General features: G+C 40.9%; 3 protein-coding genes across 3 annotated transcripts in view; 1 reads left to right on the top strand and 2 right to left on the bottom strand.

Annotated features, from left to right (window-relative positions):
• Positions 1-13,191: 13,191 nt before the first annotated feature.
• lig3 (ligase III, DNA, ATP-dependent) lies at positions 13,192-33,998 on the top strand. The gene is made up of 21 exons (XM_061086055.1): positions 13,192-13,259; positions 14,776-15,356; positions 15,592-15,720; positions 16,494-16,712; positions 17,483-17,634; positions 18,608-18,774; positions 20,745-20,822; positions 20,894-21,062; positions 22,666-22,821; positions 24,250-24,381; positions 24,467-24,546; positions 24,655-24,742; positions 24,849-24,926; positions 25,229-25,352; positions 26,682-26,824; positions 26,950-27,024; positions 28,523-28,669; positions 30,198-30,402; positions 31,286-31,368; positions 32,381-32,464; positions 33,281-33,998. The coding sequence occupies exons 2-21, from the start codon at positions 14,804-14,806 to the stop codon at positions 33,512-33,514; spliced, it is 3,096 nt and encodes a 1,031-aa protein (XP_060942038.1). The 5' UTR covers positions 13,192-13,259; positions 14,776-14,803; the 3' UTR covers positions 33,515-33,998.
• rad51d (RAD51 paralog D) lies at positions 32,637-51,824 on the bottom strand. Its single transcript, XM_061086056.1, has 11 exons — positions 51,494-51,824; positions 50,233-50,294; positions 45,918-46,036; positions 38,673-38,754; positions 38,394-38,528; positions 38,232-38,327; positions 38,018-38,111; positions 36,882-36,952; positions 36,291-36,461; positions 35,640-35,778; positions 32,637-33,510 (listed from the first exon to the last, which is right to left on the bottom strand). Exons 1-10 carry the CDS (start codon positions 51,573-51,575, stop codon positions 35,683-35,685), a joined length of 1,008 nt encoding a protein of 335 aa, XP_060942039.1. The 5' UTR covers positions 51,576-51,824; the 3' UTR covers positions 32,637-33,510; positions 35,640-35,682.
• A 20,259-nt stretch (positions 51,825-72,083) lies between these two features.
• Positions 72,084-72,089, bottom strand: part of tmem132e (transmembrane protein 132E) — a 116,749-nt gene continuing 116,743 nt past the window's right edge. Inside the window, exon 9 of the mRNA XM_061086232.1 lies at positions 72,084-72,089. This exon is cut by the window's right edge and continues 1,750 nt beyond it. The gene's annotated coding sequence lies outside the window, so the exon portion shown is untranslated.

The following is a 72,089-nucleotide window of genomic DNA, read 5'->3' as shown; positions in this document are numbered from 1 at the left end:
AAATACGCTCTCACCGCTGGCGTCTCCATGGTTTATACCTACACCTTGGAGCTCTACCCAACACTGCTCAGGAGCAACGTCCACTATGTGCAGACTGGGGGGCTGCATCGCGCCGTATTTGTTGAAGCTGAGTGAGTACACACATTCGCGTTTTTTTATTTTGTGGCCCCTTTCTATCTAATTTCACCTCCCATAAGACCCAGAGACCATTATACCATCTAAACGTCCCCTTCTCCTTGGTTTAGGGATCTACCTGAAGTGCCTGCCTCACATGGTGATGGGGTGTCTTTGTGTTGAATCCATTTTTGCCACCCTCTTCCTCCCCGAGAGTTTCGGACGCACGCTCCCGGAAAACATAGAAGAGATGCACAAAAGAAAAAGGTATTCTGCTTCAGAAATACATGTGTTTTTTCTACCTACTAAATTATATTGACTAATGCATTGAATAAATACTGGGTGGAAGTGATTGAATTCAGAACACTACAAGTAATATTGTTTTTGTGTGTTTGTCTTTCTTCCTTCTGACAGGATACAGTGTCCATGCATGGTTAATTCCGATAACGAACGACACTCTGTTCATGCTAACTAGTTACGCGGCCCCGTGCGGTTGGCGTCCAACTTCTTAGAGGGACAAGTGGAATTTAGCCACTGTGGCTGCTCTCTCAGAGAAGAAGGAAGGAGGCTGAAGCCATCGTGAGAAAAGTTGCTAAATGGAACAAACAACATGGTCCTTGTAACTTGCAGGTTAAGACAGAGGTGAAGGAAAGCCACAGTGTCTTCGACCTGCTGAGGACAAGCAACATAAGAATCACAACAATCCTTCTATGCTTTGTATCGTGAGTTTCACTTCATCCTCCATATATCACATCACGCTGAGATCCTCTCTAACACTGTCGACAGTTTTAGAATTACAAGCTGCGATGGCTGAGACAGCTCAATATATTAGAACCAGTGAAGAGGATATCTTTCACTTCGGAAACACACGTTTAGAAAGAAAAGTGTTTTCTGAATAACGTTTTTCATGACTGGATTCTATACCCTGTCCTTCATCATGGCCCAGCCCAATGATGACCCCTACATCAGCTGTTTTATCCCAGCAGCCATAGAGGTTCCTGGGTACATCACCAGCTGGGTGGCACTACGAAATTATCCTTGGCGCAACATTATGATCGGCATCTTGATCCTTGGATCAGTGCCACTGTTATTCATTCAATTTGTACCTCAAAGTCAAATCATCATTAGTCTACAGGAGTTATAGATAATAGTTACATAGTGTTAGTGGTGGTTGGAGCCTTTAGGTGAACTTTGGCACGAGACCGATAGTCGAAAAGTACCTTAAGGGAAAGTTGAAAAGAACTTTGGAGAGAGAGTTCAAGAGGGCGTGAAACCGTAAACGGGTGGGGTCCGCTCTGCTCTGGAGACAGTGGTGTCCAGACCCTAATAATATTGATATTTGTCTGCCCACCAGAAATCTGAAGCAAGAAAATGGCTGATCGACAGAGACTCCCTAAGGCAGAGAATCCTTTGGATTGTATACTTCAAGATGACCTCAAGCGACTCAAAGAAATACTGCGCTCGTGTGACATCAAAAAAAAGATCCACTGCCCTGGGATGGATTGTGAAATGACACTACTGGCGGCTGCCGTTGTCTACCAAAGGAGGGAAATTGCCATTTACCTTATGAAGGAAATTGGCGATATGGATCGAAGTGCTCCGACTGGTAGAGCAGTTTCATATGGAGCAGAGGACTGGGAACGAAAGAGCGGCAGGTGGAAAAGCCAACTTGAGAGGCCTGTAAGGTATGTAGAGATAGGTCCAAGTGAATTCACCAGAATTGGTAACGTTGTGTACAGAAACCATGAGAACTTTCTCATCGCGAGAGGGAGCCATGGTACGAAAGTCTACTTGGGTCTGAGACAGGATGGCACCGAAATCGCAATCAAGAGAGTTCCTTTAAAGGAATTTAAAGAGGTCTGAAGAAGGAGAAATTACTTCTGCGACGCCAAAAACTGCACCATCGATGTGTCGTGCAGTGTTTTGACTTTGCAAAAGATTCTAACTATGAATATCTTTTTTTTGGACTTTGCGAACGCACCCTGGCTGAGCACATCGTGGAGAAGGATGACAGTCTGTGTCCAGAGGGACTCGTCTCTGACCTCCTGCACAGTTTGAGGGCACTCCATTGCCAAAACCCAATGATTCTGCACCGAAATCTCTCACCAGAGAATGTTTTGATCGGTAAGTAAAGGAGACAAATATATAGATCAATGTAATTCACTGTAGCTGTTTTCAAACATGAACTCTGAAAAATGTCAGGACAACTGAGTCCTGACACTCAACAGACTTTGCCTTTCACATACAGACAGGAGATTATTTGGGTCTGACTTGTCAGGTCAGACACAAGGAAAATATCCAAAGCATTCAGGTGATGGGTGGCATCAGGCTAGAGCATCAAGAAGTAGAAAATAATGTATAAATTCCACTGTGTTAACTGCTTGCTTTTATTTAGAGACACCGGCGTCGGCCTCACGGTCAAAAGCTAATTGGATCTTGTCTTTCCAAGTTGACATCTTCTTCGGTACATGTTATGTCTATGCCACCATCCATCACTTGTTAAAAACATCCTCAACGTGCTTAGGCAGCATAACAAAACGAAATTGACTAAATATTTGAATTCATGTGGATCACCATTTTTCCAAATGGCTTTACGACATATAGCCTAATATTCATTACGGATTTAGCCATCATAAACGTTTTATAAATGCACAATATACCTATGCCAATATAAGCTACCTGTTTGTTCCTGCTTCAGATTTTAATTGACCTTTAAAAACTGCAGTGGGTGTCAGTCCCCGCTGTAACCTGAGGCTAAGAACAGAAACATTAGACCAACTGTATTATTGTTGTCCCACAGGTCAATCAACCATTCAACCAGGACCTACGATCAGAGGATCACTTTTCTGGGGCAATGGAATCCTTTCCAGCTGCTCCTCTTCATCCTGCTGTGCTCTACCATTTTTTCGAATGGCTTCGTGATTTACAGCCTTATTTTCACCATGGCTGTGCCGAGGCACCACTGCCTGGTGCCTGAGGGAAACCTCACAGAGGACTGGCAAAAAGCCACAGTTCCAGTGCAGGTGAGAACTCCATGCGTCTCATTCATTTTCCCAAATGAACATGCGGTTATTTTGAATAAGGGCGTAATAATTGAAATATTACAATAGCATATCCTTCATAAAACATTTGTATTCAATGTTATTTGATAAGATAAGACTTTATTTATCTCAAAGCTTCAGCTGCCAGCCTGAATTAAATGACCCATTTCATGAAGCTGCTCCATGTGTTCTGCTATTAGTTTTTATATGTATACACTGTGCTAAAATAAATACGTTTTAATTACTAAAAAAAAAATAAAAAAATGTTAATGCAATGATATTTCAGTTTAACCAGGTGTGCGTTGAAGAGGCCGTTTACCACCACAGTGTCTGCTTGGATCTTTCTTCTCCGGGAAGACTGGTCCTATTTCACAATGGCTTTGGCGGCGCCTTGTCTGATCTACATCCCCCTCTGGAGGTAAGTTGCACCCACTTTAAGGAAGCTCATATTTGTGGTTAACTACTACATGATAGTGACGACCATCGCTTACTTTTTTAGAGACTGGAGATCAATTCATTTTTAAGACCTAGCTAAATCAAATTTAAGACTTTTTAAGTCTTTTTTTAGGCCTAAAATTCCAATGATTAAATTAAAGACCCCGCGGGAACAATGTGTAATACACGGGCCATCCAAGGACCTCCGGTGGTGCTCCTAACTGATAATACTACAGTTATAACACACTGAAATTACACTTAGGTGGACATTTACTGTAGAAGGCTGAAAATACAGATACAAGAACAGTAACAAAGCACCTATTATGCTTATTTCTCTCCACGGAGGGTCCGTTGCTTAGTCAGGTAAGTAATAGGTCAATTTAATGGTTGATCTACATCCCCCTATGGAGATAAGTTGCACCAACTTTAAGGAAGCTCATATTTGTGGTTACCCTACTTTGAAGGATTATGAATGGAATGCTTTGTCTCTTACCAGGATATAAATAAGTTGAATACTTCATAATGGAACCCCCCCCCCATCATTTTGACCAACAGTCCCAGTGGAGTTGCACTTAAAGTTAAACCAACGAATTGGGATGAGCAGAACAAAGCTTATACATGTTTTCATCACAGATTAAGAATTCCCAAAAAGAAATTAAGCGATTTAAACAAATCTAGAGCTAGAGTACAGAAAGGTGTCAATGTCTTTTTTGATTATAAAGCGGGGTGGCACTACGAAATTATCCACGGCGCAACATTATGATCGGCATCTTGATCCTTGGATCAGTGCCACTGTTATTCATTCAATTTGTACCTCAAAGTAAGTCAAATCATCATTAGTCTACAGGAGTTATAGATAATAGTTACATAGTGTTAGTGGTGGTTGGAGCCTTGAGGTGAACTTTGGCACGAGACCGATAGTCGGCAAGTACCTTAAGGGAAAGTTGAAAAGAACTTTGGAGAGAGAGTTCAAGAGGGCGTGAAACCGTAAACGGGTGGGGTCCGCTCTGCTCTGGAGACAGTGGTGTCCAGACCCTAATAATATTGATATTTGTCTGCCCACCAGAAATCTGAAGCAAGAAAATGGCTGATCAACAGAGACTCCCTAAGGCAGAGAATCCTTTGGATTGTATACTTCAAGATGACCTCAAGCGACTCAAAGAAATACTGCGCTCGTGTGACATCAAAAAAAAGATCCACTGCCCTGGGATGGATTGTGAAATGACACTACTGGCGGCTGCCGTTGTCTACCAAAGGAGGGAAATTGCCATTTACCTTATGAAGGAAATTGGCGATATGGATCGAAGTGCTCCGACTGGTAGAGCAGTTTCATATGGAGCAGAGGACTGGGAACGGAAGAGCGGCAGGTGGAAAAGCCAACTTGAGAGGCTTGTAAGGTATGTAGAGATAGGTCCAAGTGAATTCACCAGAATTGGTAACGTTGTGTACAGAAACCATGAGAACTTTCTCATCGCGAGAGGGAGCCATGGTACGAAAGTCTACTTGGGTCTGAGACAGGATGGCACCGAAATCGCAATCAAGAGAGTTCCTTTAAAGGAATTTAAAGGTCTGAAGAAGGAGAAATTACTTCTGCGACGCCAAAAACTGCACCATCGATGTGTCGTGCAGTGTTTTGTCTTTGCAAAAGATTCTAACTATGAATATCTTTTTTTTGGACTTTGCGAACGCACCCTGGCTGAGCACATCGTGGAGAAGGATGACAGTCTGTGTCCAGAGGGACTCGTCTCTGACCTCCTGCACAGTTTGAGGGCACTCCATTGCCAAAACCCAATGATTCTGCACCGAAATCTCTCACCAGAGAATGTTTTGATCGGTAAGTAAAGGAGACAAATATATAGATCAATGTAATTCACTGTAGCTGTTTTCAAACATGAACTCTGAAAAATGTCAGGACAACTGAGTCCTGACACTCAACAGACTTTGCCTTTCACATACAGACAGGAGATTATTTGGGTCTGACTTGTCAGGTCAGACACAAGGAAAATATCCAAAGCATTCAGGTGATGGGTGGCATCAGGCTAGAGCATCAAGAAGTAGAACATAATGTATAAATTCCACTGTGTTAACTGCTTGCTTTTATTTAGAGACACCGGCGTCGGCCTCACGGTCAAAAGCTAATTGGATCTTGTCTTTCCAAGTTGACGTCTTCTTCGGTACATGTTATGTCTATGCCACCATCCATCACTTGTTAAAAACATCCTCAACGTGCTTAGGCAGCATAACAAAACGAAATTGACTAAATATTTGAATTCATGTGGATCACCATTTTTCCAAATGGCTTTACGACATATAGCCTAATATTCATTACGGATTTAGCCATCAAACGTTTTATAAATGCACAATATATCTATGCCAATATAAGCCTCCTGTTTGTTCCTGCTTCAGATTTTAATTGACCTTTAAAAACTGCAGTGGGTGTCAGTCCCCGCTGTAACCTGAGGCTAAGAACAGAAACATTAGATCACCTGTATTATTGTTGTCCCACAGGTCAATCAACCATTCAACCAGGACCTACGATCAGAGGATCACTTTTCTGGGGCAATGGAATCGTTTCCAGCTGCTCCTCTTCATCCTGCTGTGCTCTACCATTTTTTCAAATGGCTTTTTTAATTTACAGCCTAATTTTCACAATGGCTGTGCCGAGGCACCACTGCCTGGTGCCTGAGGGAAACCTCACAGAGGCCTGGCAAAAAGCCATAGTTCCAGTGCAGGTGAGAACTCCATGCGTCACATTCATTTTGCTTAATAAACATGCGGTTCTTTTGAATAAGGGCGTAATAATTGAAATATTACAATAGAATATCCTTCAGAAAACATTTGTATTCACTGTTATTTGATAAGATAAGACTTTATTTATCTCAAAGCTTCAGCTGCCAGCCTGAATTAAATAACCTATTTCATGAAGCTGCTCCATGTGTTCTGCTATTAGTTTTTGTATGTATACACTGTGGTAAAATAAATATGTTTTTATTACTAAAAAAAATAAAAAAATGTTAATACAATGATATTTCAGTTTAACCTGGTGTGCGTTGAAGAGTGGAAGCAGCCGTTTACCACCACATTTCCTGGGAAGTCTGCTTGGATCTTTCTTCTCCGGGAAGACTGGTCCTATTTCACAATGGCTTTGGCGGCGCCTTGTCTGATCTACATCCCCCTCTGGAGGTAAGTTGCACCCACTTTGAGGAAGCTCATATTTGTGGTTAACTACTACATGATAGTGACGACCATCGCTTACTTTTTTAGAGACTGGAGATCAATTCATTTTTAAGACCTAGCTAAATCAAATTTAAGACTTTTTAAGTCTTTTTTAGGCCTAAAATTCCAATGATTAAATTAAAGACCCCGCGGGAACAATGTGTAATACACGGGCCATCCAAGGACCTCCGGTGGTGCTCCTAACTGATAATACTACAGTTATAACACACTGAAATTACACTTAGGTAGACATTTACTGTAGAAGGCTGAAAATACAGATACAAGAACAGTAACAAAGCATCTATTATGCTTATTTCTCTCCACGGAGGGTCCGTTGCTTAGTCAGGTAAGTAATAGGTCAATTTAATGGTTGATCTATATCCCCCTATGGTGGTAAGTTGAACCCACTTTAAGGAAGCTCATTATTGTGGTTACCCTTCTTTGAAGGATTATGAATGGAATGCTTTGTCTCTTACCAGGATATAAATAAGTGTGTTTATTAGAAAGAAGTTAAATACTTCATTATGGAACCCCCCCTATCATTGTGACCAACAGTCCCAGTGGAGTTGCACTTAAAGTTAAACCAACGAATTGGGATGAGCAGAACAAAGCTTATACATGTTTTCATCACAGATTAAGAATTTCCAAAAAGAAATGAAGCGATTTAAACAAATCTAGAGCTAGAGTACAGAAAGGTGTCAATGTCTTTTTTGATTATAAAGCGGGTCAGAGTGCTATTAACCCTGTGAAAGTATCAAAATACTGAATCTACTGAGAAATGCACAGCCTGTATTCGTAAACTGTGTAAACTGGATCCATCTGGTCTCTACCGGGTGGATTGTGGTCTTTCAGCCCAGAGTGCAGCACACACTCAGCTAGTCAGTGTCGTTTCTGTTACCCAGAGACTTTGTGGAAAATGAGGTGTGCCTCTTTGTTTCCTGGTTCAACTGAGAACACGTGACGGTGTCGTTAGACCCTCTTGGGTCTTCTTCAGGTCTTATTAGGCACATGAAAAAGCTAAATATTTCTATCTGAGCTGTGAGGTCCTTCCACTACAACGTTCAGAGCAAGAGTGAGTGAGAAGACTGAGAGCTCCTCTATTTATAGGCTGCCTCTCACAGACTCCTCCCCGTTGTCTATTACACTGTGATCCTTTAATTCTTTAACTGTGAATAAAAACAAACTTATTTATATGTATTATCATTCATGATACCGTGTATCTATGAATATATTATATTTTATTGGACTTAAGTGATGTATTTATTTATTTAAATTCTATTTAAAGTCAAATTGTGACTTTAAACAAATTTCGTATCGATAAACTGTGATTGTTTTAACTCACATATAAAAATAATCGATATTAATTTAAGTTGTCCACATCCATGTATTCTTTTTGTCATAAATCATGTTATTACAACTTCGTGACGTCTAGGAATTATCTTTTTTTGTATAACTGAACTGTGACTTGTGATTTTAGGTCAATTTCACATAGAAAAACTGTGATGGTTTTAACTTACATATCAAATTACATGTTATTTGTTTGAATTTCACTGCACAAATGACAGCGTCATCGGAGCAGTGAAATTATTTTGACCTGGCAGGCAACATCTATATATATAACATATAACATAGTAAAATGAAGCAGCAGTTTACAGGGTGAAGGAGTGGGGAATATTAAATTAAAAGATATGAATATATGTGTAGTAAATACGTAGTAAGTGTGACCTGTGATCTTGTGACCTGGCAGGGAACATCTACGCAGTAAACTGGCTTTACAAAATAAAAAAAGAACATACCATATAACACATAACATAGTAAAATGAAGCAGCAGTTTACAGAGTGAAGGAGTAGGGAATATTAAATTAAAAGATATGAATATATGTGTAGTAAATACGTAGTAAGTGTATTTGTATGGGTGGGGGAGCAGAATGTACATGTAACTGTTCAGTGGGTCAGTGTTGCTGGTTCAAAAGCCTTACGGTCTGGGGGAAGAAGCTGTTTTTGAGTCTGGTAGTCCGTGCTCGGATGCTCCGGTAACGTAACATGTAATATGAAGTGTTTGACTAGAGGAGTATTTGTGTTTTTCTTGTGTCTCAAATTATACCTGTGTCGCACCATTCTTGTGGCTATGGAAGTTTGTGTTTCTCCTACATTTCAACATTTTTCACAGAATATTATGTACACACAATTGGACGTCGTGGTATGAAATGCTGTGAAATAGATCTTGGTGTGTGTGTTTCTGACGAATTTAAGTTTACAAAGCCCTAACCCACTTTTAAGTTTTTATTCCTCCTGTAAACCGAAATTATTTGGAATCTGTCCAGTAATCCTTGATCTTGTATCATTGTTTGAACATTGTTCTTAAATTTGTTGTTCATTACTCCACTCAAAGTAGAGGATGTTGTAATAAGAGGAATCATTTCTCTATCTATTTGTGTTTTTTTTTGTTATTTATAGTTTTTAAACAGTGTCTAAAAAATTATCTTGAATATCCCCTATTTCGTAGAGCACAAAACAGTATTTTGACTGCTGCTGTGAAATCTGAATTGCGTGTACATATTCTGGGTAAACTCACCAGCTCGTTTTAAAGAGCAGTACATGTGTATAAGTGTCCTTAAAATAAACCTTGATGTCCAATTTATGTGATTGTGTAAATTCCACAAATTCAGCTGCCACTGGACGCAGTCACAAAATGATCTTTCCTGCTGAGTGTTCTGGCAAGAAGGTATTTTTATTTGATAATTTGTAAATAGACAGTGTTTGTTTTTGATTACCAGTTATGGAGATTCATAACAATATATTTGTTTTTGTTCTAGTTGCTGGGGACTCATCTGGGGATTTGTTAAGATTCCAGCGGGACCTTTGGTTCCATGTCATTCCCGGGGGCTCGTGCGTCACAGCTGAGGACAGAGGTGCATCATGCTGTTGTGTGCGTGTTGGCTCCAAGCACCAACAGACATCAGTCAACTCAAACATAAGGTAAGGTGCAGCCTCTTCAATGAATTCAAAAAAATGTTCGGACAAAAGATTTGATTTAAAACCACCTCTGAATTAACTTTGTGTCCATTTCTGCATCCATCTCTTCTGTCTTGTCTCTTTCAATTTGACACATATGAAGCACGAAGCATCAATGACTTTGTAATGTGAGAGCAAAACCTGTGTGCTAATTCTATTAAATATAATATTGAGAAAAGGATTCACTGATGGATGAAAGTTTGTTGTTGCACTGTTATGTCTCTGGATGTAATGTCTTTTACTTTTAAAGCCGGAAAAAGTAAAAATTTAATATGTAAGAAAAAGTTTTGCATAATGACAACTTTCAAAATATTTAATTGTATTGTTTTAATATACTCATCCATTATACATCCATTTATTTCCTGCCTTGACATTTGTTTCCGTCTCTCACACAGCGCTCATGTCTTTGGTAGGTGGCTCATTCCATCATACAGCTGAATGAAGGACCTAAAGGACTTCATCCGTGTCCACTTCCTGCCCCAGGAGATCCAACAGCGCGTGCTGGAGTTCTTTGAGAGGAGTTGGTCTGTGAACAACGGGATACATGCCAACGAGGTAGGATTCCCTTCATTGTTGTTGTCATGTAATACCTGTGTACACACTGCTGCCAGTCTTGATGGCATTTGAACAGTGAAACCATTAACAGCTGTAAGTGTGTACGATCTTGCACTACACCCTGCTTCCTGTAAACCCTCAACTGACATCCTATTGAAATTCAATAGGGGGGAACCAGTGGCAAATCAATCCATTCCCTAATAACCAATCAGTGTCGCATCTCATTACATCTGTCACCCGTCCCCAGCTCCTGCACTACTTCCCTGACTTCCTGCGGGCTGACATCGCCATGCATCTGGATAACGACATCCTCCAGCTGCCGGTCTTTCAGGAGACCAGTGCGTCCCTGGGGAGTATCTGATCCGTCAGGGTGCTGCACTACATGCCAGCTACTGTGTCTGCTCGGGGTCTCTGGAGGTGCTGAAAGGCTGCATGAAGCTTGCCATAGGTCTGTATTGTAGCCCAAGGACTTTTCTGTAGCATATATTTACAGTGTGTGTACGTAGCATAAAGTAGATTAATAAATATGATTATAATTGTTCTATCTTTGTTTCTTTATTTTAGGAAAGGGCGACCTAATTGGGTCGGACCTGCCTTGAGCGAAGCAGGTGATCAAGACCAATGTTCTATTATAAACTTCCAAATAAAAGCTTATGAAACCAACTGGTGTGGAGTATCAATTGTGTCCGGACCCTATACTGTCGAGCTTGACTTTAGAGTCTAAAGTCAAGCTCGACAGTATAGGGTCTAAAGTTTAGACCCTTCGTCATTTGCGGTGTCTCTACTTAAAGGAAACATATTATGCCCATTTTACCACAGTTGATATGGTTCCATGGAGTCCTAATGAAATGTCTGTAACATATTTGGTCAAAATACCACAAGAATTATTTAAAACAGCACCCTTTTTACCCAGTCTAAAACAGCCATCCTCAGATTGACCTGTTTTAAGTGCAAATCTATACAGTAGAAATGTTTAATATTCAGTATGTAGTTAGTCAGAGAGGTCCTGAACACAGGCATATCAGTCTCTCTCTGAACTTATTGAGCTAAGTGTTTTTACAGTACCTTTAAAAATCCAGAAATTATCTATTCCACAGTTGAAATGTTTGACTTTACTTTGAAAAATCTCCAAATCTATACAGTAAAAATGGTTAATATTCAGTATCTAGGTAGTCAGAGAGTTCCTGAACACAGGCATATCAGTCTCTCTCTGAACTTATTGAGCAAAGTGTTTTTACAGTACTTGGAAATATCCAGAGATGAACTGATTTGATTGTACACATGTTGGACTTTACTTTGAAAAATCTCCAAATCTATACAGTAGAAATGTTTAATATTCAGTTTGTAGGTAGTCAGAGAGGTCCTGAACACAAGTATATCAGTCTCTCCGAACTTATTGAGCAAAGTGATTTTATAGACCTTTGAAATATCCAGAAATGACCTATTTCTCATTTTAAATGTTTGACTTTACCTTCAATAATCTCCAAATCTATACAATTAAAAATGTTTGATCTTCAGTACATTGATAGTCAGAGAGGTCCTGAACACAGGTATATCAGTCTCTCTCTGAACTTATTGAGCAAAGCGATTTTATAGAACTTTGAAATATCCAGAAATGATCTATTTCTTATTTGAAATGTTTGACTTTACTTTGAAAAATCTCCAAATCTATACAGTAAAAATGGTTAATATTCAATATGTAGGTAGTCAGAGAGGTCCTGAACACAGTCATATCAGTCTCTCTCTGAACTTATTGAGCAAAGTGTTTTTACAGAACTTGCAAATATCCAGAAATGAACAGATTTGATTGTACACATGTTGGACTTTACTTTGAAAAATCTCCAAATCTATACAGTAGAAATTTTGAATATTCAGTTTGTAGAAAGTCAGAGAGGTCCTGAACACAGGCATATCAGACTCTCCGAACTTATTGAGCAAAGTGATTTTATAGTACTTTGAAATATCAAGAAATGATCTATTCCACAGTTGAAATGTTTGACTTTACTCTGAAAATTCTCCAAATCTATACAGTAAAAATGTTTAATATTCAGTAGGTTTTTTCAGATTTCTAAAATACTTTTCCTCCCTAAACCTGTTTAATTTTTTTTTTTTTGCAGCTTTGATAAGATTTGTGTATTAGAACTTTTGCCTCCTCTTCTTTTCTCTCTGATCAATTTTCTCCTTGCATATTGTTTACTATGTTATGCTCTGCTTTATTTGTGTACCTGTCTATCAGACAGAGAAAATAAATACCAACTTTATTTGTATAGCACCTTTCATACAAGAAATGCAGCTCAAGGTGCTTTACATTCACTTAAGATGAAAATAAAACAATGTGAGGGTCATTCACCTGCATCATGCCACTTCACCACTAGATGTCACTAAATTATACACACTGAGCCTTTAAGTTAATTCTGAAACTGGTTGGTTCGCTATGTGCAGGTGGAGTACTCCGGTCCAGCAGGTGGCGGTAGAAACATCCTGCTCCATGTTTAAAGATCGATGCTCTGTGGATTCAGTGTGTAGCTGTGTCAAGCTTACCAGAGATCTAGCGGAAACATGACATTTATTCTTCAAAATAAAGCACACATGTCCCTTTTGAAAGCCATAGAAGCTCCTAATATGCTTTAAAAAATTGGGAATATAAGTAAATTATTGTATATAAGCTGGAAATTTAATTAATAACACTTTTAATATTGTTTTTAATATTTATGCTGAGGTTTTGTGAGCATTTGTTTTATTTTGAAGGGACTGGCCGGAAACGCGTTGTTCCCTGAAGCACGTCATCACATTGTCTTGACGCCCCTGACTTGTTGTCTAACAACAATGGAGAAGCAGCGACACGTTTAAACCGCGTTTCTAAACTTCTACAAGACCCGGGAGGTAAATCTCTGCGCAGAGAAATCAGCGACACGTTAAACACGAAGCTAATATTCACCGATCGGCCCGTTAGCTAGCTGCGTTAGCATGGTGTCCGGGCAGCAAGGCACAGTGTGGCTAAAGCTAGCTAGCCGAGCAGCAAACTTCCACGTATCTCGCGTTGTTGGTGATTAAACTCGAACTGTCTCATGTAAACGATCCAACGTCAAACACACAAACACTTTATTTAAACTTTAATTCACTTTAATCGAGAATTGAATGTTTAAGTGTTGAATGGACACGTGAACACTTCCCACAACATGTGTTAGCACAGCAGAAAGGGAACGTGTAGTTTCTAGTCTGTGTACTTATATTGCTAAATGTAAATGGTATTTGTATTAATTATTGTTTAATTTGTGTGTAGATAATCATACTAAAGTCTCCTGTGCTGTATTCAACTCTGATACTTCAACACACAGGGTTCTGTATTAAAAACACACAGGTTTTTACCATCTGTACTTATAGGACTAATCTTAATTGTTTATAAGATAATATAATATAAACAAATCATTCATTAATCCCACAATGGAGACATTTGCAATATTGCAATAATCTAAAATATGCATCAGTAAGTAATAACTCTTAAGTGTAAGGAAGGACATATAAAATATAGAAATACATGAATGGAATAACAACTAATATATACAATGTAAAAAACAGATAAATATGTATTGTTTTGCACAGACTGGATGAATATTACACAGTTAAGAGAGTTATAAGGAGCTTGTATAACAGTAATAATAACACTTTATATACATTGCTCTTCTCATACTGTAACATGCAGTACAAGGTGCTGTACTTGGAGACTTCGGTCAAAACTGAGCAGCAAAAGCTTAACAACAGAACATATTAAATTAAAAAGAATGATGGAATATTCAATAAAGGGTGGAAGCATTGTTAAGATTGTGATCAAAGTCAGACATAGCTTGGTAGTTCCTTATCCTTTAATAAAAAGGCTTTTACCAATTTGGGAAATCGTGACCTGCTTGTTTTGCTTTAGATGAAAAAATAATGTTAATAAATAAATAATAAATAAACAAGACATGGTTGAAATTAATTCAAAGCAATACCCTCCCAAAAAATACGTTATTTTAGATTTGTCGACAGTTGCATTTCTAATATGTTGAGTGAAAAAATGTTGCTTGTACATTTCCGACATTTAGGTTGATAACACATGTTTGAAAAAACTATCTGATCAATATATTGGCCTATAGATAAGTAAAGAACAGAAATCAGTAAATCAATCTAGGATCAGTCATCATGCTTTGGTCCTTTTTAATAAGAGTGAATTTAAGAAATATTGCTGCTATTAAACTGGAGTTCTATATAGTTTAGCATTAAAATGAGTTTTTGTAACACACATAAGGAGAAGTTGAGTCAGTTAGCGCAGTGTGTATCTGTTCAAACTGTGTGTAATATGTTATGTTGATAACAGTTATTAATCTCTTTATCCCTCTGCTGTCCCTTTGCTCTTCTTCAGGTTATAATTCGCTCGTTGTTTCATCTGAATGCAGCGACGTCTCATCTCATTCGCTCCCAAGCCGTTCTGTGCCGGTCTGCAAAGTCTTCACGCGCTCGTCAGACGTCAGCCTCTCTTCAAAGTCTGCCGATCGTCTCCGGGCTCCTCAAGCTCCGCCCATCACCCTCCACCCGTATATGCGTTTCATTTTTCCAAGGGAATCTGTAGTTTTTCATCGGCGTCTCATAAAAACAACCTCCTGCACAACAATTTCCCGCGGCTTTCCCAGCGTCGGTGCTGCTCCAACGAGCCGGAGATGGCGGAACAGAGGTTCATCGTGGAATACGCCAAACGCGGCACGGCGGGTTGTAAGAAATGCAAGGACAAAATCCCCAAGGAAGTGGTGCGCATAGGGAAGATCGTGCCCAACCCGTTCAGCGAGTCGGCGGGCGAGATGAAGGAGTGGTATCACGTCAAGTGCATCTTTGAGAAGCTGGAGAGGGCGAGAGCCACCACCAAGAAGATCGAGGACATCACGGATTTGGACGGCTGGGAGGAGCTGCAGGACGAGGACAAGGAGATCATCAATAAACACGTTTCAGGTAAAAAGGACGGCCGCAATATTGATATCTGCCCCTTGAAAAAATCTGTATTGATTTGTGTTTTAAATATGTACATTTGTGTATGTATCTTCAGGCTTAAAATTGATTTGCCTTCCTAAACTCACTCAGTGTTCTTTGTTCTTGTTTTAAGATTTGCGTGTAGAATCAGTAAGATCCAATTTCTCAGGTCAAATAGTTTCTTATTTGCTCTCAAGCCAAATGTCTTCTCTCTTAGACCTGATGGCCAAAGTCAATTCAACTCCAAAGAAGAAGACGCCGGCCAAACAGAGCCCGGCTGCCAAGCTGATGGCTCCTCCTGCCGACCCGTCTGTCAACGCTCCACGCAAGTTCTCAGGCTTCACGGGTAAGACTTGGACGTCCAGGGTTCAGGATTAATACAGAGAATCAACGAGAGACATAAAATATCCAGAATGCAAACGTGTGTCGGTGCAGTTCAGGTTCCTTCAGCTCTTTCTTTGGACACATTGAGAAATCTCTTTTCACAGCAAGGCAGCCTAAAGAAAAAGTTACAAAAAAAAACAAAAAAACACAGTGAGACAATTGGAGACATCGGGGGGGCTGGTGCTAGACACACAACACAAAACACAGCAAAAGGTTCAAGTGATAAACTACAAACAGCAACAATAAGAAGAAGGATAAGACGAATAGCTCAGTGAGTCACAGGGACAAACCTGACCCAGTTGCACCTAATCCCTGCAATTGTGTGTCTCTGAGCTGGGGGGGGGAGAGAGAAGGAAATGGACTCTAGCAATAATGAGATGGACGTCTTCACTATTTATTACTTAATTACTTAGTTCCTGCTACAACGTGAGGCAGCGGAATTAAAGTATTAAAGTGTATAAATAATGAAAAACACTTTGTGAACTGTCTGGGAGGCTCGACCAGGACAGGATGTTCCAGGTGTCATCCGAGCGTTGATATGTGAATACATTTTTGCATGAAGCCAAAAGGTAAAACAAAGGCTGAAAATCCAAAATAGTTAAAAGTTGAAACTGATAGATTGTGACCATTTGAGCTGTTTAACGCAGAAGAATAGAACCGTTCGTCCTGTTGTCCAGTTTAAATCCGTGTTCTGCCGAATCTGTGTCATCACCTCGACTGTTTCTCTCCACTCAGCCACGAAGGCCGGCCCCTCCGGCAGCCCGGGCCCGTCGTCCTCTTCCCCGGCCAAAGCCAGCCAAGGCAGCGCCCTGTCCACGCAGCTCTGTGACCCGCAGCACAAGGACTGCCTCTTCAGGGAGTTCCGGAAGCTTTGTGCAACCGTGGCAGAGAACAACAGCTACAACGTGAAGACCCAGATCATTGAGAAGTATCTGAAGAAAGGCTCATGTGGAGGTACGTCCAGGTGTTCTTCTGCTCTTTGCCCGGGCCAGAGTATACCCCGGGGGATAAACTGGCCTAGGCCAAACTATACCCTGGGGTGTAAAGCGGCCTAGGCCATACTATACCCCTCCAGGCCAGAGTATACCCCAGGGGATAAACTGTTCAAGGTAAAACTAAGCTAAATCAACCACATATACATGGTGGATATGTGGTTGATTTAGCTCTAAGGTCAGGTAGGCATAGTAGTTGTATTGTGCAATCAAAGCATTTGAATCTTCAAAATCTAGGCTTGATATTCTCTTATATTTTAAGGATAATTTACACTGCATTAATTGGAATTCAGCTGTAGGCATATACTAGGAGATCTGTATATATCTCAGAGACTAATTGTATAATTTAAGTACTGCAAGCTAGACTATTATGCAGTTGTAGACACAACACCCTGGGCCTGAGAAGGGAAGGAAAGGAGTTAAATATGGCCATAAGTTAGTTAGCTTTCTCCCTTAATTTACCTGACGAAGCTGAACCCCCAATAAAATGTTGAAAAATTAAGTATTTTTTGTGTATATCATTCAACACTACTGATATCATGGGGGTATAATCTGGCCTGAGGGCTATGAAATGGCCCAGGCCAATTAGGCCATAATACACCCGGGGTATAATCTAGCCCAGGCCACTTTAACCCCGGGTATAGTCCGGCCTGGAGGTATACTATGGCATGTTACACCTGTTTCTGCCACAAAACATTGATTCATAAATGTTGTTTTCTGCCTCGCCCCCAGACAAGTTCCACGGAGACCTTTACCTCACGGTGAAACTGCTCCTGCCCGGCGTCGTAAAGAGTGTCTACAACCTGAATGACAAGCAGATAGTGAAGCTCTTCAGCCGCATTTTCAGAAGCAACCCGGACGACATGGTGCGCGACCTCGAGCAGGTCCGTGTTCCACTGTTACCGCCACTTTGAAACGCTTATTTTTGTTTTCTTAGCCCTGACCCTGTTACTCTTCTGTACGGTGTGATGGAAATCTGGAGATACAAGAGGCTGGAAACACCAAAGTTATCTACGTGTATTTAATAAGGGGCTTTCTGCAGAAAGGATCAACACAGGGAAACCACAAGGGTCTCAGAGTGAAGATGCAGGACAGTCAAATGCATGATCTTATAGAGGAGGACTGAGGCCGTCTCTCTCAGCCAATCAGGACTGGTTCTGTAGGCGCAGGGAGAGAGCTATCTAAACACAGACAACTGATTTACATGTGTTTCCTTTGGAGATAAGCAGACAAACATTCAGTTATTTGGGAAGTCTAAAAGGGTCTAACAGTTTTCAGGTCATACACAGTTCAGGCCATTAAAGCAGTCGTCCAGGTCATAAACTATTTGAACAGTTTGTATATGTATGTAGAAAGGTCATAAAAGCCTTTAGACAGAGCTACAAAAACTTACTTTCCTACTACAACATAGGTTTCACACATACTTTTTTTTTTTTAACAATATATTTATTGAGTTTTACATATAAGAAACATACATTCAAACATTTATAAACATACAAACGTTTATGAACACCCCCAACCCCGGTCAAACACTCAGGGTAAAGAAAAAGAGGCAGAAATTAAATAACTTAAATAAGATGAAATAAAATAATTAAAAAAAATACATATATAAAAATATAAGAATAAATGTAAGTAAATAAAGACATAATTATACAAATACAAATAAATTAAATTAAATTCCAATCAATCAAATCAAAAGCCTCGATAAAATAACGTTCTCTTATTCGGTTTCACACATACTTAGTTAATTTTTCCATTACAACGGCCAAGTATCCTCTGTTTCTCCGTCACGATGTTAGAGGAGCAAACGTTAAATAACGCTGCCCTTATTGAACCAGTCGGTGTTTTGTCTTCCAGGGCGACGTCTCCGAGACGGTGAGGATGTTCTTCGACGAGAGTAAATCATTTCCTCCGTCCACCAAGAGCCTGCTGACCCTCCAGGAGGTGGACGCGTCTCTGACCCGCCTCGCCCAGCTGACCAAGGAGGACGAGCAGCAGACCGAGCTGGAGGCGATTGCCAAAAAGTAATACAGTGCTTTATCATTCCCATATTAATTAGGCCGGGTAGTAAAAGTAGCACAGATAAGGTGATTCATTAAAATAATAAGCACGGCAGACCTGCTCTATTGAACAGTTTATGACTCTTATTTAATGCAGCCGAAAAGCAGCAAATCAAGATCATTTTATTTATACAGCAACAAATCACAGCAGCAGCACTTTTCATATAGAACAGATCTCCACCATATTCTTTACTGTATTATTTATAGAGACCCAACTGTTCTCACTAGGAACCTGTATTCTCTCGAGTGACCAGCAGAGGGTGAAGTCCATGAGAAAATGACTCTACTTCAAACTCAGTGAACATTTTTTTCCCTTTAGAGTCAAAGAGACGATAACGTAAGCGTTGTGGGTGTGACCGACAAATAATGGATTTAATTAAATTTCATGTAGAGGTATAAAGTAGTCGTAGTAATGGGTTTATAATAGTTATTATTAATAATAATTGTAGAAACTCGTTTTGAGGAGGAACATGGGTGAAGGTTGGAGGTTTGTTCCAAAGGCAGAAATACCTGCAGAGATAAAAACAGGCTGAGGAGAGAGGAGAAAACACGAGAAAGAAAGAGATAAAGAGAGGAAGGACAGGAAGGAGTAAGGTGTGGGGGGGGGGCACAGCCTGGAGGCTTGTCTGCTTGAGGGAGTAAACAAACAGATCGAGTCACGCAGTGGGTTTTTAGAAAGTTTACAATAATCTTTTCGACTGGACAATGTGGACTCGTGAATATAACGTGTGCAGCTGGAGACCGAGAGACGGACCTGCCGCTGGTAGAATGATAACTAAGATAAGATTAAGATACATAACAAAACCTGAGATGATCAGAACATAAACATGCTAATTGAAAGATGAGGTGTAAAGAGGAATTTTTAGATTTGAAGTTAGACAGCTCTGATATCAGTAGGGAGGTTATTACAGAGGAAGACAAGACTGACAACGCACAGCATTGGATGGAATATAGGAAATCTTACAGGTTTAAAGCAGTATTTTCACATTCAGGTTAATGATATTAATTAGTGTTATTACTTTAAACTGTTTAAAGGCTCTAATATTCATAAAACATGTGTCCATCGCTGCAGCTCCTCTTTTCAGCCTCTGTCTGAACACAGTTAATTATAAGGCTCAGATATTAATCTCTCATTGTAATGTTCATGGAGAAACATTTATCCCAGGACTGTTGTTATAAATATGTATTTTGTGTGTAGGAGGAGCTGTTCCTAATGAACTGAGTGTATTTTAGAGCTAAATCTTTATTTATCATTTTACCACAGTGTGAAAAAAAAAACAGCGGAACAGATTCAGTGATTTCATTTCACATTATTTGAAAACGGTCCAATTATTTGTTTCCTCTCGTTCCGCTGGCGCTGTTTTTTAATGTTAGTATTTGTTGATTTCTCCTTCTTTTTAGATTGTCTGCCTCCGGCAAGACACACACACGCACACACACACACACACACACACACACACACACACACACACACACACACACACACACACACACACACACACACACACACACACACACACACACACACACACACTCACACACACTCACACACACTCACACTCACACTCACACTCACTATGTTTGTTTGACACTCTACCCTCCACAGCAGCAGACTCCACAGTATGACAGTGTGTTTACTTGTCATAAATGTCATGTTGCTTGCTTTAAACCAACAGAAGCTTTTTATTGTTGTTATTTCTGAGATAATGAGGAAAACACGTGAATTGTGGCATCACTGACTGTCAAGAACAACAGGTTATGTATGTTATTAAGCAGTAATGAACCTATTGTAAATCCACCAGTTATCCATTAATGTTTGAACTTTCTCTCATATCATGAACGTATAGATTCCTCCTTGGTAAAAAGCTGCGTGACTCCAGCGTCTCACAGTTTTCACCTCAGTGATATTAATCTTCCCTCTCTGTGTTTTTCAGATGCACCAGCAACGACCTGAAATGCATCGTTCGACTCATCAAGCACGACTTGAAGATGAACTCCGGAGCTAAGCACGTGTAAGTGTCTTTGTCCTTTTACACCTCTTCATGAATCTGAATATGTTCATATCAACCCCCCCCTTGTGCAGCTTGGACGCTGTGGATCCAAACGCTTACGATGCCTTCAAGGCCTCTCGTAACCTGGGCGATGTGATCGAGCGGGTGCTGAGGAACACGCAGGACGCCACCAACGGGTCGGGTCCCAGGAAGCTGCTCACGGTGGAGGCCTCTCTCATGACGCCCGTCCAGCCCATGTTGGTGAGTAGAGAATCACACGTCTTGTTTTCATCACTTCTTCCTAATCCTTCAAGTCTTTGTGCGATTGAATGAAACATCCATCCCGAGTCGGATCCCAAGTGGTGAATTGGGACATTTTCATCACACACATCTGTAAACTCAGACAAAAATCTTGACAAATAACGTCCATATTTATTTCCTTATAGACCAGATAAGTCAGATCCAATCACAAATGGTGGAGCCACAACCCGAAAGCATTTTAAAGTTATGAACAGATGAAATTAGTTCAGTCCACTTGTGATGGGATCTCTCAGGATGGATGTTGATACCAGATCTGAACACAAACAGTCCAAAAAGTCACTTTGCCAAAATTCGAGGGGTGAGATTTCTCATTCACGGACAAAACTGGTTTAACAAAGTCAGAAACGCATTTTAAATTTAACGTAATTGAACAACGCATTATTCTGACTTTTATTTCAACATATCTTAAGAATTCTTTCATCGATATAGTGACAACATCCGACTTTCCTCACCTCATGAGTTACCTGAGGAATATGTGTCCCGATAAAGTGAGTCAGAGGAACATGATGCGACCTCCAAGGAACGACCTAATTTAATTGCTAAGTCGTTGTGCATCAATTATCCAGCCGTGGGTCTGGGCTCTATAATCGTCCAGTTTGCTTCAGGCCGTGACTCTGAATGTGGGTGAGAGTAAATTAGAAATAGATTTCCCATAAAAGACAATAATTGCCGCTTCGATAGCTTGGATTTATAAAAGAGGAGAGAGAGAGAGAGAGAGAGAGAGAGAGAGAGAGAGAGAGAGAGAGAGAGAGAGAGAGAGAGAGAGAGAGAGAGAGAGGTTAACAATAAGATATTTTCTGGAATATAAATTTGCAGTAGATTTTTACCCTTTTGTGTGCTAGAAAATAAAGATTAAGATAAAACCAAAGTTTTCCAGTGATCTCAGAAGGTCAGCGAGTCCTTTTAAAGTACCGGCAGCTTCTGGACCTCACAGATAACCACTGGAACCCCGGCTCCACTGGAACCCCGGCTACAAATGCAACTATTAATTCAACACGATGCAAAAAATGTTTTCCTCAAAACCTACAGACCATTAAATTCCCATTACACCGCAGACTTTTAATTACACAGCGTAAGAGCAAATTGAAGCTCGCTGCAGCTTTTTCACATTTCAGTTTACAAACGAGCAGCACGGTCCAGCTCCCGTCTTCCCACCGGGTCACAGCTCTGCAAACTTCCTCCTGGTCTTCACATCAGTTCACAGTAGATGAGATGTTACCTCGACTGGGGACACATTAGTGACGGAGGAACATGAACTGGAGTTAAGACGAGGACGGACATAAAATGAAGTGTAATAATTTGCATGGTGAGCTGGGAGATGCAGTTAGTTCAGGTGGACATGCAGAGATATTGCCTGAGTAGTCAAATCAATTAGTTTAAAACTGCAGTATCGTGTCTTCCCCTCCGTCTCCTCCCTTGCTCTCTACCATGTGTCCTATGTGGCCTGGGATATAATATTAATAACAAAATGAATTAACCATGAGAATTTATTCGCCTGCTGAGAGATTTGTGATTTATTATTTTGTCCTTTTTGTGTTTCCAGGCCGAGGCGTGCAAGTCGGTGGAGTACGCCATGAAGAAGTGTCCCAACGGGATGTTCTCCGAGATCAAATACGACGGAGAACGTGTGCAGGTCCATAAGAACGGAGACGTCTTCAGCTACTTCAGCCGCAGCCTCAAACCAGTGCTGCCACACAAAGTCAGTCCTCACACACACACACACACACACAGACACACACACACGGTATGAATGCATGACAGAAGGGAACATCCTCAGGTTCGCCCCCTGCAGGATTGAGCAGTTTAAAGGTTTTATCCTGGTGTGAAATCCACACATTACCCACGGTGATTTTCCAGCATTTTCCTCTCTCAGCGTGAGGCCGACCGCTTTTCACACGTGTGGATAAATGGATCTGAGTCACGTTCATCAGCCGCTTTGACCACTAGAGGCCGCTGCTGTGCACGATGCATACGGTACCTCACAGCAGCTTTGAAACCGCAGTAAACTTCACTTAATAACACAACGGGCAAAAAAAACATACAGAAGAACACGCTTGAAAACCGGCTCCTCGTGCTTTCTGATAAAAATATCCTCCACTTTCCAGTCCTTTAAGCCTTAATGGTCTCTGAACACGTGTGACATCCCAGCTCGTGCTCCCATCAGTATGCACAACTCGGCCTCTGTAATTAGACAGTTTATGTTAATGTTAGGGTAACACTCTGTGGGGGTGGGGATAGGACCTAATTGCAATAATCCAAGTGTCCCTAATGCGCTTTATTCTGATAAATGACGACTGTTAAACTGTTTGGTTCTCGTCCACCACAGAGAGGAATGAAGGTGGATAAATACTTTATTGATCCAGAGGGAAATTTAGGCATCTAGAAGCTCATATGATATTTATAATGTAAAGCAGATCACAGGAACATGAGAACAAAGGTATAGTGATATACACACTAGACACCAGCTAGAGTTTAGAGCATAATAAGACAAATATATGAACATATACATCAACTTAAGGATGATAAAATAAAAGTTAAAGATGTTCAGATTCCATTTCTCCTGATACTGATTAACTGCGTATCCAGCAACACCGAGTTCTTCTTCTAAACCAGTGCATTTAATAAATAACTTGTATATTGTATTTTAACAGCTGTTTGCTACTAAGTGGCTCAGGTTAGATTCTTTGAAAAACATATTAGACATAGAATGAATAAGGTAGATCTTCTTTCATTATCTAGTTTTACAGCCATTACTGAAATAGAACTCAAATAAATAAATGGAGGAATACACAACGGTTATTTCCTTGATAGTAATAGTTTGAAACTAAAGTCTTACAAATGGTACGAGTCACCGTTTAATTTGTATCCAGCTCTGGCTAACACCACATTACCAGGAATCATTAAAGATGTTTTGTTGCATCAGTACGTAGATTTGCGTACTCGTTTTCTGCAGTATTAGATGGAGTTAAGATGATGGTGTCCATATTGGAACAAGGTTTATGTTTCATTCATTATGATCTGAAAATAGTCTTAAATCGAACAAGTTGGAACCTTTATAAACCCCGGTTGAGTCCTGCTGCTCCTCAGTCCTGATCCCTGCGTGTCTCTGTCTCTGTCTCTGTTCCAGGTGGCCCACTTCAAAGAATACATCCCTCAGGCGTTCCCCGGTGGTCACAGTATGATATTGGACGCTGAGGTTCTCCTAATTGACACCAACACCAGTAAACCTCTGCCCTTTGGGACCCTGGGTGTTCACAAGGTGACAACATCAAACCAATTTGTTCTCTTGTCTCTTCCAGCAGAATGAATCTGGTCACACATCAAATCGTCTTTTTCCTTTTCAGAAAGCTGCGTTTCAAGATGCCAAAGTTTGCCTCTTTGTTTTCGACTGTATCTACTTCAACGGCGTGAGTCTCATGGAGAGGTAACGTGTTTTCCCCGAATCGTCCTAAAGGCGTCTTCGCATTCCACTACTATTTAGAATTTCTGTAGAGAAACAATAAGACGCTAACACGTGACCTCTGACCTCCAGGCCTCTGCGTGAACGCAGGAAGTTCCTAGTCGACAACATGGAAGAGGTTCCCAACAGGATCCTGTTCTCAGAGATGAAGCACGTCACCGTGAGTTCAACCACGGATCAACAGTAACTCAGCGCAGGAGCGATAACATCTAACTCTGTGTGTGTGTCTCTGTGTGTGTGTCTGTGTGTGTGTGTGTGTGTGGCAGAGAGCAGGAGATCTGGCCGACATGATCACACGTGTGATCAGAGAGGGACTGGAAGGCCTCGTGCTCAAAGACGTAAAGGTGAGTTACTTATTTCATTGTAATTCAACATGTCTAAAAACTAATATAATATAATATTGGTGTAAGGTGATTTTAAATAAGTCCAGATATATAGAACTTTCCATAAATGCACATTTTTCTCAAATTTGTATTCTTTAAGACAATCTTCTGTCTGTGAAAAGCTCATAACGGATGATTTTACGAGTTAAAAAGTGATAAATGGGTTCGGCTCTAACGTCAGTGAAAAGTTATATGTGAAGTTTAATGACAGCTGTAGCTGGAAGACAGTGGATCTGAAGGTTTCCTGTCCCCGTGTGTCTCAGGGTATGTATGAACCGGGGAAGCGTCACTGGCTGAAGGTGAAGAAGGACTACCTGAACGAAGGAGCGATGGCGGACACGGCCGACCTGGTGGTGCTCGGAGCTTTCTACGGAAAAGGCTCCAACGGTTCGTAAAGCTCCGACTGACCTCCGCAGAACATTCATACATTTCATGACCTCTTCTGACAGGTTGAGTGCTTCCCCAGGGGAGCGTGACCCCGGCTCCACCCACATTAGCTCATAACTGACCATTTTTTAATAATGATCATTTGTTTAATGAGCAGGGGACCACTTTGCAAAACTGTGGTCAACTTTCGGCAAAGACGGATTAAATTAGTGGAGCGTTAAATAAGTTTAAAATGGTGATTATCAAACATCGTGTCGAGACTTAAAACTTGTAAATCAGTGAGTTTTAAACATTATAGACTCAACTTTTCTTACAATCAATCAGATTTGTGGCCAATTAAAACAATAAGAAGATTAGTACAACTTTGGAAAGGATGGTGACATTAACAACTAGAAAGATACAAAGACAAACCCCTGCCCAGGTTAACTCTCTACCTCACCATTCAGGAAAGAGGAAAGTAATTCCTGGATTTGCCCGTTGATCCGGATCGGCTCAACAATGTAATGGGGTCTTCTTTGCATCGTGCCTCACCTCTTTCCTGGAAGTCAGATTATCAGTTTGGTTTTATCCTGCTAACAAACAAAGACAAATACATTAATATCCATACGAGTCTAAAGATCAGTTGTCAGACAGGATCTTGGAGCCAATGAGGAGGCTGCGTTAATGAACAAACAAACAACACAATAGAAGCAAAACAAATGCAACAACAAAAGGTTCACGTGTCTGAAGTGCGGTTAACAAAGAGCTGGTGAAGCGTGGAGACAAATCTAATGGAGCGGAAACAATCAGATGAGATCACACGTCACAACACAGCAGAACAAAAGGAAACCGCAGAGAGGACACGGATCTGATGAGTGGATCTGAACAGACGAGTTCTCTGAGGTTCAGTGACATCACACCATGCAGGTGTCGGAAAGAGAAGCACCGACAATAATTGATTATGATGGTCGGTAAAGATATTATTGATTAATAACGAAGGAGACCGAGGATACACATGCTCAAACATGAAGGACAAGAAACCACGATAATATCCTAATAACTCAGAATCTGGTTCTGGAAAGTGAAGCCGATGTGGAAGCTCCTGAAATCTGTATTTTCTCAAATCAGCAGATTCCACTGGTTTGAAAAAAATCTGTTTCTTTAGAAGTCTCTGAGAAAATGACTCACTTGATTCATAACATCGGTAGACATGTTTTTTAATTGTCTCAATCTCTAATTTCCAGTCCTCTTAAAGCTATATATGTCAAAACAGCAGCTCACAAACAAATGGGTGACGCCCCCCCGTCCCCGCGCCCCCCCTAATGCCCGGTGTGTTCCTCTGCCCACCAGGGGGCATCATGTCCAGTTTCCTGATGGGCTGTTACGACCCCGACTCCAGGAAGTGGTGCACAGTCACCAAGTGCTCCGGAGGCTACGATGACGCCACGCTGGCCCGGCTCCAGAAGGAACTGGACGTGATCAAGATCAGCAAGGTCAGAGAGGATCCACTTAGAGGCTCGCCTGAAATACTGAGCTGCTGTAATAAAATTCAAAAATTAATCTCTCCTGTATGTGTGTGTCTGTGTGTGTGTGTGTTTGTGTGTGTGTGTGTGTGCAGGAGCCGAGCAAAATCCCAGGCTGGTTGAAAGTCATCAAGAACTATTATCCCGATTTCATTATCCGCGATCCTCAGGTGAGATTTGACTGTTCAGCACATTCGCAGCCCGGTTGTATATCTGTGAACTGACGACCTTTTGAATGAAGTGATCAGTTAAAAGCACCTCCTGCATATGTCTTCTGCAGGAAAAGTCTACGTATAAATTACCCTCAGACGTATTAAGATAATGAGCTGCAGGGCTGCGAGTTTACGGGAAAAACTTCAGAGACGGGAAACATATGTTTGGACTTTTCACTTTGAAAATACAATCCACAAACGTCTTTTATTTAGAAACCAATCGTCACAGGCAGCAGCACACGCTGCACGTTGAATTCCAATTGTTTGGCTAACTATTTATATCTCTGGCATTGCATTAGTGTTTTTTTACAAAGTTTTTTCTCATCTTATTCTACAGAACAATGCCACGTGCACTCTCTCATGTGTGGAGACATTTCACCTCATCCAATGTAGAAGGAAAGGCTGTGTACATTTGCAAATACTGTGCAAAGACCTATGTTAAGAATGACACAACGATGCAGAAGCATATAGTCAAGTGCCCAAAGTTTCCTCAGGGCTCAAATCAGCCTATGACACAACAAAATGTTTATATTTATGTCTGTATATGACAAGGTAAATACAGTTAGTATAAATTACCCACAACATTTCCAGTTTATTCCCGTTAATTCCTGTATATTCCCGTTAATTCCCATGGAAAGTTTCCAACTTTGAATAATGTATGGAATTTTGCAAACCTAGTGCTGCATTCCATACATCTTTAAAATTGTGTTTTGAATGATGTTTTTATTGCTCAGCGTTTAATTTGCATATTTTTTTTTTCTTTAAAATTCCCCAAATTCCCGAGCTTAAAGGGACTCTTACCTTTGTTGCATTTTTACACTTTTTGTGGATAAGGTTACATTGGTATTAATAAGGTAATGACACTCTAAAATGCAAGACAGACCCACCAGGAGTAAAAACAAACAATAATATATTTCACTCTCATAATATTTAGTGAAAACTTCAACCAATAAAATTCTTCGGACCGAAGGACCTTATTGGCCGACAGACCTGTCTGTTTGCTGCATGGAAACAGACAGGAAGCCCGTCTGCTTCTTGTGGCGCATTCGGGCCCGCGTCATCAAGGCATGTGAATGTAAATGTATATAACTTACCGAATCCATTGCTTTGGTAAACAAAAACTCACGTGCGTGCGCGGAGGCAGTAGATTGTAAGTCTGCTTGTAAATAAAGTTTCTTCAAAAAAACACCGCGGATGGGAACGAGGGGGTGGGGCATTGGAGGAAGTCGGGATGATTTGAATGTGCTGTAATTCTCAAATGCAACAAAGGTAAGAGTCCCTTTAATATTCCCGTGGAAAGTTTCCGGATATTTACCGGAAACTTTCCGCCCCTTTGCAACCCTAGTCACAGCGTCTTCTCTATTCGAGCAGAAGTGATAATTTATAGTGTTTTGTTCATTTAATGTAAAAGCAGTCGTACAGTTCCCTCTTCATCTGTGTTTCTTCCTCCTCACAGCGAGCTCCTGTCTGGGAGATCACAGGCGCCGAGTTCTCCAAATCCGAGATGCACACGGCCGAGGGCATCTCCATCCGCTTCCCCCGCATGACGCGCATCCGCGATGACAAGGACTGGAAGACCGCCACCAACCTGCACCAGCTCAAAGTAGGTTATCGCTATTTTGAGGAAAAGTTTACACGCCGGTGTGTATTAAAAATTCATCGTTTCTCACAGAGTGCAGGACGAACGAGTGTAAAGTCTTTACTCTAGAAATGTGAAGGAGATTTAACTTTGACTCTTGTGTCCTTTTTTATATCAGGTACAAACTACGCTCAAGGACATGATTTGTAGAAATTGAATTCATAATTATTTAGTTTTAATGAGATGTCATCACCATCCACAGCAGCTCACATTCCTCCGCTAAGGCCCAACATTTAAATTCTGAATAAAAACCTCCTGAATCCATGTGATTGCAGCTACACATCGATGGTAGCTGCAGGATTGAAGCTCTATTTGTTTAAATCTGCTAGATCTGGATTTCTAATTAGATATTTCACAATTTTCACACATCCGTCCTCTCAATATCCAAGATTCTTTTAAAGATAAATGTTAAGAAATGCCCTATCTCACAATGTCAAAGGAAAAATTTCCTTTATCGGGATCCTCTCGCGAATCTAATGAGTTTTTTCGTGGCCCAGGTTCCTTCCAGGTTTTGTTGAAATCTCTTAAGTAGTTGTTGTTTAATCCTGCAAACGAACAAACAATAAAACTAGAAGAAGAGATCTCAGGGGGCATTTCTCACTTTATCACTTTATTGCATTTACATGTTTGGATGCTTCTGGATCCGCGGCAAAATCCACCTGCTCAAAGATACAAGAACTACTTTATTTCACAAAGAATGTGGAATAAAAAATCCCTACTTTTTTTGAACAATGTTTTTTTATTAATTTCCAATAAGAACCTACAAAACACATTGACACAAGTTGCACAATGAAATGCAGGCGAACTTCACTGCATACACATACATACAAAAAATAAAATAAATAAATAAAGATAAACACGCACACAAGCATCAATACCTACGTAAAATAATAACAATAATAAATAAAATAAAATAAAAATGTCACACTCGATATCCCTACAGATAGATATAATCTACCGTTGCCTGAGAAAGTCCATGAAGGGTGGCCACACCTCTTCAAATTCCTGTGCTTTACCCCTGATTACATAGGTTAGCTTTTCTAATGTAACATTCATTGCCATCTCTCTAATCCAAGATTGTGTAGACGATACTTCAGTCTCTCTCCAAGATAAAGCAACCATCCTCCTGAACAAATCCCTACTTAATCAAATCTGCTCCAGAATTCTGTCCCATCCCTCCATCGAGTTTCAATAAACAGCAATGAAACACATCATAATAAAACTGATCCAGAATCAGTTGCTCATTTGATTCTGAGAAACCTGACGTGCACATGCAGCGATTTGTTGCCGCTCACTTTCCTTCCCTGTTGTAATATGTGAGGGAATGTCAGGAAGCAGAGGTGATGTACAGCAGGTGAATAATTAATACCTCGGTTGAACTAAGCACCCGTGGGACGACCTGAGCTAAGTGGGATTTAAATGTGGAGGAAACCTCACGTCTCTTGGTTGAAGCTGACGTTGTGATTTCCTCTCTTTTCCTCTCTCTGCTCAGGAGCTGTTCCGCATCTCGAAGGAGAACTGTGACTTCAAGGTGACGGCCGGCCCGTCCAGCGAGGACAAGGGCTCGTCAGGAGGAGACAGCGGGGGGAGCTCGCCGTCGCCCTCGTCCCGCGGAGGCAAAGCTCCGCCTCCTGCTCCTCGTCCAGCTCCTCCTCCTCGTCCTGCTCCTCGTGCTGCTCCTGCTGCCAAGAGGCCCAGTGAGTAACCACAGCAACGGAGAGGACCACAAACCTGACACATGGTTTTATTATATTTAAATCATAGACTGTAAATAGATAGATAGATAGATAGATAGATAGATAGATAGATAGATAGATAGATAGATAGATAGATAGATAGATTACTTTATTCATCCCTGAAGGGAAATTAAGTTGTCATAGCAGCCGGTATATTTGAATACAATAAAATACAATACAATAGAATAAAATTAAAAATGTTGAGGTAGAAAGAATAAAAAACAGAAACACAAGATAAATAGGTAGATAAGGTGCAGTGGCAAGATGATGGTAATAGTACTGATGATATGATGGTAATGTTATTGTTAGACAGTATATCAAAATAATACAGTATATAGTATATAATATAAATTTATATATGATAGTAATTATACCAATATAATAGCAGTATATAGTAATAATGGCAGCAACAGTATATATAATAATAGTAAATATAATAATAATAACATGAACACATGTATAAATATGTGTATATAGACTTATATATACAAAGAATATACAAAGAGTATGATATGATATGATATATAGTACGGACGACGCCTCCTAACTTCCCACTGTACAAAGACAAAGGATAAAAATCACCTGACGTATCTGTGTTTGTTCCAACATGAAAACATAAGAAGGTACATTCAAAAGTTAATTTATTCAACTTCTATACATTTGTTTTTTATTTATTTATAGTTACTGACATAAAGTTTGTGTTTAAACTGTGAAAAATCCAGCCTCATTTACATTTCTTCTCATTAGGGTTTGATAACGACATCTTAAAATAACTTTTCACCTGGTTCTCTCTGACTCGTGGTTTCACTTTCTCTCATTAATCTGAAACCTTCTCTCTGTTCAGGCAGCAGCTCCGCCCCCAAACTGAAGGCTGTGAAATCTGAGCCACGCAGCCCCCACCCCTCAGAGGCGCCTGCTGCCAAGAAGGTACAGTACAGACACTACACACAGTACAGTACAGACACTACACACAGTACAGACAGCACAGACACTACACACAGTACAGACACTACACACAGTAGACAGTACAGATAGTACACACACTACAGACACTACACAAAGTACAGACACTACACACAGTAGACAGTACAGACAGTACAGACACTACACACAGTAGACAGTACAGACAGTACACACAGTAGACAGTACAGACACTACACACAGTACGGACACTACAGTACAGACACTACACACAGTATAGACACTACACACAGTAGACAGTACACACAGTACAGACACTACACACAGTACAGACACTACACACAGTACAGACACTACAGCACAGACACTACACACAGTACAGACACTACAGCACAGACAGTACACACAGTACAGACACTACACACAGTAGACAGTACAGACACTACACACAGTACGGACACTACAGTACAGACACTACACACAGTATAGACACTACACACAGTAGACAGTACACACAGTACAGACACTACACACAGTACAGACACTACACACAGTACAGACACTACAGCACAGACACTACACACAGTACAGACACTACAGCACAGACACTACACACAGTACAGACACTACAGCACAGACAGTACACACAGTATAGACACTACACACAGTAGACAGTACACACAGTACAGACACTACACACAGTACAGACACTACACACAGTACAGACACTACAGCACAGACACTACACACAGTACAGACACTACAGCACAGACACTACACACAGTACAGACACTACAGCACAGACACTACACACAGTACAGACACTACAGCACAGACAGTACACACAGTACAGACACTACACACAGTACAGACACTACAGCACAGACACTACACACAGTACAGACACTACACTACACACAGTACAGACACTACAGACGTTCACAGGACGGAGGGGAACTCAAACATCTCAGTCCGACGGCGGTGAATCCGATGAACTGAGCGTGATGTGTCTCCTCAGGTGAAGAAGACCGAGGACGTTCACAGCAACGGACAAAGCAAAACCCAGAGCACGTCTCAGCTGCTGCAGCCGAGGACGGACAAGGTGAGTCCAGCCGTCCCCACACGGGACAGGAAGTCTACATATCAATAATTATCACTTTATTAGTTTGATTGAGTCTTAACCGAAACTTTTCAGTGGGAAAAAAGTAAACATATTGAAAGTTGGTCACAAAAGACTCACATTGTGCAAACAGAGACATTTTATTAGAGGTGAGAAAACGTCCACATTACAGTGTTGATAACAAGTTCATACATTCATATCAAGTTAAAGCCCCAAATATTTACAATTAAGTTTACTTCAGTTACACAAGCTGAGTATTTTTATAAATCCGATAAATGTCCCTTCAATCTTTCTCTTTCTACTGTTCCTTCTGAAAAGACTCAGGTTCATACACAAGCTTTTTAAAAGTCCTGATACTTATGATAATGTGAAGCTGAGGAACCAAAAGATTGAATATTACATTATTTGTAAGATCTTTATTAAAGTATTAGCACGTTGCTCCACATTCCTCATTGATTCCTCTGAAGTTCCTGCTGGAAAACGACACCTGGACTCAAACTTAAAAACATTCTCATGACTTTATTCCACGAAATCTAAAAATCCTTGTTGGGGTTTTATTATTTAGTTTTTTTAAATATTGTGGTTAAACTGTAAAATCTCAATTACATATCCTTGATATAAAGGTTTGATAATAACACCTTACAAAATATTTACAATATCTTTCAGCCAATATGTTATTTAAAATGTTGCCCACAAAGTTCCACATCATCCAAGTCCATGAAACAAAGGTAAAAATGAAATAAAAGCATAAACCCGGCGTCGGTTTCTTCTCGTGACTCTTCCGTCTCTTCCCTCCAGACGCTGCTGGACATCTTCAGCGGCGTGAAGCTCTTCCTGCCCGTCTCCGTGCAGGACTTCCACAAACTGCGGCGTTACTTCGTGGCGTACGACGGCGACGTGGTGGAGGACTTTGACTCCGCCTCCGCCACGCACACCATGGCCGAGCCCGAGGAGAGCAGCGCGGCCCAGAGAGTCACGCCCAGCTGGATCTGGGACTGTATCCGCAGGAGGCGTGTCCTTCCTCCCTGCTAACAACAAGGAAACACTTGTTTTTTTTACACTGTGTTTACACGCACTGCTCAAATCAGTGTTAACTACATGAACTGGCTTCATCAGAACGAGTCGGGGGGGTTCGGTGTCTCCGAGCTTTTCTCCAACAATGATTTCTATTTATTCTTTTAAAGCCTTTTTGTGGTTTGTAATCTTCCAACCAGCCGGGGCCACTGACAGGAAACATTTGCTTTGGGAGTTTTACTTTTCTGCTTATTCCAGGTTGTTGGATGAATGTTGGTGACGGATGTAATTTTTATAACATTTCACTCATGAGGTCACAGCAGCTGCACAGGAAATCACTGAATTGCATTTTTACAGAAATCAGGACACAGGTAATAGCTGAATTAAGATCGTGGGGTTAATCAGTAGCAGGTTAGTTTTTTTTTACAGACAATGTGTGAGAAGTGAAAACACGGCTCGTGTGAAGAGCGACAATAAATAAATGAGATGCTGATAAATACCAAGAAAAGTCTCTGTTGCATTATTCCAACGCTTTGTTTTACACAGGGTTCGTTCGGTCATGGGAAACCTGGAAAAGTCATGGAATTTTAAAATGTGTTTTTCCAGGCCTGGAAAAGTCATGGAAATTTGTTATATTCATATTTTCATGTCGTTCATTCATTTACGCTGAGTTTTAAATAATTAATTTGCTTTTAAAGAAATACGCTAAAAATATAGGCAGGCATACTTGGGTTTATGTCATTTAAGGTATACTGTATGCCTTGGAATTGTCATTGTTAGTTTGAATACTACATTTTGTCACTTTTTCGTGTATACACCAAGATTTCACAAAATGTTCGGTAAAGGAAATTTGGTTTAAAGTTATTGAAAAGTCATGGAAATCCATTGGTCAAAATGTGTATGAATCCTGTTTACAGACATGAACTCCAGAGAATGTCCAGAAAACTGGATGTAGATATTTTCTGGAGTTTGTATTTCACACTCAGTTTTCCGGCTCCTCTTTTTCATCCTGAGATATTTGCGTTCTTCCAATTTCACGTCTGTAAAGTGTTAGAAACGTTGTGAACAACTTGATCTCTGTGAAAGTCAGTGATTTAAGAAAAAAACAACCCTCTGTTTCTGGAGTCATGTGCTCAAAAATGTACTAAAATCACATGAGAGGGATAATTTGTTTAAAGATCCTTTTCTCCTCCTGAACCAAATATTTTCCACTTGGGTTTTAAATCACGAGACTCCTGGTACGATCCGATGAGAAGCCTCTTGCATCTGAATGGCTTTCAAGGATAATTCAGATTTCTTCCCACGGACACTTCAGGCTGTGATGTGGCTTAATTAAACCTTTGAATGTATGAAAGCTCAGAAGAAGCAAAATCCACTTGAACCTGCTCGGCTTCTCCTGAAAGGCCTGAAAAGGAGAAAGGACTCGCTCGCCCCTATCTCCCTCCCTCTTGACGGCTGAAGGATATCTCATAAAAGTATTAATTCAGCTGCAGGCGGCTGATGGAGCCTCTCAAAGGAGAATATAAAGTGTCATGATCTGAACGGGTCCATTTTCTAGTCTTTCTTGATTTGAATGACGACCAAGCTAATTAGAATTCAGGGTTCCTACGGTCATGAAAAACCTGGAAAAGTCACGGAATTGTAAAATGTTTATTTCCAGGCCTGGAAAAGTGCTTGAAAAAAATGTAATCCCAAAAGTTTTGTGGAATCTCAGTGTATATATGAAAAAGCGACAAAATGTAGTATTTAAACTAACAATGACAATTCCAAAGTCATGGAAATTTGTTATATTCATATCGGAAGCAGGCGGGATAATGCACTAAACCAGGAAAGTGTAGGTTAAACCATGCCTGGCTACAAATGGAAAGGTATAAGTCTTTTAATCAAACTATTGTCTCTTATTCATTTGTGTCATTTAAGGTATACTGTATGCTTTGGGAATTGTCATTGTTAGTTTAAATACTACATTTTGTTGCTTTCACCAAATGTTTGGTCATGGAAATTTGGTTTAAAGTTATTGAAAAGTCATGGAAATCCATTGGTCCAAATGTGTATGAATCCTGATAATAAATGTGTGCGGATGGATCTTAAAGGCACATTTTTTCTTGCAAATTAGCTTCTTGAACATAATTTTTCTTTTTACCTTTGCTGGGATGTTTTGTCAGAGGATTTTTAATTGGCTCTCGTCAGGAATCGGTCTCGTCCCGTTTTCTCTTTCCAGAGGTTCCTTCTTTAGAGCGACTCCAGCACTGCAGGTCGAACTGCTCTCTGATGAGACACGGCTGAGAAACAGAGAAACAAACAGAAAGAACCTTTAAAACCTTCTTATCACTTAATTTTATTAGGAGGTAAGGCACAGTAGAACAGGAATCAATGTCAAATTTACATTGAGTATCACATAATCTCTGTAAGACAATTAACAATATATAGAGATATTGACACCATAAAAACACTGTGCATCACGATGGGTTAAGAGTAAGATATACAGTCTTCCTCCTAGGATGTTTTTCTTAATTTATGGACCACATGAACATGGTCATGCGAACGTTACATTACACAATTCAATGAAAATAATAATAATAATGAAAAATAAATAACTGAAAATTCAATTAAGTAATAATTAAGTATTAAAGCTACACAGTATAAATAAATAAATAAATTAAAAAATTAAAAAATTTAAAAAATTTAAAAAATAAAAATTTAAAAATAAAAAAAAAAGAATCTCCTTATCTCTACTCATGAAGATCTTGCTGAAAGCTACTATTGGAATTTTAAATTTTAGATCTGGTCCTACCCGTCTGGAGGACTTGATCAGCGTGGCCGAGCGCAGGCTGGAGCGGCTCGCCCCCCCGGCCTCCTCCTCCAGCCGCTCCAGCAGCACCCTGGTTCTGGGGATGTGATCCCACGACGCGCCGAGGCCCGGCTGCAGCTCGCCCCCCCCGCCCCTGGTCACGTGGTTGGTCACCTGCGGACCCACACATCATCGTGAACACTTCTCAGTCTGTTTCATGAGTCAGTTCTCAGTTTTCCACTGATAATAGAATCGTTGGAAGAGAAGAAACGAAGTAGGGCGAGCAGATTGTCCCACTTGGATTCAAACGAGACATCAAACAACTCGTCGAGTTTTCTTTCATCTCACTTTCAACGACCTGAACTGAGTTGAAAGCAAATTTTCTTCGGATAAGTTTTCTATTGTGATTCGTTGATTTTTCTACATAATTATAACCTGAAGTCAGACAAAAGCTGTTTTAGTTTTACACCAAATTATTAACCTTGTGTTTTCATCTTCTTGATTTAGTTTTTCTTACTCAAACAAAAGGAAGAAGAAAAAGTAAAGTTTTCATTTGAGCTCTTGAAACAGAGAGGGGGGGGGGGTTGTCCTTACTAAAGCTGCGATGTTGAAGTCCTTCGCCATCGTCTTCAGAACTCCGGCCACTTGGATCATCAACGACATCCCTGGAGACACAGACACACAACATCATGTTGTAGTTATATTTCTGAATATTCTCAAGGTCGATTCACTTTGGATTTACTTAGCAAATATTAACATAACACACAAAACTAAGATGATAAACATAATAAATCTGACCTGCTAATAAAACTACATACAAATCATACTAAGGAAACAATACAAGTCCTGACAGGGTCATGGAATCAGTTTAGGGTTTTGCTACAGCTACTGAATCAAAGTAGCCTTTCAAATGAGGTTCCACACCTACAGTAGATTGAAAGAGGTTAAATCAGTTTATTATAATATACTTACTACAAAGTTTTCCTGGCTTAAAAGTCAGGAGAGGGAAATTAATGAGTGAAACAGAATAAAATAGCAGCACCTAATAAGATGAATATCAATTGTAAGTAATAATATTATGAATAAGAGAACGTTATTTTATCTAGGCTTTTGATTTGATTGACTGGAATTTAATTTTATTTATTTGTATTTGTATAATTATGTCTTTATTTACTTCCATTTATTCTTATATTTTTATAAATGTATTTTTTTTATTATTTTATTTAATCTTATTTAAGTTATTTAACTTCTGCCTCTTTTTCTTTACCCTGAGTGTTTGATTGTGGGTTGAGGGGTGTTTATAAACGTTTGTATGTTTATAAATGTTTGAATGTATGTTTCTTAAATGTAAAACTCAATAAATATATTGTTAAAAAAAAAAAAAAAAAAACCCAGGAGGGAAATTAAGAATTCAAATTATTTACATTCAGCATCTCCAGGTCATTTTTATAATCTCTGACGTCCCATCTCCAAAGAACGATAACAAATTCGCCCAGAGTGAATCCGACATTAACATCCGATGGTTGTCACTGCCCGAGTCGCACTTTATATTTTGTTACCTTACATAACAAAATACTTGAGTTCTCTAAGTTTCTGTACAAATACTTTTGTGCCTTAAAGAGCAGGAAGCTTGTCGTGAGTTTTCTTTTCTACAGATTCCTGACGGGTGTTAGTAGTTCTCCGGCTCAGGTGTAAACACGGCCTCAGGTCTCAGCAGAGAGAGACATCACCTTCATTCTGTTTGCCTCCCAGCAGAGGAGAGATAACAGCTGACACCGAGTCCACAATCACCGCCTTCACCGAGCCGCCGCAGCCCACTGATGCCTGGTGACAAAATATGACAAAATGACTCAATTACTCACAGTTGGATTCGTGGATCACAGAAGGTCCCAGAGGCACCGGAAGGATGGTCGGTGTATTTTGAGAAAACAGGAAGCAACGAACCTGCTGCAGCCCGCCGCTGCTCAGCCCGTGCAGACAGTCGAGGAGAGAGAAGACGTCGTACGAGCGGAAGAGGTGGATCCTCTGAAGCGCTTCCATCTGGGGAGGGACAGCGTGTCAGACTGGTTCCCATCATCATGTGAACGTGTTGGAGGCTCCACTCACCTGCGCCTCCGCGTCGCTGGTTTCACTCTGCAGCATCTGGAGCAGGCGGCCGGCGCTCAGCCCCCCCGTCGTGTCGATGTATATCACGCTCTGCTTCAGCTGGTGGGAAATGTGCACCGCGACACCGAAACAGACCTGGAAGACAAGACGATAACCACGGTAAAGAATCACCTCAGCATTTATTTCAGCCGGGGAACATTTTTTCTCATTCTATAGGAGAAGAGGGAATTCTAAAGAGTGAATTTATGCCAGTGGAACTATCGGCGAGGAAACGCTCACCTGAGATTTGCCACTTCCTGGTTCTCCCGACAGCTCCGTTATCTCCCCGGTGTACAAGCCCGAATCCAGCAGTTTATCTAGGCTGCGAGAAAACAAGGTGCGATTCATTAATCACAGCTGCCACCGAGCGAAATAAACTATTAAGTCCGAGTGCATCTGCAGAGCCAACAAAAACTGCAGTTGGGTAAACACAACACAACACAACACAACACAACACAAGCGGAGTCGGCTTCAACTTCCAGGCTCCGCTCCCTCGGTGTCGGGGCCAATTCCCGATTTCAGCGGCTGTTTGATGGTCGTCTTATCAAGCTCTGCCACCGGCTGCGTCTTTTAAACTGGATCCATCAAAATGAGGCTTTTTCCATTCATCTGTTTTAAGAGGAATGAGCGTGTGTGTGTGTGTGTGCGTGTGTGTGTTTGTGTTGGAAGTTTAACAGGAGTTTCTAGCGATCTACTGTACAGTGCCAAAGTATGAACTGAAATTCAATATATTCTATCGTATTCTTTTTAGACAGTAGAAGAATAAGAATAATGTTATTTTAAATGTGTATTTGATTGAATTATTAAAGCGATGGGGTGGTGGTGGCAACAAAAAGCCCAAACAAGACGGCAATGATATCAACTGCCATTGGTCGGGAGGTGTGTGCGTGTGTGTGTGTGTGTGTGTGTGTGTGTGTGTGTGTGCAGCCTGGACAGGTTGTCAGTCAATCACACGGCACAGGAGGAACATGGAGTTTTGTCCAGACTGAGATACAGTGATTAGCCATCAACATTCAGTTGGAGGTTAACTGTTCAGTTATCCTGTGAAATATATATAAATATAACTTCTTCACAGACCAGCTACGGAAATGTGGACTTTGATGATGCTCTGACTTATTTATCCTTTTTTAAAAATCAGACCAGACTTGGAGGTAGGTGTGAACCCAGATATATATAAAGACTAGATGTCTCGTTCGACGGAGCCGGACGTCACCACATGGCGGCCATCTTGCCAGAGGTTGCTCGCTCACCCATCACATAGTGTTTGTAGTGGTAAATAACCATAACTTGCTCAATTTTCAACCGATTTTCAACTGGTTCAATCTCCATGAGTTTCAGGACAGATTCACTTATGAATAATTATGTTATTTTCTAAAAAATGTAATAATTTATGCAGTGTCATAACTACATCTCTGACGTTTATAACAAACCAGATCGTTTCAAAATCGGTTGAAAATTTTGCAAGTTGTGGTTATTTACCACTACCAACACAATGTTATGGGTGAGCGAGCTGCCCCCTAGCAAGATGGCCGCCATGTGGTGACGTCCGGCTCCGTTGGCTGGCAACGCAGACAAGACATCTAGTCTTTATATATATCTATGGGTGTGAATCTGTCCTGAAACTCATGGAGATTGAACTCTGTGTTCGGCGAGTTCTCTGGCGTCAGCGTCACGTCTGGATTGATCTGCAGTAAATAAATAAAAACTGATTTATCATGCGACTGAAGTTTCACACACGGGGACGAGATTGAAAACTATTTGGTCAAACAGCTGCTCCCAAGGTCAATCACTCCCTTTGACCCTCAGATATAAATCCGCTGTGTACTTCCTCTTTAACACCACTCTGTTCAATTAAATCCCATTTCACTAAGCATTTTTTATGACGTTCATCTATTTCTTGCAGCGTCGGAGGCCGAGCTCCAATTATGAGAGAGTGTTCTGGAAGCTTGAGGCCGATGCACATCTGCAGCCGCCCGGTGCTCCAGCAGGAACGAGCTGAGACACTTAAACTATCTTTATTGACAGGGGGAGCCAGGAGAGGTCTGGGCTTTAGATCCATAACCTTGACAGTCTTGTTACGGCTTCTTTGTTGCTGCGCAGGTAAATCTTCCCCCAACTCCACCTCCATACACCTCAGGTCATCTATACGTGACCTCTTCCATCCCACCCCCTCGGGTGTATCCACTCTTTTTATGTGTTCACACCGCAAGAAACTTGTGCAATAAATCACCGGAGGTCCATTAATTTCCTCCTGAGCCCGGTGAGCAGAGGCCGGACGGATGTGATGCTGGATTTGTGCTTAATAGAAGGATGTGGATGAAAGTTTCTCATTCTCTCGTCAGAAGCCAATAACGGTTTCTCTCCTTATCCGAACCTTCCCCGATGATTCTGTTTAGTGAACAATAGTTCACACAAACGGTTGTGAGCAAAACAACGGTCCTGCCAAGCAAAGTGCAAAGTGAGTGTCAGGTTTGTTTACAGGCTGTTAGGTCTTCGGAGCTGTTTGCAACTTTTCTTTGAAAGACTAAAAGAACAAATGCATCTTCGCTTGAAGAACTCTATCCCTGGGACTCCAGTAAACTCCAGAGGGAGTTAACTGTTCTTTTTATTAACGTTGCCTTATCTGTGCTTAGTTTCTGAAGTGGTTGGAGAACTCGTCAACAAATTTGTTTCGCTGCTCTAACCTTCATTTGGAAAATATACTTTAGGAGCCAGTGGTTTAGCACCCTATTTTATTTTGGTGATATTTCTCAGAGATTACGATATTAAACCCAGCTGCATTTGAAGGTTTCAGGTTTTTGTTAACATATTTCTTTAGCTCCTTGAAGATCCAGATGAATGAACGCTGTCAGAATTGTTGCGATGATGCTTGAACCTTCTGATCTTTCAGTATTGAAACATCCTGATCACCTGACAAGTGATCTGCAGTTTGTGGAATTGCTTCGCCCGCCGACGTGATGATGGATGTGACGGCCTCGCAGCTAAATCTATATGATCAAGGTCCTGGAGCCTGGATGTTATGCATCACCGGAGGCCGGCAGTCGGCTGATCGCGCTCCTCATCATCGTCCTCGGCCTGATTGTGAAGAGGAGAATTGTTGGGGAGTGGTACTTGGGTTTTCTTCTAGCCATCTGTGGCACAGAGAGAGGAGCAGCGCTGATGAAAACACCAGGTTTCTCTCTCGCTGAGGCTCAGCAGAGTGAAAGTGATTGTCCTTGAACAGTCACCAATTCAGAATTCCCCCCGGGCTGCACTCATCATGTGAGCTGAAAATACTGAGCAGTCCTTGGACCAAAGGTCTTCCTCTTAGAGGATGATTGGACTGAAAGCAGCGAAGAGCTTTTGTTGAGTGCTTCTTTCTTTAGACAGAAAGAACTTTTCCAAGATCATTTTACATTCCAGTGTACAGAGATTCACCGTCCAGGGCTTTACCCGACCAGCGTATTCATGTAAAGAGGAAATAACATGTCACGTTTCCAGGTCTTATTCAGCTTTGTATAATCTATAGATCAAAATATTGTATCCTTCAATTCATTAAGGTCTTCCTCCCAGTGAGCCCAGTCTTTTCTGATGGGCCAGCTTCTGGGATGTTCGATCTGACGTCACATCAAGGGCGAAGTCAAGGTCAAATTCCAGAAGACAGAAGTCTGCAGGGAGCATTGAACATGAATTCACATCAAGTAGAATAGCTTTGACCTTGAATCCCTTAGACATCCGACATGATAAACACAAGATTTTACACTTCTAATTCACAGAATTGTCCGAAAATGCAAAATCTCCCTCCCACCTTCCACCAAGGTTTAGGAAAAGTTGGTGAAGACAAACCAAGAACTTCCTCGGCAGAGCTAATGATTAAAAAAACAAAACACAATCACAACACAGGTTGACGTGTCGTCGCTAAACAAAATAATGGGAATCAGCAGCTTCTTAATTAAAGAGTCCGGAGCAACAGTGTCTGTTCATTTTAAGGCCGACTAATTAAAGCCACTAACACTGAGCTGCAGATCTGAATTACTTCTTAGACGTCCATGAAGACAGGTGTTCAGTAACTGAGGGGATGAACTTTCTCTCCACAGACGTTTTAACATGAAATTAAAGTCATATTGTGACAATATACTATCATAAACCATAATCAACCCTCATTAATCATCCTGCTCGTATTAAAAACGACCACGACAGCTTGGAGATCTGCTAATGTTTGTTCGGTTCTATGTTGTTTTTGTCTTGGTACATATTAGTTGACATTCTGAAAGGCTACAAATAAATGCGATTCCTCCTCCGTATTAATTATTGTGCGACGTTTGTGTTTTGCTACTCGGAGATATTTGAACTGCAACTTGCATCTGCTAGTTTGGAGATTTTTTCCCTGCAGCCAAACACAAAGACAAAGATGCATCCTAGAATTTAAAGGCAGCGACTGTTGTGTGCATAATAATGAAAAGAGAGTCCAGCATTTTTTTATGATATAGCAGAAAGGTTTTCTTTGAGCTCTTTTCATTACTTTGTAACATTTCTATTAGGTGGGTTAAATAAAAGTCCATAACGTTCTTCTTATCGTTGTCTGGGATGAAGATTCACGTTTAGTGTGCAAATATCAAACAGCTATGATAAGACAAAAGGCAGCTTTCAAAAGTGTGAACAGCCTTCAGGGCCCAGAGCTTCATGTAGGAAGAGTCTACATGTTACTGTCGTCAGTGAGAATCAGGATGGAAATGTTAATATTCAAATATTTGTATTATTTTCTGTCTTCTCTTTTCAATGTGATAAAAATATACATCAGTTATCTGCCAGATTTTACACTCAGAATTATTTAGTTAGGAGAGCAGGAAGTATCCTATTACGTATCAAGAGCGTCTACTCTGCAAAAGTACTTGACATATTATACAGTCTAATATGCACAAATGGTTTAAATTAATGCAGTCTCATGAAAGTCCTCCACTATCTCCTGCCTACATGGAAAATATAATGTTCAAGTTTGTTGAAACAGTTTTATGTATATTTTGTGCTTTAAATATACTAAATATTATATTTAAATATTAGTATAACTTTAACAGCATCAGCAGCCTGACTCTACAGCCTCTATCTCACCATACAGGTGAAGTAACATCACTCATGTAACATGTAATCTTCATGGATTTATTGCAGGTGTCTTTATTACGTTAGGTGTCCCTAATAAACTGACCCTACAAACACCGTGGTGACTGTACAAAGTGACACTGTGCACAGCCTCATTCATCACTTCTCCTTTTCACCAGGAGAGCGCAGCCAAGACACACACACACACACACACACACACACACACACACTCAGCTTCCTCCACACGGCTGATTCACTTCCAGCCACTAATCCAAGGCACTGACTAATTCATGAAAACCACTTATAAGAAACACCTGCGCTCATTAATTATGCTCAAGCAGCCAGTTTAACGGGAGAAAAGGTGGCGTCATATAAACCAGCCCACGCCGGGTCGTTCCACAGATCTGTCCAGAGCAGCCGCCCTCCTCTGCTAGAAGATGTTTCTCCTCTAAAAGAGAAATGATTTGTGTGTGCGTTGCTTTGTGTTACGACGTGTGTACAGATGACTCAACTCTGAGAAACCAGCAAACATCTACCACTGCTCCGGAGAGGCCATGTTTCTGTGTTGCAGGTTAAAGGTAAACGACTGCTGTGACACAAGCTGAGAGCGGTGGGAGTTTTTCTGTGAAGCCTTTGAATTAAATGTACAGCAGGCGGTGCGGTGGTCGAGTGGTTCATACGCTCGCCGCACATCAGGAGGTTCCTGGGCTCTGACCATCGGCTGTAAATTAAGATGGACAACGTGTCCCAGTTTCTGCTCACAATCCAGGAAATGAAGCTGAAATATCCTGGATAGGAAAGCTGCCATCTTGTGCCGCTGAAGTACCGAGGTCCCTCCCACAAATGTGCTCGACCAATCGTGATTCAGTCTCAGCTGTCCATCACGACGTTTAACCACATTTTTAAAGTTCAAACCAAAACAAACATACATTTTATTTGAAACCAAAATGACCTTCAAGATGAAACCCTCTTAGTGGGTGAAATATGTATTTTACGTGAAACTGTACTTGTTAGTGTGGTCCATCTATTTTACAGCCAACCACCAGGGGGCGATAAAGAGGCTTTGGGCTGTATTTTATAGGAGCTGTCATGTCGTCCATCTTTATTTACAGTCTAAGGTTTAAACCCGAAGACTGGTGGGTAAATCAGAGACTCTAATTGCTTAGCATAAGCGATGTTGAGTTACAGTTAACGTTATTTGTTCTTTTTAGCGTAGTGTGCTTCGCTGAAGGCAAAGTAAACACAGACGAACAAAAACCACCAGCACAGAAGTCTTCTTCAGCCGGACTGGAGCCCACAGACCTTTTCCAAGACATGATTGTTCGGCTGTATTTTTAACCGCAGCCAGCCGAGCTCCTGATGCACATCCCGCCGGCTCGGCTCGATGCAAATTAGATCCTAACAACACCGAGAAGATTTTAGTTTGATAGGAAAAAGGGATCGATGCCGAGGTTTCTGGTTACGAACATCTTTGGTAATGTATGATACTATTGATTTTGTTCGTGAAGCTGAATAATGACAGCTGCAAACATAATGAAGCCTGCACTGGTTTAACCATCGAGTCCTTAAATTTCCCAAAAAACATCCCAAAACATCACCTCTGCCACTAATTACACTGCCGGAGAAGCCAGTGTTTTGCTTTGCACCACAACACACGCGTTCGCCTCTGAACTGAACTCAGGGAAGTGTTTTTTAATCCAATATGTGGAGAGCTGTCCTCGGGAAGACATATTTGATTTTGGAGCTGAACCCTCCTTTAAAGGGACTCTCACCTTTGTTGCATTTGAGAATTACAGCACATTCAAATCATCCCGCCTTCCTCCAATGCCCCACCCCCTCGGTCCCATCCGCGGTGTTTTATTTAAGAAACTTTATTTACACAAGCAGACTTACAACCATCCCGGTGTTTTTATGTTTTTGAAGAAACTTTATTTACAAGCAGACTTACAACCTACTGCCTCCGCGCACGCATGTGAGTTTTTGTTTATCAAAGCAATGGATTCGGATTCAGAAGCACCGGTAAGTTATATATTATATTATTGATGACGCGGGCCCGAATGCGCCACAAGAAGCAGACGGAAAACCTGCATGTCCATGCAGCAAACAGACAGGTCTGTCGGCCAATAAGGTCCTTCGGTCCGAAGAATTTTATTGGTTGAAGTTTTCACTAAATATTACGAGAGTGAAATAATTGTTTGCTTTAACTCCTGGTGGGTCTGTCTTGCATTTTAGAGTGTCATTACCTTATTAATACCAATTTAACCTTATCCAAAAAAAGTGTAAAAATGCAACAAAGGTAAGAGTCCCTTTAAGCTCCCGTGGCACCAAGGCCCAAGGTTTCATGCCCCGGCCCCCCCACCCCCCGGGTGACAAAGCACTGCACTCCGCTGTGTTCTGAATTGTTGTTACCTGGGATTTCCAGTGGAGAGGATGGCTGTCGAGCTCAATAGTTCCTCGTAGAGATCAGCGCCCGACACGGGGAAGGCGGTGTGCTGGGCCAGCAGCACTCGGCGGATGGCAAACAGAGCCTGTAATGGGAGGAGGACAGCGGGTGAGGATCATGGTGGGTGTCCTGTCCAGCTGGGCCATTGTGTTGATAATCCACAGGCTCCAGGTGACATGTTGGCTTGTTTTAATGGGATTAGGAGGATTTGTGTAATAATGTCTCCATGTCCACGCTGCCTGTGCTCTCACATGTTATTTAGTGAACATGTGGGTTCTGGAACTACACTGTAAAATAACTGTCTCTGCTTAGGTTTCATATCATCTTTACAAAACTAGTAATCGTTTTGGCTATTGATTGATGTTACTCATTTTTATTTGTACAATATATTCCAGAAATTAGTCTCTCGTTTGTTTTGTCTTTTCTCTTGTATTAAAGGAAATAAACATTTAACTGGTTAACTGTACTAATGTTTATTTTTGTTGTTGTTACCTTTGTTCCTTAAAAGTCATTCAATTATTCAATGCTATTGAAAAACTATGTTTGTTTTACAACTTGAGTGATGACTCAATCATCAAATTTGATGTTGGTGAATATTTCGATCGATTAGTAATTTATTTATTTGCTTTTATCCTGGCTTTGAAAACAAGGGAAGGTAGTAAATTTACTAGTTTTTGTAGCTGCTATTGTTTTAATTTTGAGTAGAGATCGAGTACTAGACTGTAAAAAAACGTAGGTTTCATATCAAAGCCTTCATTTCAGGTAAAGATTATATAATATCGTTACAAAACTAATAATCATTTTGGCTATAGAGTATCTTCCAGAAATGTGTCTCTCGTTTGTTTTGTCTTTCTTTCCTCTTGTATTAAAGGAAATAGAACAACTGTTTATAACTTCAATGTGCGTATGTTTATTTATTGTTACCTTCGTTTGTGTTTCTTAAAATTCTGTATTTTTGTTCCAAATATGACAAATTATTCAATGCTATTAAACAAATCTGGTGAATATTCCATTCGATTAGTAAAAGTATTTCTTTGCTTTTATCCTGGCTTTGAAAACAAGGGGTGAAAGTTAATTTACTAGTTTTTGTAGCTGGAATTGTTGATGGAGTTAAAGTCTCCTCCAGTATGGGAAAGCTGACATGGACAACCAGACATCTCACACTGATGATTACTATACGTTCTCTGACCAGGCCGGGCTGTGACGTTTTGTGTTAAAAGTGATCAAAGAGGACTTACTACACCAATCATAGACTGTCTAAATTCTATCCCAATGTAACTGACACCTGCAATAGATGCAACCAGTCCCCTGCCGACCTCATACACATGTTTTGGTCATGTCCAAAACTTACTGACTTCTGGTCCAAAATATTTGACACCCTTCAAATTGCTTACCATTTTGTGGCCGACCCCCACCCCCTCTCTGCCCTCTTTGGTATCCCACACAACAAAATCTTAACAGCTGAGGCACGACATTCCATGGCCTTTTGCACTCTGTTGGCTAGGCGCTTAATTTTGTTGAACTGGAAGCACAAATTGCCCCCATCCTACACTCGATGGGTTAAGGAAGTTCTTCACAACTTAAGGTTGGAAAGATTGAGGTTTTCCCTCAAGGGCTCTCTGAGGAAATTTGACAAAATCTGGAACCCCTTGTTGTCCATTATAGACTCTTTAGATATTAAACCTGAGGAGTCAGATATCTGAGTTCTGCTGACGTACCACTAAAACTTACATTCTCAAATGTTTTGTTTCTAATTTTTTTTATTTTTATTTTTTTATTTATTTATTTTTTGTTTCCTTCAACTCTGTTTCTTTTTTCTCTTTGTATCTTTCCCCCCTTTTTTTTTTTTTTTTTCTTCTTCTCTTCTCTTTTCCCTTCACCAAGAGACAGGTTGGGGTGGGACCTCTACTGGGGAAGGATTTGTGGGTGGGTGTGTGGGAGGGGGGGTGGGGGGTCACTGTAAATTGTAAAATTTGGAAAAATGTGAGCATTGTACAGTATCTCTGTCATGTCCTCATTTTGTATTACCTTTGCTCAATAAACATACTATAAAAAAAAAGTGATCAAAGAACACTTAGTGCTGTTTAACAGACTCACTTTCGGAATAGTCTCTCCCCCTGGTCAGAGAGGATTTCCTGAGACCAACAACAGAAATGCATTTATTGAAATGAGGCAAATCTGTTGGGTCTCAATTAGTGGGAATTTCTCTGCGCCTCACTTTAGTTTTACGGCCTCACAACACGTCTTTGCAGGTCAGGAACACTGCGCTCAGTCAATCGGATGAATGTTAACCTGCTACAGGCAGCGGATTAAAAAAATAAGAATATTCACAAAACACACAAGGATCTCATGGGAGGAGAGCGGTCCCAATCCGTGGTGGTTTCTTTAATAACCTAATAATTCACATCAACTCCTGCTACTCAAATACGGGAAACAAAATGTGTGCTGACAGGAGTTTTTTAAATTCTCTTTCATAATAAATTAGCCATTAATTCTGTTGCGATTTCATAATCAATTTTCTATCCATGTCCAGGTTACAGGTATCGACCATGGAGCCTCTGTTAGTGACTTAAAAGCGACAAATTATGTATTCGCCCTGAAGGGATTAACTTGTACCTACATTTTTTATCTCTACAGGGAGAAAAAAGACATGTAGAAAGAATAAAAAGATTAAAAGAGAATGGAGACAGTGTGATGTCTTCCACACTTGTTATAAATTAGTTCTTTAATCTCTTGGGATCTCTAAATTAATTCTTTATACGAACCACAGAGCCGTTATCAGTGACTTCAAATCTCTCATTCTTTTGTAACAATAATATTTGGATCTGTCTTCTACACCTCTGCCGTCCCACACAATTATTTTCTGATATACTTTTATCTCCCTGCACCTTCTTCCTGATTATCTGCGCTTTTGTTTCACAGATGAAGTTTGGTAGAAATCATTATTCATGAGATTCAGAGAAATGTGGTTTCCTAGTATCTGCCCATGAGGTAAATTCATGATTTCTGCTTTTTCTTCATGGTTCTCACTTAGGAATAATTTACAGCTGTAAAAAGCTGCTTCTCTTTCCAACCGATAATGAAGGACTCTAAGCCAATAAGGAGGTTTTTCTATTGTTTATCATTTACTGTGTTTAAACTACTGTTAATAAAATACAAAATTTCATTTGCAATGTGGAAAATTTCTATTTTAAACATGTTTTAATACCTAACTCAGTCGTCACATAGTTTCAGTTCCTTAACTGTACATTTGAACTCAGATATAACTTAAGCAATTGATCCGATTGGGCTTTGTTTTCTCTTTCAGCTCAGCAGACGTAAAGTTTCATCTCAAAGATCTTATCTCGACTTGTGATTTCTCAATGAGGAAGTCAGAGAACTCATAAGCTTTGGAAATGTCATCCCAAACATGTCAATTAAGGCCTAATAAGTTATTAAAGTTCAGTGTTGATTCACATTTGCACTTGCATCTAACCCCTTTGTCTGTTTTAAGTTCATGTTGTGAAATTTGCCTCAGGGTTTGCATTTACTTCATTTTACTTGAAAAACTAAAATTAAGCAAAACTTGCAATTTGCCCAGGAGGAGCTAAACTTGTGCCTCCATCTGATCTCTACGGGAAAAGAAGGAAATGATAAAAAAAAAAATACAATAAAATATACAGAAAAGAACAGGAAGCAGATGTGATCTTCAAACTTGAATTGAGCGTCTGCTGTGAAACAATTTCTCCTGGCTCTTCAACCACATGACCTGGCTTTCCAAGGGTATGTATAACAAGCCCTGTGGGAAGTCTGCTTACATTAAGCATGGCTCCTTTTTTTAATTATAGGCCAACTAATATGACCCACTTACACAATGAGAAGCTCATGCTGCATGTGGGTGAAAGTGTCTCAGAACAACGTGATGCTGGTCAGGGCCTGAACCTCCCACTCTCCTCTGTTTGTGCCAAGTTTAAAAATGTGGGTGTCTTTTGTTTTCACTTGATTTTCTTTTTTCTAACGGCACAATCGAAAACTATGAATGTGATTTATTTAAAAGGAAATAATGAAGTTTGTCCTGAGTGATTAGCTGTTCTACGACTTGAATGAAGCAACTCTTTCCTGTTGCATGTTTAATTTATTGGACAGCTCGTGCACTTCCTGCTTGTGGAGAATGAAATGTGCAGGAACTGGACAATCGAATCTGGCAACTTTAATTCTCAGGATGTTTACTCTGACATGTTCTCTGGTTCCATTTGCTTCAGTAACCAAGCAACGTGTTTAATTCATGTACGGTTTAAATACCTTATATGAAGCAGAACATTTCTGAGCCAGCTCCTCAATGTCGGAGGAGACCAGGTCCTCCACTGTGGAAACAAGAAACAAAGTTCACTCCTGTGCAGAAGTCGTCTCAATCACCCCTTCGAATATGAGCTTTTATAGTTACTGATTGGCAAAGGACATGGATATAACCATATCAATTCTGTATAAGTGGTAAGATTAAAGAACTACACATTAAAACTGAACACAATATATATACCCAACAAATCTCTTTCCAAATTCTTTGCAATGATGCTCCAGAATCCTTAACACACCTCCTTACCATTGTATATGTTCAATTACTTTTTGGACTCGATTAAAGGATTAAATATTGTGTAAAAATTATCATAATATTGAAATTCATACAGTCACGATAAACACAACATTGAATTCAACGTAATTCAACGTCATTCTATTTGGTAAATTTCACTCACATAAATGAAGAGTTACCAAACTTACTCCCAACTTTAGAGGTTTTTTTACGTGGATTTAAAGAAGATATTAAAATGATCAAACTTATAAAACACACACAAATAATCAAACTGTGATGTGTACACTAATCTCTTAGAAGAGGAAAAAGAGGAAATATAAATTTAATTTTCATAATCGCTTATGAAGGAAATCTATCTGTTTCTGTTATTTTATTATTATCTTGTTTATTTATGTGCACATGTGTTTGATTCATTGAGGACTTTTCTTTCAATGTTTTTCCAATAAAGCATAATAAATACATAAAATGTCGTTATAGTGGGAGGAAGTGGAGGTTTTTTTATTGACAGGCGATGGAGCAGCTCTGAAACTCTTAATGACACATTGCAAACAACTACTGCAACTTTGCACACTTGTCTCTTGATTATAGGTTTATTCATTGTTTTATTATATTTAGTACTTTACTGTGTATTTTGGTGCTTTATTGCTATTTCAATTCTTTGTATGTTTTATTGTTACTTGGCTCCTTGTGCAATTAGGGATCAATAAACCACTTCTAACCCTCTATCCATCCATCTATCTATTGCACATCTTTTAATATCCTTCATATTTAATGTCTAGCTTCCCTTTGTGGCTGATCTTGTACTTTAAGTCTCCATCCTTCTCCTCATCACAGAACTTTCTCTCCAGTTCCTTGTGTTCTCTGTCCTTCTCCCCAGCTGATCCCTGTTGTGATGAAACCTTCTGACACAGACACACACAGACAGACACACACAGACACACACACACACACAGACACACACACACAGACACTGACCTGTTCTGATGTCTGCAGCTCGCAGGTCTCGTATTAAATCCTCCTCCAGTCCAGGACACATCCCAGCTCTCAGCACCACCATCTTCTGACTCCTGCTAGCTGCTAGCTAACACCTGCTAGCTGCTAGCTAACACCTGTTAGCTTAGCGGCTAACATGCGTAGCTAACTTCGTCCGAGCCCGTCGTTAGTTTGTATGAACGACTTTTCCTCTGCGTCAGAACTTTGTCCTCAACCTAACTTAGTTCTTCACTAAACTTTACACGATGTTAATGTCGCTGCAACAAGTTAAACTCTGTGTGAACGTAAAGAGGAGGATGTAAACAAGCGCCTCCGGCTTGCCGTTGGAAACTGTTAACGCAATGGGGTCTGGGTAATGTAGTTAACTGCTCCAAATCTGCATTGTACTTATTGTATACTGAATATCTCTTTTTCCCTTTCTGCATTAACTTATAATCGGTTATTGATAACTTTAAATTTGTGCCATCGTTTAATTTCGTTATTTTTTCTCTTATATTCACATTTGAAAACCTACGAGCACCAAACTCTGGGACTACAAACTCCCTGAGGCTTAATTTAAGACACATTTTCCCTCTGTGCAATTTCAGTATCACACACGTCCGACCCCATTACACGATATAATCAGGTTATCATTGTATATATTATTTTCCTTTTTTTTGTGTTCATTTTGTATGTTTACCTAATTATTACCTTTACTGAAAGTCTATTGTTATCCACTTTGCTCTCTATAGTTTAATTCAATACAATTACATTTGTATAGCACCACATCACAACATACATTAATAATAATATAATAACTTTATTTGTATTGCACTTATTTACAATGTGCTTCACATAATCCATGGAAAAAAATGAATGAACTAAAATAAAAGGTATTCAATTCAGTTCCATTGTAAGTGCCAGATCAAAACATAATAAGGTCAAGACCTTAACATTTCTACATTTAAATGAAGGTACTTTACATACTAAGGTCAAATCTTACAATATTATACAGGAACTCAACAATTCCCACAATGAGCAAGACTTATGATCTAATGAAGGATTATCTTCAATAAAGGCCTTTTGAATATGTCCAAACAGAACATAAAATCCTATTTCTGGATGGTGTTCTTATACTGGAGCACTATTAAATATGTACTTTATAAATATAGTCTGGTTTATATGAGCTGATCCCCCGTGGATGACAGGGATACAAAAGATGATGGGATAATTCTCTACGGGATAAATAAAGAATCCTATGATAACCATTAATATGCTAATACAATCCTACCCAAATGAATGGAATTAGAGTTATGGATAAAGAGCTAATGCTGTGCTAATGCCTGTGTGTATGAGTAATGAAGTTCTGCTTTGTGATGTGGAGTTTTATACAAATCCAGCTGCTCCAGACTCGCTATTATTGAGGCTTACTCTGAATGAGCTATCTCTGTTTCCAGAAGAGTCCGGTGAATAAATCACCCGCTGAAGGCAGAGAGGAGGAACGTTGGTACTGTAGGTCAGCGAGGTTTTCAAAGTATAATGCAATGGGGACCTTCATATTAAATATATAAATATTATAATTAATCTACAGAGCCACCAATGTCCCGACTGGTGACATGTTTTTTATCTTGTGCGCACGAGATAACCACTGGTTTGCACTGGATGATTTCAATACATAACATTGTATTTTAAATAGTCACAGCCTTTGCAGACAAGGCAAAAAAATGAATGTGATTAATTTGCACGTTATTCATATTTCTTTAGCTTGTTTCACGACATTTTACCACATTTGTATAGCATCAAATAACTAATTATAACCAAACTTATCTGTAAATATGACACATGAATGTTCCACATCCTAAAATGACAGAAACCACCTTAAAGAATTATTGAACTTGTACCATCCGCTAACATTGAGGAGGAGGGATCAATACTGCAGCCAGCCACCAGGGGGCGACTGATATGCTTTGGCTTCACTCTTAGGAGCTGTCATGTCGTGTTGTACCTGAACGTGACCTCTAAGTGACAGAGCTGAATACGTTTAAGTACTCGCTTGTTCATAATAGATTCAAAATGTAAGTGTTAATTAGTGTTGGTTAGATAATTGTGTTATAGATTAATATATAGAATTAAATGATTCTATTTGTTCTAACACAAGAAAACTTTAAGTTACAGCTAAATTAAAAAAAAGGATAAACCCAGTGTTGGTGATGGTCTTATCTCACGAGTTGTGGGGTTTTAATTAACTCAGTTTTTTTGTGTGTTTATTTCGATGTTTGCTCTCTGCTAAGTAGGGTCCATCACCATGGCAACTAAGCTCGACCACGTGAAGCCTAAACATGTAAAAGAAACTCTGTAGCCATTTAAAAATAAGCACCTTAATTAGCAGGATTTCATCTCCCGACCTGATTACCTGTCAGAAACAAAGGCGACGCATATAAAACAAAGTGCACGGAGGGGACTGCATTAAATGATGGTGAGAGAAATGTATTTTAAATGCGATGCTGCAGCAGCCACTTCGCCTCCTCTGATGATTTATTACATTCCAACATGCTAACGAGTGTTTGTGCTCGTTCCAGAGCCGCTCGCCCACTGAAGACGTTCCCTCTAACAAGCAGGTAGCCATCACTGCTAGATGAGACTTATCAATAATGAATTAAATTGACTTGTGCATATTAGGAGGGCTGGAATTATTCATTGGATTTCCCGGGAATGATGAATGTGGCGGGATGCACGTGTCGTCCATCACCGCAGTGTGAGGCCGACTCGGTGAAGAGGAGCTGCTCGTTACACCGGTTTGTTCTGTGACGAGATCACAAGAACACATGTTGGTTATTTTATTCATTTCAGTTATTATAGGTTGCTGGTAAAGAAGACATGTATCTCAAGGTTTGATCGTCTCAGAACTTACTGATATAATGAAAGAAGTACAGTTGTTCTGTGGTTTTATATTTGTCTCAGACTGAAATAGATTATTTCAAAGCGTCTGGATTATGTTGGAAAAAGTTTTGATTGTGTTGTCACCAAGTTACAAAACAGGTTTTCATCTATAGGAGCAGCAGCATGATGTATAATCATTTACTGTCTGTATCTTTTCCTCAGTGATGGAGGTAGTGTTCTAATATTTTATTCAAGTGAAAAAACATAATAAAACAATGTAAAATATTAAGTTACAAGTGGACTATGACTGATTTATTGATAAAAATCAGCCGATTGGAGCCTTTCACAGATATTTCACAATGAGAATTTTTGTTTAATAACATGAATTAAATAATGTGGAAAAGATTTATGTTTACATTTTATGAATACCTTTTTTACTTAATTGAAAATAGGTTTTCTTTTCATTTATAGTTTATGATTAAGTACATATAGAATCATTGTCATATTTTAAACATGCATAGCCTCTATGTTGTCACACATATCGATAATAGAAATGTTTTTACTCTTTAATATTGGTATAATTCCGGCTTTACTTCTACAAGTAGAAGTCCTGAATTCAAAATGTACACTATGACTCATTATAATTCATGAGCTGTTCTACATTACACTGTTAGAGGAAGGACAGAATAAAAGATGGAAACACCTTCACCAAATGAAACCATGTGAAAAATCCAGGTGAAAATTGGTGTTTTTGAAAGGTTTCACAAGCATAAAATCTAATATATCTTTAAAATAATGTGAAAAGTAATAATAATAAACTGAAACACTGGAACAAGAGTAAAAAATAGTTGCATACTGAGGTTCAGTAAAAGTTCTTACTCCACCACTGCTTCCACTTCATTATATTCCAGTGTTACATAACGATCATATGATTCTCCTCTCATCCGAACAGCCCGGCTTCCCTGACAGGGATCAATACTCTAATCATCGCCGGTAAATAGACTCATTAAGATTTGCTCATGTGGTGTGAAATTGGTTGTTTGCTACAGGCCGAGTCATTTTTATGTGCATCACAAAACTGGGACTCGACACGATGACGAGGAGGAGATTACAGATGTGATACTAAATGGATATTACAGATATGATATGTCTAATATGTTCACAAGAGTCGTATCTGAGCTTCGGGACAAGTCAACTATCTACGACAGGAATCACTGTCCGAATGTCCTTCTGTATTTCTCTCAAACTTGACATGTGTGTCGCTGAGGATCCGAGGAAGTGTTACGTTGACGTTGAAGCGTTTTGGATGATCGGCTCTGCTGGGAAACGGTGGTTTGCCCCTCTGAGGCTCAAGGGTGAGATGCTGCCACAACTGAAGGAGCTTTCTAAGGTTTGTTCAGGACTGAAGCAACCCCGACCATCGTGGTGAAGGTGAAGCTGAGCCGTGAGGCAAAGATTCAGATGATCAGAGTTCCAACCCTCACCTCTATGCTCATGAGCTCTGGGTAGTGACCCAAACTGAAATTCATGTTCTCCATAGGGGGGCTTGGCTCAGGGTGAGGGTTTTGTGGACAGAGCTCAGAGTTGAGCTGTTGCTCCTTCATGTCAAAAGGAGCAAGTTGACTTGATGCAGGTAACTTCCATTGGAGGTTTTTAAAGCGCATCTAACTGGGAGGAGAACCAGGGATAGAACCAGAACTTATACATCCCATCTTAGCCTGGGAGCTTCTACAGATCTCCCAATTGGAGCTGGAGAGTGTCGCCGGGGAGAGGGATGACCGAACCACCCGGGGAAGCAGAAAGACAATGGATGTATGAGTGATCAACAACAAAATTAGATGTTTTTTGACATCAAGAAACAAATTGTGCACTTTCTAGATACTGTTGAATGTTGGGACCCGACTACTGTATGTCATTGCAGCTGTTTTTCTCAACAAGAGGAAGCTTGAACTCCACATGACCAGAGGAAGTGCAAAGTTGAGTTGAAGATTGTTCAGAATCTGTAACTTTTTCCATCTTGTTGACTCAAACATTTAAGACAAAAACGACACAGCAGCAGGATTAGAAACCAGATTGTTGCTTTGGAGAACAGGTCACGAGGAGTTTAAGCTTCTTCTCGTGTCCTGCAGGAGAGTTTTCACTTCGAGCATCACTCGTTCTCCTACAGCTCCAGATGAATCATGGATGAAGTATGAATTATAGAAAGCGTTTCTGCGATATGGTCACGTAACATGTTTGCTCAGTGTGTACAGCTGCACATGCATGTGACCTACAAGCAGGATCAAGTTCTGTATTCCCTCGTTCCCGTTGGTTCCCACTGGAATGTTCCAGTAACACTCTGGGTTAGCAGCAGGGAAGTGTCGGCTGTATCCTTGGCTACGCTGCAGCCTGATGCTGGCAGGTACACAAACTCACAACCCCCCTTTAAATTCAGAGGTAGGAATTCAGTACAGATTAATGCCTGAAAGCACACGACGTACCTTCATAAATTAAACTGGATTACTCCATAAAGCCCGCTGGTGACATTTACAGTTTGCTTTCAAAATAAAATCACAGCGCTATGGTGAAGAAAATCATTATTGACTTTTTTTGTGCAGCCAATAAAGGATCCCTGAAGAACAAGTTCCTCGGAAAGTCCTTCTCTGTACGAAGAGGTTTCAGATGCGAATGTGAGAGCAACCTTTATCTGAGATATGTTTGAGTTTGTCCTAGAGATTTATCCTCATGTCTTATTTTATCTTGCTTTCCAGAGACAGGTCCACGCTGTATTAATTATGTGTAATTATCTTCGCAACACATCATTATCCTGAGAAATCTCAGCGCAATTATTCTCAGTGTGACAAAGAAGTGTCTTTGTGCCATTTACAAAGGTCGATAGAATTTATATTTTATATCCACATATTTTATGTCAGGTATTTGTTTTTCAAATTATATTTGGAGAAGCGAGTAAACACAAACCTTTATGTTGTTCAACAGGAGCAGACAGACGTCACTGTGGGAGAATCACAGACCATGAATCAACAGTTCTTCATCAAAACGTCTGGGAAAGAAAATGGTTGGTCAACAGTTCTTATTATTAATATGTCCACTTCACTGGGGAAGACTACGTGCCAACAATATGTGATGATGGGAAGGGGAAGGAGGATGGAGGGATGAGGGAAGGAGGTAGAAGGAATCAGGTAAAAACAAAGGGATGAGGGAAGGAATTAGGAAAGAATGATGAAGGAATGAGGGAAGGAGGAAGACGGGATGAGCAGAGGTAGGATGAGGTGTCAGGATGAAGGGATGAGGGTCAGGATGAAGAAGGAGGATGGATGAATCAGATTTGGAATGAGGAAAGAAGGATGGATGGATGAGGGAAGCGATATGGGAAGGAGGGTGAAAGGATGAGGGAAGGAGGGAGAAGGAATCAGGTAAAAACGAAGGGATGAGGGTAGGAATTAGGAAAGAATGATGAAGGGATGAGGGAAGGACGGAGACGGGAGGGGCAGAGGCAGGATGACGTGTCAGGATGAAGGGATGAGGGTCGGGATGGGGAAGGAGGGTGAAGGGATGAAGGAAGGAGAATGGATGGATGAGATCAGGAATGAGGAAAGAAGGATGGATGGATGAGGGTAGCGATGTGGGAAGGAGGGTCAAGGGATGAGGGTAGGAATGAGGAAATAACGATGAAGGGATGAGGGAAGGAGGATGGATGGGTGAGGGTAGCGATGTGGGAAGGAGGATAAAGGGATGAGGTAGAGTCATGAATGGATGAAGGGATGACGGAAGGAGTGAGAAGGAATCAGGTAAAAATGAAGGGATGAGGGAAGGAGGAAGACGGGATGAGCAGAGGCAGGATGAGGTGTCAGGATGAAGGGATGAGGGTCGGGATGAGGAAGGAGGATGTATGAATCAGATTAGGAATGAGGAAAGAAGGATGAAGGAATGAGGGTAGCAATGTGGGAAGGAGGGTGAAGGGATGAGTGAAGGAGAATGGATGGATGAGGGTAGCGATGTGGGAAGGAGGGTGAAGGGATGAGGGAAGGAGGATGAAGGGATGAGGGAAGGAGGATGGATGAATCAGATTAGGAATGAGGAAAGAAGGATGGATGGATGAGGGTAGCGATGTGGGAAGGAGGGTGAAGGGATGAGGGAAGGAGAATGGATGGATGAGATTAGGAATGAGGAAAGAAGGATGGATGGATGAGGGTAGCGATGTGGGAAGGAGGGTGAAGGGATGAGGGAAGGAGGATGAAGGGATGAGGGAAGGAGGATGGATGGATGAGATTAGGAATGAGGAAAGAAGGATGGATGGATGAGGGTAGTGATGTGGGAAGGAGGGTGAAGGGATGAGGGAAGGAGGATGGATGAATCAGATTTGGAATGAGGAAAGAAGGGTGGATGGATGTTAAAACATATATAATCTGAAAACATATATATATTTATAAAATTTGCAATCATGGCTTGAGTCAAAATGTCTTGTGTTTGCAGTGGAGACGATGCAAACCTCATACATCTGAGACCAAACACCAGAGAACAGAAGAGTTAGTTTGTTGTGGCTGAGGTTTCATCTGCTCTGTTTGCATTTCTTCTTCTGGGTCAGACTCGTAGCGATGATGAGGTTGGACGTGTCGGCTGAGGGAAGAGCTCCGGGTTCTCACCTCCTGCAGAGGGGCTGCAGCCGATGGACCCTGACAAGATGTCCACTCCCACTGAGGCTGTTGGCCCTCCCTCCCTCCCTCCCTCCATCCCTCTCTCTGCCTTTTAAGGAGCCTGCCAACACTTCCTATCATGTCTGCACGTGTGCTCCTGCTGTCTGTGCTATCTCATAATCAAACATACCGGGCATCAACCACATAAAACTGTAAACTCTTTGCATTATAACTCATTAAAGTTAAATGTCCTACCGCTTTCAATATGGGAGTGCCACCAGTTTTAAGACTCGTCATTATCTAGAATGTTCCTCATTCGGCTGCAGATTCGAACTCCAACAGTTTGCTTAAGTTCAATAAAGCTGCACTAAATTACAAACGCTCAAAATCCTGGACCCGCCCTCATGCACCAACGTTTGATGGCGTCTTCCCCTGACCCGTATCACATCCTTTCACCAAGTTTCCTGGTAACCAGTTGGATTGTTTTTGCATAATCCAGCTAACTAACAGTCCCCGACAAGTCCCAGCACTCCCCTCACGAAACCAAAATTACACACACTCATTAATATCAGTCCCCTAAACATGTCTGATCTTTCTCAGCAACATCCATGAATTATTCTCTGAGAAATCTATGAAAATGTGGAGAAGCAAGAAAGTAAAAAAAAGAAAGATAGTTCTTGGATCCGCACCAGGAAATCGGTTCTGTAGTTTTTTGGGTAATCCTGCAAACACATCTTTGTCGGAGTTGTATCGTATCTAAAAACTGGAGAGAACTTCATCTTTGGTTTCATTCAACCTCTCAATCTATGATTTTTAACCAACTGCAGCAGAAACCGCTTTAGAAAACTTGTCATCCGCAGAATTGTAAGATAGAGTGTGAACAGAGGGTAAGCACAATAAGTACACCGACCTTTCCAATAAACAAATGTTGTTGCTTATACTTATTACTAGTAGTAACATCTGTAGAGGCATGAGTATTACCAGTAGCCAAATCTGCATTCTTTATCAAAATGGCACAGCCTAGACATTGAGAGACAACCCATTGCGTGAGTACTTTTACTTTTAATACTTAAAGTAAATTTAAAAATAAGTACTTTTTGCTTTTACTTAAGTAGGATTGTTGATGTAGTACTTTTACTTATACCTTAGTATATATTTTCCTGGGTACTTTGGAATTAGGAATTTGCTCTGGTTAATGGTGCATACAATGAACATAGAAACATAAAAACGCAATAAATACAACATACATAGGAGAGCAATAAAAAATAGGAAACCAGTATATATTTACTCACTGTATACTTCTTATTTCCTCAATTTTTACCAATATTTATACAAAGTAACATTTATTTTGACATAAACATTTCTGAATAAAAATATATAAAAGATAAAAGATATAAAAAGTGAAGTAAAAAGTACTTAACTTCAGTACTTCCTCCACCACTGCGCTTCACACAGATAAAGTTTAGGTTGAGGTGATGAAATCAGATCATGTCCGTCCCCATCGAGCTGGACTCGGTTGATCCGGAGCCACGTTGGCTTCCTGTGATAACACGTACACAATTCATGGCAGTAAGTGGGCGCCACCGGAGCCGGAGCAGACTTCCAGCTCCGCGTGAACGCATCGTGAGCCAGGTCCCTCACATCAAAGCCGGCTGAGCTTCCCGGGCCCGCGGTGAAGGTGGCAACGCTCGGAAAACACTTTCCACGTCTGGGGTGCTTTTGCATTTCATTACACGGAGATCGCAGCGCGGCCCGATCAGAAATTATTTCTCATGAGTTGGGTTTTTTCTCTGGCATCCTCAAGGGTAAGGAAAAACTACTACAAAAAACTTTCACAGGGTAAAAGGAACGTAGAAACCTCAGAGAGCCACAGGAATAGGATTCGGTTTGGAAGTCTGATCCCAATCAGGCATCGGATTCTACGAAACCGTTTCCTACTGGACCGAATCACAACTCAGATTTCACCACCTGAGCTCTGAACTGAAATAGTTGCTCTGCTTACTTTTTATTCTGGCTCTGGTTTGCAACTAGCTACTTCAAATCCACACAACAACTTAATGCCTGAAGCTAAACGGACGAAAGCGTAGCTGCATTTTTTACGTCTAAGGATTCCGACACCGGGACGTGCAACAATTCCGTGTAAAGGGAGAAACACGACAAAGGTGAGCTGCTTTTAAACATGCACTGAACTCCAGAGATTCTCCGTAGTTTCTCCCGGAGGAGGTGCACGTGTGAACGCACATGTCCGAGTGAAAGCCTCCGGATTATCTGTGAACTTTCTCCTTCTGGTATAAAGTGACACCACATTTACAAAATTTAAAAAAGCACACGTCGAAGACAGAGACGAAGATGTGTAGAGAGTTCGGAGCTGACACCTTCCTGCCTCTGTCCGCGGCACCCGGCTGCTCCACCTCCACCTCCACCTCCACCTCTCGCCTGAATAATACAGAGTACTGTCATTTTCTGCTTTTTTTAACAGTAAGAAATATCGGTTCTAGCACCGTTTAGACACAGTTACCGTTTTAAAACTCAGTTTAGCACCGGTGCTGCCAAAAAATAAACAACATGATTATTATTATTTCCCAGCAGCACACAGCCTCCAGCCTGTGGGAGCTGGTAAACACCATCTCCCTGGTCCTGTCTCCTCAGAGGTCTCTGTCACATGCAGGCGAGTTGAGGTGTAAATACACAATCCTCACATTCAAATCAGGTGTCAGTCAGTTGCCTGAGCTCCCACGCACTGCTGTGAAGGTTGTGCGTGTTTGATCACACACACACACACACACACACACACACACACACACCAGGAGCTGTCACCGCTGCCTCTGCCGTGCATACATTAAACGCCGATAAATAATAACTGAACCGTGTCCTCTGAGTTACGATTGGAGCCTGACAAGGTGACAGTTTTGTGTTCGGGCGAGAAAAAGTTGCATTTTTCATCGGGCACTTGTTCGTTTGAGACCAAGACGTCTCAAACGAACGTATTTACAAATGCATGAGCCACAACACAACCGCACAATCCACAACACAACTACTAAAGCCACACAAAGGAAGCTGAGTCACTTACTGTGGTCAAGTGAGTCACCGCTTACAATTCCAAGCTTTTCTTTTTGAGGTGTTATGATACACGTATGGTTGCAGGTGGGTTATTTCGACTGTAGCTTGTTACTTAATTTTTCTATTAACCTTAATAACACGCTAGAGGAAAGAAGAAACTTAAAAAGCGTCACACGTCTCCTTTAAATGAGACTGCAATTAAAGGTTCAGTGTGTAGGATTTAGTGACATCTAGTGGTGAAGTGTCATCTTGCAGCTGAACACCCCTCACCTCACCCCTGACCTTCCTGACGTGAGTTGAGGTGTAAATACACAATCCTCACATTCACATCAGGTGTCAGTCAGTTGCCTGAGCTCCCACACACTGCTGTGAAGGTTGTGCGTGTTTGATCACACACACACACACACACACACAAACACACACACCAGGAGCTGTCACCGCTGCCGCTGCCGTGCATACATTAAACGCCGATAAATAATAACTGAACTGTGTCCTCTGAGTTACGATTGGAGCCTGACAAGGTGACAGTTTTGTGTTCGGGCGAGAAAAAGTTGCATTTTTCATCGGGCACTTGTGTTCATAAAACATGCATGGTCGTTTGGTGTGTTGTTGAGCTGCAGTGTGCCGGGCCACACCGTGTAGGGGGAGAAACGATTCTACGATTCCTTTTCTCATCTGCCGAGGATTCAGCATCACTCCTCCGGGAAAAAAACCTTGAAGGTGTAATTATGAAGGAGAAAGATTCCCGATGGTTGGTTAGCCTTCCCCTTCAGTTCCTCGGACCTTCGCCGGCTCACACACCTGGAGCCGCGATCAAACTGTAAACTGCTGTGCTGCCTAGCCGTGGTGAATAATGGTTTCGTGGTCCTTGGTTTGCAAACCCACATTCCCTTCGAAGAGACAAAAGAATATCGTCCAAATGATGAAAATAATATAAAATGACCCCCCATCAGGACCCTGGTGGCTGTGGCACAGCTCATTAACCTGGAACCTGAGAGTTGTCAACATGTGTCTGTGCAGGCAGCTTGTTTTTTTTTACACTGCCTCTCTATTGGCAACCTGTGTTTCAGCATTCCCCCCCCACACACACATTGATTTTCAGCCCTAAGTGCAACGTCGATGTGTCAAAGCTGCAGAAGAGATCTCGTTACGTTCCACTGAGGATTCGTTTCACGTCGTATTTATGTCTGCAAAGAAATGCAATCTCTTTGTGAAATCCTGAAGAGTGTGTGTGTGTGGACATTTTAAGTTTGAGTTTGTCTTTCACATAAGAAGAAGACAACAGGAGAATTTTTTTGGGGTCAATCTCGTTCACAACAACAGAAGATTCTCTTGATCAGGCGATGGGAGGAGCCTGATCGTGCAGGAAGACGGACATAACGTGGAAAGATCAGAGTTTTTGTTTACAGCTCATCCAAACTCTTGAATCTCCTCGTCCTTCCAAGTTCACGTCTTCGTCTTCTACGTGTCTGGACGTCCTCTTGAAGTTTGTCCTGCCAGTCCCCGAGAATTAATGAGCCCATGTGAGAATACAGCAGAGAAATGCACGTGCATAATTCACAACAAGCGAAATTGATGACGTTTCTAGCGACGGATGCAAAACTGGAAGAAAACAAATGTCTCAGAGAAGAGGACACAGATGAAGATGGCCACGAGAGCTTTTGGCGATAAAGGCCAAAGCCGGTGTGGATGTAGCAGCAGAGTTTCTACGTGTGTGACTCCATCAGTCTACAGTCAGACAGCAAATGGTTTCCTCTACGGGTTTTTAATGAAGTCTTGTTCCTCACATCAAACCGTGAAAACTAGGTTATACACAACAAAGACATAACATATAACGTTAGCTAGTTAGCAAACACAGTATCAATAATTACAATCAAGGTTAAAGTAAATAACAAACAGACAAAATACCATCTTCTTATCTTCTCGTATACAACTTAACATAATTCCTTATCACCTTTTAAAGGCATCAATCTTAGACATGTGTGTAACTACCTCTGCTTGCTTCTCTGTGTCTCGCACTCTAACAAGCAGCTCAGCGGAGGCGTCAAAATAAAAGTCTTATCTCTAATTACACAATAATGCTATATACAAATACAAAATATACATTGGAAAACCTTTACAACATCTTAAAGTAATATAGTGGCAACAGTTACAACGTGAATGATCCAGACATGTTCCTGTTGTCGTTAACGAGTCTGACCCGGACAATCACCCAATTTTCTGTACATCCTCCAGAGTTGATGTGTGAAAACAGCTTTTAATAAAACCTCTTGTTATATTCTGTCTGACTTCTTGTTCACTGGTTAAAAACTTCATCCAGGATCACGTCTCGTTCAAAGTCGATCTCACAATCTCTCTGAATCCTGTCCAGTGTTAAATGTAAATTTAAAACACACAACACGAGTGTCTGTACAGTTGTTGTTGAGGATCAGGGAGAGAAAAGTCGAATGCAATCTCCAGCCTGTCCCTTTGTAGGTCGTGTCTACAGCGATGTACATCTCAAAATTAGCCTCTTGAATCAGCCTGTGAATTCCTCATCAGTAGGAAGCTCTGAGCTCGAGGCTGACAACCACAGACGAGAGAAATATGAGGAATAACACAACTGGCTTTGCTCTCTTCGGGGGATTTGCTGTCAGGAACAGAAATATTGAATATTGCCACACATCCCCACCTCTTCCTTCTGTTTTCTGAGCTGCACATAAGAAACGTTCACCTGCGTTGTGTCGGGGGGGGAGGCAGCTCGCTGCAGTCGATCATCGGCGTTAATCAGTGCGTGCTCCGCACCGCGCTGGAGAAGTTAACAGTTCTGTACAGACGTGATCCTCACTGATCTCGGGGAAGTGTCGGAATCTACTGTTTTTTTTCCCGGGCACCTCAACTCTTCCTCCGTCTGTCTGCTGCTATTTCTGGCAGAGATTTCTTACCTCATCTCCCCAGAGAAGGAGCTCTAACTCACCAGGAAGGAATATATATGGAATGAGGAATGTGAACAACATAGCTGGATTTTCTCCTATTTTTTTCCCCCTTCACCAGTCACATAAAGAGTTGCAGCCCTCAGCCCAAATGCAACATGTCTTGTCTCAGCATTGCATTCTGGTCTATGGAGGCAGCTGTCAGTGCGCGGCTGTTATCTCTGCTCCTGCTATGATGGATCTCTCCCCGAATGGCTGCTGAGCGCCTGTGAAAGTGGTCTAGAAAGAAGCCTCTCCCTTTGATTCGCGGGGAATGACACTGAAACCTGACATTTACTGCTGATGTTTTATACAGTTAAAGATATTTCTGCTGTCAGGCCTCGTTGCTGCTGCTCTGGAAACATCCTGACGGGAGTTCACAGGCTCCGCGACTGGCCTGTTATCCACAGGAATGAAATAAAAAATAAAAAACTTTACCAAACGTAAAAATGAGGCCAGAATGTGAGCTACATAACCGACAGCTTCTTCTTGGCTTTTCAGCAATTTGAGGCTGAAATGTATTCGTTAAAAGAAACACGTTAAACTCATGTTGTATAAATAGTATAGATGTAAAGATTCATATTTACCTCCTCCAGGGAGACCATGTTTTCATAGTTTGCAGGAAGAAACTACTGAACCCATGTGATTGGAGTTTGGGCCTAGAAAGAACTCATTAACTTTTTATGGTGACCGAGACGTCTCAAACGAACGTATTTACAAATGCATGAGCCACAACACAACCGCACAAGCCACAACACAACTACTAAAGCCACACAACGGAAACACAACCAAAATGGAAGCGAGTCCCCACGGATGTTTATAATGAAACAAGTTGAGTCACTTACTGTGGTCAAGCTTTTCTATTTGAGGTGTTATGATACGCGAATGGTTGCAGTTGGGTTATTTCGACTGTAGCTTGTTACTAAACTTTTCTATTAACGTATATAACACGCTAGAGGAGAGAAGAAACTAAAAAAGCATCACACGTCTCCTTTAAATGAGCTGAAATTAAAGGTTCAGTGTGTAGGATTTAGTGACATCTAGTGGTGAAGTGTCATGTTGCAGCTGAACACCCCTCACCTCACTCCTGACCTTCCAAACACAAAAGAGAAACTGTGGAAACCTTCATTTGTCATCGACACTGTTAACATAAAGTACTTCAATAAAAAGTACTTTACCTTTAAACCTCAGTCGGGGACATGAAGTATTATATCTGTGTATTTTCTCCTGAAACACTCGTCTCCCCCCCCCTGCAGTGCGGCTCCTCCCCAGCGGTTGGAGGTAAGTACTGGTTTTGTCGGAGCCCCACTGCCGTGATTACCCGTTATTACCGGTTGGTCCAGCAGGTGTAAACGACTGCCTACACATTGATTCCCTGTGACTCAGACCTGCTCTTCGCACGGGAACAAATGACCAACGAGCCGAATCCTTTCCACCGCTGACGTGAAGCGTCACAGGAATAATGTGTTGGGATTAAATGGATCAGAAGTGTGAAACGACTGAATAGATTTGACTTCTGCTCCGAGTTTACTGTATTTAGAAAATATAAAATGTCAGAAATTAAATTGCCGGGGAGCTGTTCTGTTTTCTCTTGTACAATGACAGTAAAGGCCTTTTATTCTATTCTCTTTTATTCTGTTCTTCTGAGTGCTATGGAGGACCATACATGACTTAAGTATAAATAAATAAATAAATAAATGTATAAATAAATAAATAAATGTGGAAATATATTTAAGACATTTTTTTAGACATTTCTGTTGTTATTAACGTATTTATTTATTTATTTCTGTATTGATTTCTGTATTTCCTTTTTTATTTATTTATTTATTTCTGTATTTATTTGTACATTTATTTATTTATTTATACTTAAGTCATGTATGGTCCTCCATAGAGTGCAGCATCAGTAAAAGGTGAACATAAAATATTATTAGCTTAAAGCAGCAGCTCCTGCAAGTTTGAATTTGCTTTCTATGAAAAGTGTTTCTGAGATTTGAAACATTTGGAGAATCTTTATGATATTTCTTGAGTATTTTAAGACACTGTGCAGTGTGTTCACACAGGATCTGATCAAAGGACACTCCAAAGAACACTTGGGACTCTTTCCATCTATATATGAATATTTTTTGTATGTGTCACATGTGATTACAGAGGCAGCGGTTTACTGCAGCACTATACAGTCCTGGCCTGTATGGACAGTATACCCCCCCCCCCCCCGGCACTTCGGGCTCAAACACACACACACGGATAAATCTTGGCAGCTCCTCGCAGCCTGTGGTGTGTTCTGTATGAAGATGTGTTTGCTTTTCGTCAGGGGAATTATTTTATTATTATTATATTCCTGGAGACAGTATGTACAGATGCAGATGCAGAGAGTGACGGGGAGAAGAAGTTATTAAAGCTTGTCAGTTTCTTTTGAATCTGGCTCGTATATATATAACTGCTTCCATTTCAAGATGCTGAATTTGAACCTTTACAAAGACATAATCTGTGGATCAGTTTGATTCAGGTGCGAAGATAAGAGAAGAAAACATGAGGAAAATTATTTTCATATTCATCTATCGTTTAATTTCAATACGCACATCTCCTTCGATTTGAAAATATAAATGTGTGACTATTTCTTCAGTCGGAACGAAGCATCTCTCTCATCTGTTATATTTATATTTTTATATATTGTATATCTTTTTTGTACTTTCACCAGGTTTCATAGCAGCTGCTGTAAAAAGCAAATAATCTCTATCGTTGGATTAATAAAGTTTATCTCGTCTTTTCTGTGGAGCTGTCGGGAATCTGGTCAACAGAAGAAGTAGTTCACGACTTCCAGATTTGTCATTTCTGCCGTTAGATAATAATGTGCATTTTTATACACAACTATAAATATGAAAATCCATCTTAACTATAATATAACATTTTATTCATTTCGAATTGACTCTGCTGGTCTGGGCCACGGGCTGTCAGCATCTGTCTCTTCACTCCTGTGGACGAGCTCGCTCTCTCCTAATGACCTCGGAGCCTCCTCGGAGTTCTCAAGACTTTGAACTCACAGAGTCAACACACTTCAAATGAGAAGCTGCGAGTGTGGATTCTGTGAACAGGAGCAGCTGAAGGAGCAGAGCTGGTGGTGCTCACGTCTGTGCAGGATCCTCACGCTCCTGCAGCGAATGCCTTCAGACTCGCCACAGCAAGGGGGGGGGGAGCAGCAGTGACCCGTGGACTTCAAACACTGGTCGGACTCAAGCCAGGATCTGATCGACCCCCGCCGGGGACACATGCATGGATGAAGGTGTTACACGTGAACTATATATACTGTAGAGGTAGAAATAAACCAGAGTAACTCTCTGCTGCTGTATGCTGCCGTCAACCGGAGACTTTATTCCACGTGTCTCTATTCAGCGGCTGCGTTTTCACACTGATTGCATCGCAGCTTGTCCCAAATCGAAGGTTTCCTCAAATGAAGCCGGTAAACGTTTCCTTTCAACCGCCAAGAAACTGCAGCTTTATCGTCACAAACCGTTTTTTTCGACAAGGCGACGAGACACCTGATGCTCGAATGCAGCTTTAACTCAAATTAGCAGCTGACGCTACACGTGTTAAAAAAACCAAGAGGCTTTGAAACGTTCTTGTTGCCAAGCAACAGGAATAAGAGCAGGACAAGCGGATAAACCTCCGTGGACCCGACTGTCTCATCCAGTGTCCTCAGATCAGCCTCCACGGTTCAGCCATGAAGACCGACTCCGCCTCATAGGGACAGAGTTCACACAGATCAGATTCCAGACTCACTGGAGATCACCATGACCTTTGACCTTTGACCACCAAGATCTGATCAGTTATGTGTAAGTGGACATTTGTGCTAAATTGTGCAAAAGGATTCTCTCAAGCTTCACGGGAGGTTTAAAGTCTCAGGGTCTTCTGACTCTGGCCCCGAGGCATTAACAGGTTTGTTGTGAAAGTTAAAACAATCTTTAAGTAAGATATAAAGTGCAGAAGCATGATCATCGCCTCCATACAGTGAATAAATCAAACATGTTTGCATCAGTTCCCTGGTGAAGCATTAAGTGGCCGATGAGCCGAATCCTTCAAGGTCGAGTGTTGCTTCACGTCGGAGGCGACTGGGGATGAATCCCTGAAAACCTCTCTGCTCACACATCATGAGAACGTTTGATAAATACATAAAATACACATTCTGCTTTGGTCCAGTAAATGAAGAAAAGAGACAAATCACTTGTGTATTGCATTTTCTTTAGTACTTTACATTTAACAGGAAAATACAAGGGTTTGTTTTTCAAGAGAATACATGAAATTTAACGGTGCTCTGTACATTAACATAGTATAGTCAGTGTGGTGGTAACTTGGCACAGCCAACTGGGTCGTGCACGTCGTGCACAGTTTCCACAGGGAGAGCAGGAAAATACAATTCAAGATCTTCTATTACATGTTGTTAAGAAGACTAAAGTTTCTATTAGCAGCTTAAAGACAATTTAAAAAAGAACCAATATATGCAGCGTTACTGAAACAGCGTTACAAAAAAATGAAAGAACCCACAGACGAATGCCAAGTAAGATGTAGAAATGATCTATAAATCAGAGTTCTTCTGTTTGTATAATATTATGTGCAACATATTTACATTTTGTGTGAGTAAATTTGTGGGAAAAACTGGGGAAATCGTAAAAGAAAACGGTTGAAAGAAGCTGCTATTAGACACTGGATCCGTTCCACCGACGCCACCAGAGTGAGGCTGACAACACGCAAACACAAAAACAAGCCGGTTGAAGTTAAGGAGCCGACATTCATCCTGAGACACGTGAACGTTGAACGTGTTAGAACGCTCCCAGCTCCTCTCAGCTCTCATGGCAGATCGAGGTCGAGGCTGTGGCTGAAGGACGGGGGGGGTGGGGGGGCTTGGACTCGCAAAAACAAAAAAAAACGTCTTATCCTCTTTCCCTTTTCAAAAGATGTTAAACACGGACTGAAGATGATTCTACAGCTCGTTGTTCATTTTCAAACACGAGGAACAGAAAGAGGTCATGCAGTAAAAATCAAAAAACCTCAAAGTCCCAATCCAGGATTCACCGATATATCAAATGTGGGTAAATATATATATACGTGTAGAATATTGAGAGGTGTGGTTCACATATGGAAAAAGAATCTTAAAGCATCTTGTAGGAAAAGTAAATCCTGTTTTGCTTCTGTTTTTACACCGTAGCTGTAAAGACTGTTTCTGTCTTTAAATCACGTTTAACAATTGTTTTTTTGACTGTTACATGAAATCAGCCAACGAATAATGAGCTTGTGAAACTAAATAGAAAACATGACGCTGGTATTTCTGTTATAACAGCACTTCCACAGGGAGAAGGACTCTGGATTGGGACTTGAGGAGCAGGTAGGATGGAAAACAAAATGAACAAGAGCTTAGTGCTCATCATCACCACAGAGGGAAGAGGTGACATTAGTTTTCTAAGGATAAATCTGTCAGTCAAGTCGGTTAGCACAAAATAAGGAGAAGAATCCAAGCCCTTAGAAGCAGCGTCGGAGAGAATTACAGGAAAGTGACATGGAAACTAATTCTCCGTCTTGTAGTTGCTTCATTAGTCCTGAAACAGAACTTGTTTCCGTGTGAGATCTGAGCCGGAGGAACATCAACCTTCAAACGTCGTCTCCAGTCGTCCGCACTCGAGATGAAAAGTCGCTGCAAACTGCAATTAAATATACAAACTCTGCCTCTTCAGCTGCTACGCTTCTGAAAACTTTCCTGTTCTGCTCTCTCCGAACTTTCCCTTCTGCTTCAGTGTCGTGTTGTCAGTCGACCTTTAGAGTCGGTGTGAAGGATTTGTCTCTGAACACATTAACGCATGTTAGAAAATAATATCTAAAATCAATGTGAGGAGACTAATCTGTGAAGTACTGACCTGTGTTCGTATGTCTGTTTTGTGTTTGGGATATTCTTTATAAAAATAGAACATCAGTGATTCTCCTACGACAACTCGCTAGCTAGCTACGCCTCCGTCCTGCCCCGTGCATCGTCCGCGGATGCAGAACTTCTTACTCAGACTTCGTGAGAGTGATAAGATGATAAAGAAGAGGTGGACATGTTAACACTGGGTAACTTTCGGATAATCTGCTCCTACTGGTGAATGTTTCCGAACCCGTTTCTAATTCCTCCAGTGAGAGGAAGCTGCCTCGTGTGGTTTGTTTCAGCAAAAACGGAAAAAAAATAATAACTTGCCCAAACCTGCAGAAACTCACATTTTCTATTTTCTTTACACACAAAATTTGAACTCAACATCGCAATTAGCACAAGAAAAACCTGCACTCGACATCCACTGGTGTTCTCAGCCACTCTGAATTGCCGATGAAGCCAATCAGCATCCTGATCTCACATATCAAACATAACAGGGATTACAGACGTAACACAGTGGGTCTGAAACACATCATGACAACATGGGATGACCATGATTTAAAGGATGGAGCAAAATCAATAATCTATTCAGTAATCTTCTTTGTGGGCGGAGGATCTTGTTTTTTAAGCGAGAATGTTTCCAACGGTAATAATCAGAAGTTTCTCATTTTCTCAGAGGCCGGGTTCCGGGCTGAATTTAAAGGAAGGGGAAATAAATCAAGAGATTCGATCCGTCGCAGTTCTGGTGCATAGCTAAATTCCCGCGCTCGACAATCGGCAAAACCTTCTTCTCACGACAAGACTATAAAGTTTCAACACATCCGCCCCGGCCGCTCCCTTCCCTCAGTCGGAGCGAGTCACGTGTTAAATGTTGGCGCCCGGCGGCGACTCCCGCTCGATACGATATATACACATACTAGAGAGAGAGGAATGTCTGCATGAGGGCCGGACGTGGCATGCGTGTGATGCACGGTAACACACTTACTTCTGCAGTGTGTGTGTATGAATGATTATAGAACGACAATACAAACATTTACAAATTTGGAAAAAAGTTAGCTGATTGTGCCTCGAGATCCCCGGCCATGCAAAGACTCTTCTTCTACTAACGCCTCCTGCTGGAGATCAGCTGCAGCTGTTTCCACACGGCTGCTCTCGAGCCGCGGGGGGGGGGGGACTGTGAG

The sequence above is a fragment of the Limanda limanda genome, chromosome 14 (assembly GCF_963576545.1).
Source record: "Limanda limanda chromosome 14, fLimLim1.1, whole genome shotgun sequence".
Lineage (NCBI taxonomy): Eukaryota > Metazoa > Chordata > Actinopteri > Pleuronectiformes > Pleuronectidae > Limanda > Limanda limanda.
This window is presented reverse-complemented; position numbering and strand designations above follow the sequence as displayed.

Excerpts from the sequence above, each read along its gene's own strand:
- rad51d (XM_061086056.1), bottom strand. The coding sequence starts at position 51,575 with ATGGTGGTGCTGAGAGCTGGGATGTGTCCTGGACTGGAGGAGGATTTA. Across the intron at positions 38,112-38,231 it reads GCAGCGGCGGGCTGCAGCAG|GCATCAGTGGGCTGCGGCGG; the intron begins GTTCGTTGCTTC and ends TTTTGTCACCAG. Across the intron at positions 35,779-36,290 it reads TGATCAAGTCCTCCAGACGG|CCGTGTCTCATCAGAGAGCA; the intron begins GTAGGACCAGAT and ends TCTGTTTCTCAG.
- lig3 (XM_061086055.1), top strand. The coding sequence starts at position 14,804 with ATGCAGCGACGTCTCATCTCATTCGCTCCCAAGCCGTTCTGTGCCGGT. Across the intron at positions 16,713-17,482 it reads GAAGAAAGGCTCATGTGGAG|ACAAGTTCCACGGAGACCTT; the intron begins GTACGTCCAGGT and ends CCTCGCCCCCAG. Across the intron at positions 24,743-24,848 it reads CAGAGATGAAGCACGTCACC|AGAGCAGGAGATCTGGCCGA; the intron begins GTGAGTTCAACC and ends TGTGTGTGGCAG.